The sequence below is a fragment of the Mustela erminea genome, chromosome 17 (assembly GCF_009829155.1).
Source record: "Mustela erminea isolate mMusErm1 chromosome 17, mMusErm1.Pri, whole genome shotgun sequence".
NCBI lineage: Eukaryota > Metazoa > Chordata > Mammalia > Carnivora > Mustelidae > Mustela > Mustela erminea.
The window spans coordinates 60,215,672-60,287,760 of NC_045630.1; the positions used below are offsets into that span (position 1 = coordinate 60,215,672).

General features: G+C 44.2%; 1 protein-coding gene and 1 long non-coding RNA gene across 2 annotated transcripts; both read right to left on the reverse strand.

The window, feature by feature from the left end:
- Positions 1–9,373: 9,373 nt before the first annotated feature.
- On the reverse strand, positions 9,374–48,319 carry DUSP10 (dual specificity phosphatase 10). The gene is made up of 4 exons (XM_032318510.1): positions 48,181–48,319; positions 45,078–45,931; positions 13,894–14,265; positions 9,374–10,590 (listed from the first exon to the last, which is right to left on the reverse strand). Exons 2-4 carry the CDS (start codon positions 45,886–45,888, stop codon positions 10,325–10,327), a joined length of 1,449 nt encoding a protein of 482 aa, XP_032174401.1. The 5' UTR covers positions 45,889–45,931; positions 48,181–48,319; the 3' UTR covers positions 9,374–10,324.
- On the reverse strand, positions 41,718–43,950 carry LOC116576350. Its single transcript, XR_004280113.1, has 3 exons — positions 42,967–43,950; positions 42,474–42,508; positions 41,718–41,886 (listed from the first exon to the last, which is right to left on the reverse strand). It is a non-coding gene; the product is annotated as an uncharacterized LOC116576350 (long non-coding RNA).
- Positions 48,320–72,089: the final 23,770 nt, after the last annotated feature.

The following is a 72,089-nucleotide window of genomic DNA, read 5'->3' on the forward strand; positions in this document are numbered from 1 at the left end:
AGCCAGCCTCATGATAAACACCTCCTCTTTATCCTGTCACCAAAGACAGCTGGCTTTTAGAGAATTCTTTTCAACCACATCTCCCCAGTTGCCCCCGCCCAACAATGCACTCCATGACAAAGGGGCACAGATATTAATGAATAAATAAACATTGGAAACAGGTGCTGAATAGTTCATGGGCTAACTGAATGAAAGGCGAAGGAAAGAAAAAAATCAAGTGTCCAGGGCCTTGAGTCTAAATATGTACAGAGCCAATGATCAATAGAATAATATAGGTCCAATAAATATCCTTTGGAAGTCGACGGTGATTTAGCAAGTTTAACTCTTTGTAAAAAGGATGAGAGAGAAATGAGATAAGAATTAGAAGAATGCAGGACATAGGGTCTAATCCGATATATACATATGTGTAGAGGTAAATCTCTATACATATATATGTAGTATATATACTATATATAATACATTTATATATATATATATATATATATATATATATATATATATATATATAATTGATGAATGGAATGAGAGAGAAGACAAGTAGACATTCTGGGTTTTTGAATGAATACGGGGAGATGTCCTATTCTTCTTTAAATATCTATTCTCTTTGGGACTCAGTGTCTGGTTGAAAGGTCGAGGACCTCCAAGGAACCACTGGTCTACTCCAACAGCTGTGGGGCCAATAAGAGTATATACAGTCAGCACTCTTCCTATTCCCTGTTGCAACCATTTCCAGGAAGACAGGTCAGCCTGACTTTTAAGTGCCAGGAACTGTGACTTTTTTCCTAAGGACTTTCTCTGGTCACTCTGCCTGCCCTCTAAGACTAGAAGTGCCAGGAACTGATGCTTCCTCCCCTACCCAATTAACCTTCATCTAAATTCCCCGGCTCCTTCACCTCTTGAGAGGATAATTCTGAGTTTCATGTTCTACACTGGAAGTAAGCTCCAGTTCACAATGGTAACCGTTGATAACTTATTCTTCACTGGCTTCTTTCCCTACCCAATGTCAGTTCCCCTCTCCCCTACTGGCTTTATTAGAGATCACCTACTCAACTACTTGTTCTGGAATTCATCCTCATGGTCTACTTCTGAGTAAACAAAGATAAAGCAAAGACTCTTTCCCAGATCTCACAGTTGACTAATAAGAATCCAAGAACCAAGACACAAAGGCCAAAAACTCATGCTCTGTGTACCCAAGTGGGGCATCCATTCTCCCAGTGGTGAGGGATTATTCCAGGTTCTGATAACAGGCCAGTAGTTTGGTCACTAATACTTTAGACATTGTCTAATAGCACACATAGATACAACATCTATGTTGACTTTTCTTCCCCCTTGAGGAACATTCAGATTTGTCTTTATAGTATATCAAGCCAAAGGGAGGAAAAGGCAGTTCAAAGAATTAGCTGTGAGTTATGGAATATAAAATACCTCTCAAAGCAGTCGCTCCAAAAATCTGTTATGTCATAGAAGTCTTATCTGGATAAAATAAGAAAATGGGTTATTTAGTTCTTATGAAACCAACACGCCTATGGGAACAAGATGCACATAAAACCATAATATCAATATAACTCTCCTCTGGTGTCTTTATCTCCATTCCTTAGGACTTGGGTTTCGAGGATGGAAAAAGATAATCTTTGGGTCAAGAGTGGAGTTCACATGTTATCCTTGAACTACAACATTATTTAAGGTAGTTTATGCAGAAAACTAACATTATTCCTTTCTTTACCTCTTTACCACCATTCCCACATTACTGTTTCCTTACTTTTCTACATATTGGTTTTGTTGTGCAAGGAACAGTGATGGATTACAGATGGCTACAAATTCTTTGCCATTCTTGTCATTGAGATGTGGAGTATAATGTCCCTCTCCTTTAATCTGAGCTCGTATTAGTGATTCACTTGATAATGGGACTTCTGTATCTAGGTGATCTTGAGGATTTGCAGCTTTTCACCAGGCTTCTTGAAAAAGAGCTGCCATGTTTTCAGGAAGCCCAAACATCCCCATGGAGAGGCCATTGTGATGAGGGGCCAGGATATCCCCTGGAAAACCATGCCTGAGATCCAAGGCAAATATAAGAAGTACTTGAACAAGACATCTTGGGAGTAGATTCTTTATCCCAGATGACATTTCTTATCCTGGTGAGTTTATCAGAGATGAACTGTCTCTGTTGAACCCAGCTGAATTTCCCCTTAATGAATAAAGCAAATTACTGTTATTATTTTAAGTCACTAAGTTTTTCAGCACTTCGTTTACAGCAATAAGCTACATGCCAAAATAGTAAACAAAAAGCAATATTGCACTCCAAAAGAGATTGTGGAGATTAGGACTGCCAACAAGGACTTAAAAAAAAAAAAAAAAAAAAAAAGATGCAGGGATGGTGATTCTTGTTTTTTCCCATTTATCTCTCATAGTTGCCCTATGCAGAAACAGATGAATTTTGAAGAATGGTAACAGGTTTTTAAGATTTCAATCAGGGGTTGGCTCTAATTAAAGCTGTTATTCCACATGTGCTTTTATTGATGGGAGAAATCAACACAGCTCCTGACACCACAAAAGTATTATTGATCTGAGAGATACTTATTTCCCTATACTTGTTAATAAAGACCAGGAGTTGGCAAATTACAGCCCATGTGTAAAATCCAGGCTACAGTGTTTTTTTGTAAATAAGGTTTTGTTAGAACACAGTTATATGTTCATTCATGTATTTATTGTCTCTGGCCCTTTTGTGCTACAACAGAATAGTTATGAATAGTCATGGCAGAAATGATATGCCCCGCAAAGCCTAAAATATTTATTTTAAATGAAATGAAAGTATTTGCTAACCCCTGGTAAAGGCCATCAGAAGCAATTTGCTTTCAGCAGGCATGATCAGTAATATGCTCTCACTGTCCAAGCTCAAACTTAGTGTAATTCTACAGTAACCATAACTATAATACGTCATAATTTAGTCCACAAGGGCCATACATGACTATCCTTTCCATAAGACATCATGTAGGTACAGTATGTTAATGATATCATGCTGACTATACCTGCTGATGAGGATGAGGTAACTATTCTATTTTTTTTTAAGCTTTGTTTACTTATTTTTTTCCAGAGAAAGAATGAGAGAGAGAGAGCTAGAGTACAAGCAGGGGAGCAGAAGGCAGAGGGAGAAGCAGGCTCCAGGCTGATCCTAGGATGCTGGGATCATGACCCAAGCTGAAGGCAGATGCTCAATCAACTGAGCCACCCAGGCATCCTGATGCTTACATATCAGAGGACAAGAAATCCACAAAATTCAGAGGCATTCACCAAGTGAAATTTCTAGAGGTCTAGTGTTTTGGAGTGTGCCAAGGTATCACTTCAATGTGAAGAAGTTGCACACCTGACTCTTTCTAGCATTAAGAAAAAAGCGTGATGTCTAATGGGATGTTTTTGGATTTTGGAGGAAACATATACCTCCTTGAGCATGCTAGTCCAATCCACTTACAAGTGCCATAAAAGATCACTAATTGTGAGGGGGGTGCTGAACAAGAAAAGTCTCTGCAGTAGTTCAAGGCTGTCATGCAAGCTGCTCTTCTGTCTAGATCCAGTATATCCCACAGTGCTGGAACTATGCTTGTTAGACAGGGATCCTGTATAGTGCTATACACCTGCTAGGTAAATCAGAGCACATATTTAGGATCTTGAAGACAAACTGTGACAGTTTCTTCAGAAAAACTGTTCTTCTTTTGAATAGCAGTTTAAAACTGGAAGCTTAGTCATGGACTATCAAGTTATAATGCAACCCGAACTAACCATGAAAAACTATTATCAACCCACCAAACCTCTATGTTGGACATGAATAACAATATTTCTCTATCAAGTAGATGTGGGATCTATGAGATTGGGTAGAAGAAGTTGAATGAGCCAGTGATACAGATACCCATGGTCTTTAATGCTGGAACTCACACTTGTGGCCTCATGGGATGTTCTCTGACCAGGGACCCAAAGGAAAAGATTTGACTTTGTTTATGGGAAGTTTTGTGTGATATCCTGGTATCATCCAAAGTGAATCATTATATCACTACAATCGCACTCTGGGGTGGCCCAGGACAGTGATGAAGGAGAATTTCCTCAGTGAACAGAACTTCTAGCAGTACCCCTGACTGATCATTGCATCTAAAACGAAAGATAGCCAGAGGTAAGAATCTACATTGCTTCATGGGCAGTGGCTAATGGTTTAGATGGATGATCAGGGAGTTGGAAGAAAAATGACTGGAACATTGCTGATAAGAAAGTCTGAGGAAGAATAAATGGATGGGACTCTCTCAATGGACATAGGATGTCCCATGCGAATACTCAGCAAATCTCAGGCTCAACACAGAAGGATTTCAATAATGGTCAAGAAGACACATTCGGTGGACCTCTGTCAGGTCCATTTCTGTAGTCCCTATCTTTGACCAATGGGATCATGAGCAAGGTAGTCATGGTGGCAGAGATGGAGAACATGTGTGTGCTCAGCAACACAAATTTCTACTCACCATGACTGATTCGGCTCTAGCCACTGCTGAGTATCCAACCCACTCAAAGCAGAGCCCCACACTGAGCCCCTGAAATAGCATCATTTCTAGGGAATCAGCCAGCCTCTGATGGTGAGTTAGAACCATTTCTGTCATGGAAGAGGAACTCTTTTGTTCTCACTCCATAGAAACTTACTCTTCATATGGATTTGCCTTCCATAGGAAGGATGGCCTGCGATGCTTTTGCTGAAATCAGTGTCTGTGGACTTACAGGATTGTTATGTCTTATTCCCCATCATGGTATTTCATAACGCTCTGCTTCTGGCCAAGGAACTTATTTTGCAGCAAATGAAGTGTAGCAACAAGTTCATACTGATGGAATTCACTAGTCTTACCAAGTTATCCATCGCTCTGGAGAGGTGGAATGGTCCTTTTGACAATTCAGTTACTGTGTTATGTGAGTAAAGACACTCTTTGGAATAGGGGCAATGTCCCTGCAAGGTGCAGGAAATTGTCAACCAATGTATGTTGCTGTTTCTCCCTTATCCAGGATTGGGGTTTCCAAAATCAAGGAATAGAAATAGAAAAAGCTTCAATCACCGTTACCTCTCATGATCCACTTGCAAAATTTGTTCTGCCTACCCTGCAACTCTGGGTTCTGCTGGTCTAGAAGGCTGAATTCCCAAGGGACAGGTGTTTCTTCTAGAAGATCCAGCAATAGCTCCATTAAACTGAAAGTTGATAATGGAATGCTGGCCACCCCAGGCTTCTCATGCTAAAGAACCAACAAACAGACATGGGGATACTGAGCTGGTGGGGGTAATTATGACCATCAGGGAGAAATTGGATCACTACTAGACAATAGGAGTGAGAAGTATATCTGGATGAAAGGCACATTTTACACTCTTACGTCCTGCCACAAAAGTAAATGGAAAACAACCCAATGCAGGCAGGACTGCCAAAAGCTCCAATCCTTCAAAGGTGAAGAGATAGGTCACCCCAACAGGCAAGGAACCATGACCAGGTGATGTACTTGAAGACAAAGGGTTTATGGAATGAGTAATGAAAGAAGGCAGTTAGAAACATCAGCTATGGCCATATGATCAGCTGTAGAAAGTAGGGTGGTAAGAGTTACAAATATTTCTTACTTTTATAAAAATAAATTTGATTATATATTAATTTTTTTCTCCTCCAGCTACCATCTAAAATAAAATTTGGTAAAGGTAGCTATCTTTTCTTTTAGTTTCATTGGGCTGTTGTAACAAAGTCCCACAAACTGAGTGGCTTAAAACAACAGAAATCTGTTCTCTTAGAGTCTGGAACCTAGATGTCCCAAATCAAGGTATCAGTAGAGTTAGCTCCATTTGGAAGCTCTGAGGGACAATTCAGCAGCCTTTGGTGTTCCTGCATTTGAGATGTATCTCTCCAATCTCCACTACCCTCATCATGTGGCATTTGATCCTTTGTGTATGTCCAAATTTCCCTCTTTTTATGAGGACAGCAGTACTTGATTTAGCCTAATCCAATATGACCGCTTTAAGAATTTGATTGTATCTGCAAAGACCTTATTTCCAAATAAGATCACTTATTTCCAATAAGATCATTTACGAGAGGTCTGGGGTTTTTTAAAATTTCAAAAACACATCTTTTGGGCAAACATAATTCTATTTATAATACCCTTTTATCTCAGCGTTTAAATTACAGGTTATCAAAGGCAGAGCGGATCTCAACCAGAGGAGGAGTGAACTTCACTCAAAGATGGGTTAAGTCACAATACGTGGAGCTATGTATCCTTTCTGGAGACAGGGTTGTAAGTGTAGAAGTGACAGCTGCATCTTATTAGAGAGAAACATCATTTTTTCTGTGTCTTTGCCTGGAAGTTGTATATGGTTAAAAGAAGTGTAGGTGGATGCCAACTTGGCAGGGATGGCATGTGGTGGTTTCATACAGTATCAATTTAGCTAAATGAGAAACTGCATTTCCCTTTCGTGTTTTACACTGGGTTAAGGTGAGCTTTCAGAGAAATTTACATGAGATTTGGAAGGAGGAAGTGAAGCAGCAGCCACTATGCTCTGAAGAGGGCACCAGGCAATATGGTCGACAGCACAGTTTCACTGATCTGCCGGCTCACCTGGGCTTGGGGCAGCACCTGTTATTACTCCATTATTCCTCCTTCAGTTTCACAAGTCCTGTACCAGGTGTGCATTCAGCTCCCTTGCTAAGGGCACCAGACCCTCTCCAAAGTAACCCACATCATTGAGATTGCTGAAAGGCCAATGTGGGTTCTAGATCTTTCTCCAGATTCCACTTCCCATGCAACACACACCTTGATACATGTGTCTTGACATTGTACAAAGGTTCTCACAGAACCTTTGAACATTGACAAAGGTTCTCACGGAAAAGGAAATCAGGAACCATGGAAAGCAACTATCATGCAGTCTACCACCTCCATAGGGGCAGGACGTCTTTTTTTCCAAATGCTTTATTCCTGCCCATTCTTCTGGGGTCCACTTCTCAATACTCATTTTCTGTTCACATCCATATATAATGACTGTGTCCGATTAGAGCTTGAAACCAAACATCAACCCATATTCCCTGAGATCAGCTATTTTATGTTTGGGGACTAAAACATAAAGACAAAATGTTGTGGTATATCTACAAAAGCCTGTTCACAAGCAAGGTAAAAGCCATATTGCTTATCTCTATTCTGTGTGGCTCACCAGATAGTTCATCAGCCAGAAGATCTAGTTAGAGCAATTTACCAGTATTTTATCTTAATCAACTTCTGAAGTGTGACTCAGGTCCCACTTCTTCATTCTAATATAGCTTTTCATTTTTGTTTTACGGTAATCTCCAATTCTCTCTTTGCCACACTTTATTTCCTTTACAGAAGCTCATCTTTCCTCTTGTATTGTCCTTGTGTGATTGCTGCTATTTTCCCGTGTACATTTCTCTACTTGTCAGCTTTTCTGCCCCACCTTTTGCCCACTTGTCCTGATCCAAAAGCAGCTGGCATAAAGGCGAGCATCATATCCTGGTTAATATGCACTGATTAGAAAAGTGTTAACTGTTGAAATAAATGTACATAGAAATTACTTTTCTGTTCAACTTAAGGTAACAGTGCCAGCTCTATCTGCTGAATCTGTATGTAACAGATTTACTCTGTTGAATCACTAAATTCACTCAGCACAAAACCATCATTGCCAGATGCTGAGAATGATGTATGCTTCAGTCAGTCAGAGACACTGTTTCTCAGGAAGACAACACTCAATTATTCCCCAGTTAGCCAAGGCACCTAGTGAAGCCCAGAAACCTGGGGAGTCTGGTTTTGACAGCAATAGCTTGGTTAATCCATTTTATTTTCATGAAGTGGTTCAAATTCCTCATGAAGAAATGGCGGCTAAGTGACTCAAAACAGATTAGCAAAAAAGACTGGAGTCTCTCTCAGAATTCTCGGTATGCAGGCTGGAAGGGTTCCTGTCTGCCCCGGGACAGTCTTACTCTCAAAATCATCAAGTTCAAAAAGCATAAATCATTTCCATGCAGCTAAAGAACAGACATTGTACTGATTTCTCTCCTTGTTTTGTTAAGAAAAAAAAAAGAAAGAAAAGAAAGAAAGAAAGGAAAGGAAAGGAAAGGAAAGGAAAAAAAACAAAAACAAAAACCTTACACTCTATCAGAAATTTAACATTTGGATTTAGAATAAACGAAAAGAAATGCCTAGTAAGTCACCATGTATTTTAAATCACTAATCACATAACAACTTGACTTCTTAAATATGCTGTAGCACCAAGGGAATTATTAGTCTGAAGAATAGAAAACACCGTAAGAGAAATTTACTTTTCACCTGATTAACTTTGTCGTAAAAATAATTCAAACAGCTCTCAGTTAATTCCTGTTAAGTTCAGTCTTCACTTTTCTTTTTCACTTCCAGTAGAAAAGCTATTTAAAAAATAAATGTCAAAAAATACTATGTTATGGCAGTTCTAAGCAATGTTCACAAAAATAGGTCAAACGTAGTCATCTAGCACTGGACATGCCCAAACTCTTTAATTCTGTTACTCACCCCAGGCAAATTTCAGTTTGCTGTGAATCTTCTCCTTGGCCAAGTCCCTCTAGACATGTATTTTAATAAAATGTAGAAAACATTAAGATCATACTCTTCCCCTAGCCCCATGCCCTCTTTTCTCTGCATTGGGAACCCATGAAACACCATCTATGTATTAACCAAGTGTGATAAGAAAGTTGTATTCATGATGCTGAGCTCCATTTGCTGCCTTGCACTCTCTGTGGTTAGTGTCACCCAAAAGATGTCAAGTGAACAAGTGACAAGGGGAGTGGCAAGAGGGCAGGGGAGGGACTATCCAAACCCTAAATGGTGGATGGTCACAAATATTTCTCAGCCAGACACTGGAAAGGTCACAGAATTCTAACCAATCAATCAGGCAGTGACCTGTCACCAGAACTCAAAGGCTGGAGTAGAATCCCCCTCATCCCTCTAAGTGACTTCACCTGAGGTTTTTCCCTATGCGGAAAATTGCATTTGCTGATGAGGGTAGAGATCTAAGAGAACAGGGGGGATGATAACCAGGCAGATTGATTACCTGAGCCCTTTGGTTTCCTTGCTAATTCTCTCTGCGTCACACTGGGATCCGAAAATATTTTCCCTTCCTCATCTCACTTTCCCCTTAAAAAACGTGTGTATTTCCAAGTATGTTACATGTACAAGTTACCAGAGGTAAGAGATGCTTGAACCTGAGTTGAGTTAAAGAGGAGGAAAAAAGACACATCCCAAAATGAGTTTCATTTATATAATGAAAATAAATTTTTACACAATCAACAGAAACACATCAAGTTTTTTTTTTGTGAAAAATATTTTTAAATAAATTTTTGTCTTTTTTTTTTTTTTTTTTTTTTTACATTCTGATATACATATGTAACAAGGTTTATGGCACTGTAACCAGAATCAAATAAAAAAAAAAAATTTAGGGAAAAGGTGGGAAGGAAAGTAATTGATTTTTATTGAATTCCTTTCTATCTCCAAGCTGGCAAATTTGCACTATTTGTCTATCATCGACTGCCAGCTCTAACTTGTTTGCACACTCAAAACACCGTATTATTGCACAAGAAGCCAGTGAAGGCATATGGTATAATGGTCAGTTCCTCGCTATTTCAAAAAAAAAAAAAAAAAAAAATCTCTTAAACCCAAAGAAGGGGGGGGGGGGATAATCCAGAGTATGAAACACACAAAATCAACAGTATCTTTTGTCTCTTTAAGAATGTGAAGGGTTCTTAGACCACTTAAGCTGCCCTGATTTTCTCTTTGCACCAGTGAGTACTACAGGGCTTGGTTTGGTTGGGTTGTTTTTTTTTTCCTGTGTGGATGGCCCAGGCAGCTCTTGGGCCTTTGTGATTCAATGTCTTTTCTGTCTCTTACTTTTGGTTCTTTTTAATTTGTTTAAGTTGTAGTATCTTCGGTCTATGAACCTGCACAGACTATTTAATCATCAACTCTACAAATAGCTTAAAAGGAAAAGGGGGGAAGAAATGAGTTTTATCATATTTTTATTGTTGGCTTTAAAAAATTACTCTAGCTCTAGCCTCCCTGCTTTATCAGTTCGAGGGAAGGAAATCTCAACGGCATCAAAAGATAATTTCTTCTCACACTTGTGAAAAATAAGTTTTTAAACAAGTTTTGTTTCCATTCACAAACTTGACCCCCATCTAAAAAAAAAAAAGAAAGAGAGAAAAAAGAAGAAAAAGAAAGAAAAAGGGAAAAAAAGAATCCATCCTTCTTTCTCTTTGTCTCTTAACGGAGACGAGTCATCCTTTCCTCCAGACTTGTGTCAGACGACCGTTTCCACGCCCATCAGCTTTGGTGTAAGGATCCGAGGTGTCACACCATTGTTTAGGTCTTCCTCAAACTCCAGTAACTGCCCCATGAAGTTAAGGTTTGGGGAAATAATTGGTCGTTTGCCTTTGACAAATTTATAGGCATCAGTCATGGTCATCCGAGTGTGCTTCATCAAGTATGCAATGACGATGGTGGCAGAACGGGACACGCCAGCTTGGCAATGGATGAGAAGCCCTTTCCCACACTGGTGAGCTTCCTCTGGGAAAGGAGAGAGAAAGCCAAGAGGTGCAGGAAGGAAGAAAGATACGGAAAAAGAGAGATTAGCTTTCATCCAGACTTGACAACGTTCTCTTTTGTAAAGAGTAAAGAATAAATAAATTCAAATGGCTTTAAAACAAAGTATAATTTACTAGTTAATCATATGGACTTATGCTGCAACCTCCGGAAGTGGCTAAAAGTAATATTAGCATGAATAAGAATTTCCATTTCTCCATTTAAAGAGAAGACGAGGGGAAGGAATCATTCCTAGAAACAGTTCGCTGCACAGGGGCTGGCCACTTAGGGCAGCCAGAGTTACAGCACAGTTAACTAGCTTGTGAAGCAAGCCACGGATTAAGTAGACCCTTTTGATAAAGGGTGTTAATTCCAATCACTAGGTTGTATGGTTTATCAAAACTCGTGTTGTTAACAATGTCTCTCCCAGCTGTGATAGAGGAAGAAAAACAAAACAAAACAAAACAAAACATTTCTTTCTTTATATTATAGAATTGTTCTGTACAGGAACTCGTATTAAATAGATAAGGATTCCAGTCTTACTAAACTCTGAGATTTGAGAAATGAAACCCAACTAGAAAGCAACTATGTTCAGCTTCTTACCAGAAAAGCCTGTTGTTGCAAATGTAGCTCAAGACTTGCAGCACTTAGGCACAAGGCATCACCTGCACTGAACTGTCCAACCCCCCTGCATCCCCGAATGCTCTTCCAACATGGCGGTGATGACAAAGATGGAGGAATTCTAATGGTGGCCCAGAAATCAGAGCAACTGAAAGTAGCAATATTTTGTAAGTTTTCAGATACATTAGAAGCTCAGAGGAATAGCTTATGGGCACTGCCTAAACAGATTCTTAATGACACTTCTAGACCAGAAGGCGTCCCAAAGAAAGCATCCCTGAAGGAATATCAAGTAGACGATGAGTACGGGAGGGGCGTGAGAAGGAGTGATCTAACTTAAACCACTTTTTTTTTTTTTTTTTTTTAGCTTATTTATTTACTTAAGTAATCTCTACACCCAATGCAGGGCTTGAACTCATGACCCAGAGATCAAGAGCTGCGTGCTCTTCCAACTGAGCCAGCCAGCTGCCCCTAAGTTAAACTAGTTCTATTGACTACCCAGCAGCGGACTGAGAGAACTAACATTATGCAAAGTTCCATCTTAAAAATCTGTGAATTAAGCTTACTTCTCATAGATAAAAGTATCTGAAGAAAGTATTTCCCTTTTTCAATTTCTTCCCTTGAGCACACACTATTCATTGACCTCCACTATGCGCTGCAAAGTGCTAGGTTTGACCATTGGTTCCACTACAGGCTAGTGTGAGTCACCTGACTGCCGAGAGCTTCAACCTCCCATCTACATACTGGGAGGAATACTCATTAACAAGGCTCAGGGAATGTGGGAATAATATCATCCAATTCAGGAATAAATAAATAGGCATAGTTAAATCCTAAACATACACTCTGCTTAGTTTGTATTAGACTCTCAGTAAATGTCATCATGGTTGTAAAAACTGCTGCTTTCAGTTATCTAATGATATAACAACAAAAATAACATTGTGCCTATACAGGCTGTGATGCCAAATTGTTCTTCAGGTTAAATGCTCTTTGTTACTTGTTTTGTTTTCCTTTTTAAAAAAATCAGATAAGCCTGAATAGCGTATGAGGAATGCAGAGGCCTTGCTTGAAATCCTGTTGGGACAAGCATGTCTGATGCTACTCATTAAATGGAAAACAATCTCTTAACTTCCCCCAGCTGGAATTAAGTCAGATAAAATTGCAGTCATAACATCATATATCAACCAGAAAGCTCCTCATCTACTCGGTGACAAATAGCTCTTCCTCGGGGCTCAAAGTTTGATTCAAATATAATTAATAAAGAATCTAAGGTGTCTTTGCAGCCACAAATTAGTTAGTTGCCATTCAGGAACTAACAGCATTGGGAACACTGCCCCAGCGTATTGTAGAAAGGCCCCTGCCTTGGAGTCAAGAGCTTTGCATTCTGCTCCCTTCTCCGACACTACAATTCTTACAATCTTGGAGAAGTCACTTTATTTTTCTGAGTTCAGTGACCACCTAGACTATGCTTCCAGACTGAAGAGTCCATGGTCCTGCATGGAAGGCACAATTAGCCAGGAAAACAGCTGCGTGACGAGACCAGAACTGCCAACTCTACAGCAAATCCACCAGACCCAAGGTTTTGTTTTGGGGGGTTTTTTTTCCTGATAAGGGAATACCAAACATGAGTGCATTCTTCCTGGGACAGAGGCCAGTAACAACCTGCTACAATATTTGAGAAAAGTTGTGGATCACCTTTTTGTGGTAATGAAAGTTGGAGTCACTTGAAAAAAAAAAACTGGAGCATCTGCTAGGTGCCCAGGTGTCCCCCCAACATGATAATTTGAGCCTTAAAATAGTTCAAGGCTATAGAAGCCACAAAAATTAAAGTTAGGATTAGGGTTAGGTTGGTGGTTACTTCCTTCTGGAGATTAAAGTCTACTGTTGTTAGAATTCCACCCCTCGGTAACTACTCAGGCTACACAACCTGGTCTTTCCGACTTTGGGGCAAGTCTTATGAAATCTAGTACCATCTCGCTAATGTTCACATTCACACCCTTCTGCTACCCAGTGTTTCAGAAGGGAGACAAAGCAAGTAGAAAGGAAAAACAACTCAGCCCTCCACTCCTGTCTCCCCTGTGCTGATGTGACATGTAGAAGATGTTCACGACAGCACTGTTCTACTGCAAAACGTTCTTCAGAAGCAGCCTTTCAGCAAATGTCACCTTTGCCTCAACCCCGCATAAAGAAGCTATCCCAAGTGCAAATGAATTCAGCCCCAGGTAAGGGAAAAATGGGCAAGTTTGGAAGTAGTATCGTCTTCACTGTGTTTTACCTCTTGCAAGGCGCTGGCAGACATGGTAGACCAGATAGCCACAGCCACAGCGCCAGCTCTGGCCTCCCGGGGCTTTCCTCTCCATTACTTCTTTTGAAATTCTGGGACAGAACATATCCGTGTGCATCCCTACCATCTTTTCATTGAGAAGGAGAGGGATGTGGATTTCCCCACCAAACAGAATCACTGTTTCTTTATACCCATCCCAGGGGCTCCCATGCATTCGTTCAACGGGCTGTGACTGAGAAGAACACTTTAGCCACACCAGGTGGCAAAGCCTGAAAACACCCCAGAGCAGCTTTTTGGCAACGCAGGCATAAACCTTGGGCTTGATATCAAAGCAAAAGCTTTGGGGCAAGGAAGGTGAAAGACGAGAAGTCCCCTTGGGAGATAGTTACCGATGAACTCAAAAGCCTCTTCAAAGTACTGCCTCAGGTTCTGCTTGTTGCTGTCAGTAGCCGGCAGCCTCTTGTAGTTGAACAGGCCTTTCTCGTAGTGGTAGAGGGGCAGGTGAGTGGTGACGTTGATGACGTAGCCGATGTTCAGCCGCTGCATGGTGTCCAGGTCCTGAGCGTCCTGCTCATTGCCGAGGAACAGGAAGGGCAAGATGGGCGTCAGCTCCGCATTCTCGATGTCAGGGGTGGTGGGGATGGACTGAGGTAGCTTGCTGGGGGCTGCAGATGCGCCGCCCCCCACCTCCCGGCACTCTTGGAGCTGGAGGGAGTTGTCACAGAGGTTTTCATGGTTCTGCTTGAAACTGCTAAGTCCACCTGGAGCAAACACACAGAAAGTGACAATGACCATCCCTGGAACTTCAGAGTTGCAGAAAATGCCACTGTCCCCAGAGACGTTAAGTGCATTCTTGCAGAGGCACACTTTAAAAAAAATAAGATCAGAATAAAAATGCAAGGCCATTTGGAGATCCAGGACAAGCTTCAGAGGATCTCACTGCATGTGGTACTGTCGCAATGTGGCTCTTTACACAAACTGTGGCATGTTCCCCTGGAAAGAGTTCATTCGCAGCACCAGGCAATTTTATCAGGAGCAGATTTGACCTGCCTCAAGGTGCCATATGCTCAGCGGCCTACATAGAACCTTGTACTTTGGGAGCCAGGGAAAGCATGGCCAACCTCCGTGGGCAGTGTAGGCACGCCCTGCACTCTTCCATAAGCTGACCTCACCCAGAAAGACAAGTCAGCTTCCAATACGGAAGAGTGGCTATGGACAGGGACCTTGGAAGACCCAGATTACCTTGGCTATAGTCCCAGGAACACAACTTCTTGGCTCTGAGACTTAGGCAAGTTAATTTCTCTCTCTGTGCTTGTGGTTCCCCATCTATAAAATGAGGGTAATAGCATCTACCTTTTAGTGTGACTGGGAGTCTGGACTTAATGAATACAGGCAAAGTGTGCAAACCACCACCCCATGAATAAGTCCAGCAGCGCTTTGAGGAATAGAGCTTAAGAAAGTGATCTAACTAAACTATCCAGCTAGATGTACAAAGAGGTTTATATAGCATTATCTGTTTTACAGAAAAGGCCAAGGACAAAAACAAATCTTAAAAAATGAAAAGTTATAATTTTCATCCAATGGAATGTTATGTAGCCATTAAAAGTTGTGAAAGGAATATGGAAACAAAGAAAATGTTTCTATATGTAATGTTAAATGAAACAAAGCCAATTCAAAAACATTCACCATACTTGTGATCAAGAACTAAAAGACCATGCAAAAAAGAGCACTTGTTTAAGGTAGGAAATTTATGGATCACAGTTTCTTTAACTTTTTCCTTTAACATTTGTTAGATGTATCATACACATGCAGAAGCCCAAAGGATTATCAGGAGGGTCAAATGACACAATGTACATATAAGGTCCAGGAAATCTGAGTTGATATTATTCTCACCAAATGGGCTCTAATTCTTATCAAACAACTACATACCCTGGTCTTCCCTTTGAAAGGAGGGGGAAGTTAGAGACCTCCTAAAACCTGAAAGCCTCCAGAATACAACATTTATGCCCTCTGAGAGTTTTAGGAGATTAGGCCAGAAACACAGAGCTGGTACAGGATACGGTTGTGTTGAAATAGACAGGAAGTTTATCTGTCCAGGGGTTTCCGAACGTAACTTATGCCTTTCCCATTTCAAGTCTCATCTTTGGAGCTCCAGACTATAACCTAGACCAAGTCTCAAGGCTATGCTTGCCCAGTACATAGCCAGCTAGACGTGACAACCCAGTAAGTCCTATTAATTATCATTAAGGTCCAGTGGTGGCACAAAGATCATTCAAAGAGGGTAATATTATGGTCACTCAGTTCTTTCATCGGTAAGTGCCAAAACTTATCTTTGCTTTTTGAAAAGAAAAACAGGAGCTACAAATTCATTTTAATGGATATCTAGAATTAAACCCTGCCTTTACATATTACTAGTTCACTCTGCTATGATATCATGAGTAAAAAGTTTGTTTGTGCCCTAAGAGATTATTTTTAAAGTAGAGAGAAGAAATGGAAAACCAGAAAGACTACTTCAGTAGTGACTACTTTCTAGAAAAAAAATTGAAATTACCCACCATCACCATTACAAACCCCATGAAAAAGACTATGAAGAGTTATTTAAAAATCCGCTCAGCTTTGCCTCCATAAAATCCAAGTAAACAATTCACACTGATTCTGTGATGGGAACCTAATTCACTTTTTTTTTTCCCCCTTAAGAAAAGGGCAGTGGTTACACTTTTTCATATGAGAGGAAAGACCAACAAAATAAATTCAAAAGAAGTCTCTAAGGGGTGCGGGGGGGCTTTTGTCTATTCTTATTTAGGGTACTCAAGCTCTAATTTGTCTTAAAAGCAGCTAGTTTAAAAAAAAATGCATGCCAAAAAAACCCACACACAGAAAAAAGCAGCATACAGCTTTTTAAAATTCTGTCTCTACACCTCCTTTCCCCATGACATCAGCTGGAGGCTCCCCACCTGCCCAGTTGCCATAGCAGTTACACAAAGACATACAATGACATCAGTTGGCATGATATCAGCTCTTTGAGTACAAACAATACAAGAAGAACTACTTTGTTTAAGGCCTTTGGTGCAACTGTGTTCTGGGGAGCCAATGATGTAATGCTAACAGGTGGCATGGGCCTTCCATTTGCCTAATGGGGGGAAAAAACCCATGGGGGAGGGGAGAAGGGAATTTGAGACAGACAGACACAGAATGCATCGAATCCCAGGGGGTGCTCATGTGCAAAACTACATGTATATGGTATGTTTAAGCCATGTGGGAACTCTGTTCATCACTATTTGAAGATGGAGAGGATATTAAAGGAAATGTTATGACTCAGATACATGAGTTGGACAAGAAAATTCTCCTTGAGGGGCATGAAGAAACAGTCTCCCATTCACTTGTTGGTCTGCTGACCAGCGCAGGCATCAGTTCTCACTAAGGGTCGTGCATATCCACACACAGCAGTCATGCAACTCTCCCGGGGCAAGGGGGGTGCTCCAAGCCAAACCAACCAGTCAGATCTCACAATGGTGTTTTTTTAGATAAATGTCTGCAGAGAGGATGGTTTTATTCTCTTAGGAGATTGGACTTGGAAGCTGGGGAAGGAGAGCAGGAAAGACTAAGGCTAATATGGTTTTCTCCTTCAACCACCTTCCCCCACCCTATCCCACTAGCGGCTGAACAGCCTGATCACTTAATGAGGAGACTGATTATGTCCTGTTCCTTATTACTACATAAGAACATTCTAACAGGATAACTAACAAGTGAGGTAGAGACAAAGTAGCTGGTGATTAAGAGCACATGTTAGAGGCGGACAGATCCAGGCTACAATGTTGATTCTGCCCCATGAGAGCTGTGAGTCATGGTGCAAATCACTGTCCCTCACTACGCTTTGGTTTACTGATCTGTAAAGTGGGCATAATGTCACCTACCCATGGAGCTGTGGTAGGGGCAGCCTATAAAAACATGGTGATCTATGACCAGGCATTTGATAAATAATGTCTTCTTACTCTGCTATCATCACTGTCCGTGTCCTCATCTCTCTTTGATCTGTCCACACTGCAGTCCGTGAGAACCCTAAGTGCTGGGCAGTGGTTCTCAGGCCAGATGGCGTGGATCTCAGTCCCAGCCCTGGCGACACAAGCTACCAGATCCTGAGCAAATTCCTTACCTCCTGGTTCCTCAGTTTTCCCAGATATAAAACAGGGATAATAATCATATCTACCTCACATTCCTGTTTTGAGGATTAGACTGGTTAGTAAAAATAAAGTATTTTGAAACAACATCTATCCATGGTAAACACTTTTTTGTTTTCATTACTTTGGGATACCACTATTTTAAAGATCTAAAAAATTTTTTTTTTCTTTTCCTTAATATAAAGACTCTAAATGACCAGTAAGCAAATGTTCCGGAGTTTTTACTTTTAACATTTTATTTAAAAAGAGCTAAGTCTGGGGCGCCTGGGTGGCTCAGTGGGTTAAGCCTCTGCCTTCGGCTCAGATCATAATCTCGGGGTCCTGGGATCAATCCCTGCATCAGGCTCTCTGCTCAGCGGGGAGCCTGCTTCCCCCTCTTTCTCTGCCTGCCTCTCTGCCTACTTGTGATCTCTCTCTCTTTATCAAATAAATAAATAAATCTTAAAAAAAAAAAAAAGAGCTAAGGCCTAATGGACCTGAGTGGTTTTAACATTTAAATAATATACTTTTATCATAAAGAAGCCACAGCTCCCTATTCTTCCTGAACAAATAGGTTTGATTTCCTTTGTCCTTGCTTTCCCAATAAAAACTGCATATTTTTTTAATTTCTGTGTGGTTGTTTTTTGTTTTGGTTTAGTTTGGTTTTGGGGGTTTTGTTTGTTTGTTTGTTTCCAGTGACAGAGTATGTTTTAAGTAAAAGTGTTCTTGGCCCATCCCTTACTCCACGCCCTAGGTCCCACCGGGCTGAGCCATCTTCTTACACACACAATTGCCTGCAGTCACAGTGCAAATATTTTCAAGGCACAAGCAACACTGCTGGGGGCAAACATTTCCAACCTTATCTCAAAACTAGGTTCCCTGCCAAAATGAGCATGGTCAGCACTTTGATTCTGAATGGGAACAACAAAGAAGATTCTACCCCTAAAGAAAAATATGTAGAAATACAAGTCCTGGTTTCTTCCAACAGCATGGCCACAGACCCACAGCAGCAACGGACTCTGGTTTTAGTGGCAAAGCTCTTTGTAGCTTGGTTTCAGCTCCTGCTGCTGTTTTGGCCATGGTGCAGTTCTAGAAGCAGCAGAGCCTTCTGCGATATGATTCAGAAGCGGTGCTCTGGGTGGCAACGGAAGGAACCACATCCAAATGCAGGAGCTATAAGCAAGAGATTTCCATATTCTGAAGATGGACAGCACTTTCACACACACGCTTTTAGGTTTCCTGTGATGCCGGAAAGTGAGCACTCTCCAGAAATGTCAGGACAGCAAGTGGAATTAACACCCAAAGAGAGAAGGAAGGGGATGAAAATGCAACTTCTACCAGCTTGCAGCGAGCATACCAACCACCCCTTTTTGTTGTCTGTTTTCTCTTAGGGGGAGACTAGACTTCTATTTGTTTATTTATTTATTAGTTTTTGGTTTTTTTTTTTTTTAGTTTTATTTCTTTATTTCAGAGAGAGAGAGAATGCAAGCAGTGGGGAGGGGCAGAGAGAGAGCAAGAGAGAGACCCTCTCTGCTAAGTGCAGAGCCCGACGCCTGACTTGATCTCACAACCCTGAGATCATGACCCGATCCAAATCAAGAGTTGGATGCTCTACCGACTAAAGCCTGGGTGAGCAGTCTTTTCAAGTAAAATGGTACTTTGATGACAGTGGCTAAGAACACAGACTGTGGAGGCACACGGCTTGGTTTCAAAATCCTACACTAACTAGCTGCCAGCACTAACTAGCTGTGTTACCTCGCGCAAGTTATTTAATGTTCCTATGCCTCTGTTTTCACAACCACAATATGTAGTTAACCCTGGTATCCATCTCCTAGGTCTCTTAACGTGGATAAAACGATACCTGAGTTAAATATTATTACTACCAAGGGGAGAGCTATTGGTGTAAAATGGGCCCTAAAGGTTCCTATTTTGTGGGTCCTTCAGGCAACTGCAATGCATCAAAGCAGACTCCCGAGATTCTTATACACAAGGACCCTTGTGGAAGAAACAAAGCCTGGATCAACTGGAGGGGACGCCAGGCTTCCTGCACTGAAACACTCAAAGACAGGGCCATGGTGATGTCATGCTTTTCAAGGCAGAAAACCACCCACCTTCACAGGAGAAGTATTTGGGATAGCAGCTAAAGCCGTTCAGGGTACTGTTCCTGCTTTACATGGAATTGTCTTCATAGTCCACAGACTGTATTTTATAGTAGGCATGATTTCAAGTTCAATGGCTGCTGGTGTCCCCTACACTGTCCTATGACCCTGTCCCCAGGCAATGTGTGGGGCATCTATATTAAAGAGAGAGACTGTGTCCAGTGAGAGCGCGGAGTCAGTAGGTATAGGAAGAAACAAAGGGATCAAGAAACACTTCTGTTACCTAAGGAAGAGGGAGACTTGGGAAGCTGGGTCCCACAGTTCTGTTAGTGAGGCCATGAGTCAGGGATGAGTCTCCCAATCACACTGTTTCATCGCTTCCATGTGAAATGTGCAACGTGTGAAAAGATAAACAAAGAGGTATCATTAAGCTTAACCTTCTTAACAACGCCAGGATCTTGAATCCAACGGAACACATATGGATGATTTGGACAAATATTAAGTGTTCCAGGAAGATATATGTGTGTCACCTCGTGGGTTTTGTTTTGTTTTTTTGTTTTTTGTTTTTTAATTCTTTGGTCTCTTTGATAGGAGATACAAGTTATCTACAGATATATTTCAAAAGCCAACTCTATACGGCAGTCTCTGATATATAAGGCAGCAGGGGGAAATCCTTGCCTTGATTCAGAATAGTAGCTCGACCCCATGCTAGCTGTGTGGCTTTCTGAACATTATTGGGTGTTTCTTACTTTTCCTTAAGTATAAAATGGGAATACTACTTACTACTCAGTCTCCTGTAATGATTCATTCATGGAAACCACTGGTGAAACATCCATCCTCCTATCCTTAAGAAGATTTTTCAAACCCGTAGCTATTTGCATAAGAATTGTCCTTGGGGCCACCAAGATAAGGAGCATTCTGGGTGGTCGGTGCTGGAGGATGGCTGTACTCTGGAGGGTCAGAGTTGGGGGCTGAGCTAGATAGAGGTGGGACCACAAAAGAAGACACAGATGTTTCAGAGACACAGAGAGATGAAGAAAAGAACATCTGCTAGCACCAGTCCCAAGCAAGGGAAAGGCTATCAAAGCAGAGCCCACAGGGCACCCTGCCTACAGCCCTGCTCTTGGAACGGTCAATTCGGTCACAGCTTATATTCCACTAATGCAAGAGGAAATGGCATGCAGAAGGGGGGCTAAGTCTGGTGGTTGGTGGTCTCCCCTGGAAACTTCCTTATATTTAGTTGTTTGTGTTCTAAGATGTCAATAGAGGCAGGATATATAGGGTCATCAATACATATAAATGCATGCCTGGCAAATTTTATGGAGATACATACACACACACACACACACACACACACACATATACACACACACATATATATACATAAACACACATATATTTCTAGAAATTTTAGAAATAGAGATATAGAAAAAGTGTGTGCATGTATAACTTTTCCATTCCTATAATTCCTCAATTAGTTGAGATGTTCAAAATTTTGCTTGGGGTCACCGTATAAAATCTTAGTTCAAGCGTCCGTAATAGGCTCACATGCAACATCACTTTACAACTAAAACTGCACTTTTAATGTTTACTCTTTTTTTTTTTTTTGGTATTTTTCTTCCTATGTATATCTAAATTAACCGTTTTAATAGAACTTCGGTTCTTGGAGAGCAGGAATAGTCTTATTTAAATCCCTCAGTACACGGGGTTTTGCCAAATGTCACAGGAAGACAGGTGGTTTCTTGATATATTTGATCCCAATAACTGTAGGGAAGAGATATTGAGATAGATGATCAATCCCTTTTTGGAAATAATTTACAAACATTAAAAGATAAAGGTAAAAGTTCTCTCTGGTGTCAACTTTACCTAGTGACAAATCATAGGTAGGAAGTATTTCAAGAATGCCCCTTAGGGGGCTCTGTCTGTTAAGCATCTGCCTTCAGCTCATGTCATGATCCCAGAGTCCTGGGTTCAAGCCCCACATTATGGGGGAGGTCCTTGCTCAGCAGGGAGTCTGTTTCTCCCTCTGACTCTCCCCCAGTATTGTGCTGTCTTGCACACTTTCTCTCTCAAATAAATAAATTCTTTAAAAAAATATACATAGCATCATGCCCTTCACAAAACTGTCTCCTATAACAGACTATATAGGTCACTCGTGTTCTTATCCTTGATATTACTTAATCTAGCCAAGAGGTATTTAGTTATGTTTTAAAGAAATTTCCTGAAAATTTTCTCAAATTCTGAGTTTAAATAATAAAGTCCTTTCAAAGGATTTTCTACTGGACAAAAATCATAAATTAGACCACTGACGCTCACCCCAAATAAACATTGCTTGTTTATTGTCTAGTCATTGTAACTCAAGTAACTTACTCATTTTTATATTCTTCAGATTACAACCCTTGCTCTCACCACAATCTGGTAGATTAATAAAATCCAGCATTCTGGAAAAGAAGCTAATACACGACCTTAATCTATATCAAGAACTAAAATCAGCCTTTGCTCGTTCCCAGTCTTTGTACAATTTGCAATGAGCTCTCAGCTTCAATTTTGTCTCTATGTGCTTTTATAAATATTTTCAATCATTAACTTGTTTGGGGGCCCTTCTTTCTTATGTTTTAAAAGACACTGCTTCCTTCTTTGATCGATCAAATCTTTGTAGTATCCTCAGTGGGAATTTTTTTTATATAAACACATGCATAAATAGTTATTTCAAAAAAGTAAATGGAATCAGAAAGATCCAACAACTCAGGAACCCTGATTTTAAAAAGTTGAAAATGAAGCTCTGATTGTAGCCTTTCCAAGGAAAGCTGATGCTGGCACGTTTCTGTCCAAATTCCAAAGATGCCGTCTCTGTCCCCACCACCCCACACACCTCCCAGCTCAGAAGTTGCCTCCCTGGGCATCCAATCACCTTCCCTGCTGAACAGGTCAGAACAGTGCCCAGACTCCCTCTTCAGCCTTGGGCAGGAGCTCCAGTGCACTAAAAAAGGACTGGGCGGCTCGGTGGATTAAAGCCTCTGCCTTCAGCTTAGGTCATGATCCCAGGACCCTGGGATCCAGCCCCACATGGGGCTCTCTGCTCATCAGGGAGCCTGCTTCCCCCTCTCACTCTGCCTGCCTCTCTACCTACTTGTGATCTCTGTCAAATAAATAAAATAAATAAATCCTTAAAAAAAAAGAAAAAAAGCACTTTCTCCCACGAAGGGAGGTGGACTTCTAATGCCCCCCCACCCCTCACCCAACACCATCCCAACTTTGAGGCTTTCATGGGTAACGAGGGTTCAGGATTCCCCAAGTGTAATTCCTGCCTGTCGAGGGAGCACAAGTTGGATGGCTGGAGAGGATTCTTCACCAGGAGGTAAACACAGCCTGTTTCTTTAAATCTGTGACCTCATGTATTTACATTAGAACAGAAAGCACTGCCAGAAGCAACAGCGGATGACAGTCATGTAATTTTCCACAAAGACAACAATCAAGCAGCTTCGTGTTATTTTAATGAGATGACTTTTCTGTGAGTGGGATTTGAACCGTAAGATTTCAGAGTTCCCACAGGCCCAGGAACCCCCTCAGGTTCTCGCAGGACGCACTTGGCCCCCCTTCGGTTTGCTCCCTGTGCCCTCCTCCCTCTCCCCGCCTCCCCCTGTCTATCTCAGAAACCCTACGGAGAATCAGGGAAGAAAATGAGAGGGGAGATTCTGCCTGGAACAGGTATGATGCTTGGCCTGCCAAATGAATCCGCAGATGATGTCTGAAACCCATTTTTAAAGAGTGCAGGGTAGGGATGGGAAAAGAGATCCGGCCCCTTCGCCTCCCCAGGCCCCATAGTGAGGCCCTGTTCATGCAGAAAACCCCATCTTGATACCCACTCTCTCTATTCTGTCAGAAAGATTTCAACAAGAACCACCTGGAAGGCAGGGGTGAGCATCATTGACTCCGGGGAGTCTGCCCCTCTGTCTGAGAGGCTGGGACAAGCCCCCCTCGCCCTACAGCCTGGCCTGGAATGGGCAGAGCAGCCATCCCTGGTGGGTCCGGTTGCCTCCTGCAGCCTCCCACTCCATCCGCAGACCCACTCGTGGAATCTCCTTCTCGCGGGGAGTCTACCTGCCTCTAGAACAAGCTCCCCTGCCCCACTACCAAAAACTGCCAGTGAAAGAGAGAAGATGTAACTGTTTTCTCTTCACGATGGGGCTTTGGGACTCAATCGAGTGAATGGCTTTCGAGTGAATGTTGTGTGGAGAGAAAAGAAGGGAGCACAGGGACCGGAGGAAGTTCCAGCCCCAGGTCCCTGGAAAACTGCAAGTTTGGATTTCCCTTTCATTCCTCCAGCTTTCCGCGTCTGAACTGTCCCAAAGTCTCAGCACAGACCAAGCAGCTCCCAGGGACAAAGGTGCACCAGAAACACTCTGCTCGAGTCTCTGGTTTCTCTTAGACACACCAGGGATATCTGTAGATGTTTCCCCTTGATAATCTCTCCCATCTAAGAATGAGCCCTCCCCAATTTTTTGGGATTTGAATGACATGCTGAAGATGGCCCCTCCCTCTCTCCACCCCGCTCCGTCCCCACAGGTCAGGGTCCAATGGGAGGAGAGGGATGATAAACAGATAAACACACAAAGAGAAAGGTAATGATTAATTATGATAAGGGACAGGAGGTGCCCTCCAGTTCCTGGGGTCTGTAAGAGGGAACTAATTAGATGGGTTTCAGCGAGAGCCTCCCTGGGGATGAGAAGGGACTAGCTGGTTTGGGAAAGGGCTAGAGGGTAGAGTGAACCACACTCTTCGCAAGGGCAGGACACTCGTATGCCTGTAGTGACTCAAGCGAGTCAGCCCCATGTTTGAAGCCTTCCAACATGGGGCTGACTCCCTTGAGCAGGCAGGGGGAGGGAGTGACCAACAGAGTTAAAAAAAAAAAAAAAACTCTGCAGAGGGCCTCTTAGGGACATTAAGCAGTGAGGAGGATTTTATTCTCAGGTCAGCAAGCAGGAAGCTCTTGAATGTTCAGAAGTCCGTAATAGGGGATTATTATGTGTTTGAAAAGAAAAGGGGACCAAGAGAGAAGGGGAAAAATTAATTTACCAGATGGTGTGATTTAACTCTACTCCAAAACCTGGGCATAAATCACACCCTTTCTCTCCCCAAATAACATCTTTTGTTCCTACAGGGACTGAACTGTGTCCCCCACTCCATGCCAAATTTGCATGTTGAAGCCTGACACCCCCCCAACTCCAAAATGTTGTGGTATTGGGAGATGGGGACCTTTGAGAGATCATTAGGTTTAGATGAGGACTTGGGGTGGGGTCCTCATAAGAAGAGACAGAGAGCTTGGTGACTGTCAGTCCACCATCAGGGACACAGCAAGAAGGTGACCACCTACAAACTGGGAAGAGGACATTCGCCAGAACCTGACCATTCCAGCCCCCAAATCTCAGACTCCCAGAACCGGGAGAAAATAAACTTCTGTTGTTTAAGTGACCCAGTCTACGGTATTTTGCAGATTAATACCATACCACTTTTCTCAGCACCATAGCTGACTTGTTAAAACTACAAATTATAATTCCTACTTTCCAAGAACCACACCCAAGCTTATAGAATACCTAAGAATCTGGCCCCTGGGAACCGAACCATGTCAGTACCATATCTTAAAATCAAGCCAGAGACGTTCCAAGTCAGGATGAGGATGCTGCCTATGGACCAGCATGGCCATCAGAAGCAAGTCCATGGAACCCTCCAGAATCTTAGCTCCATGAGCCCGTTGCAAGCGGAGAAGCCTACTCCATTCCCAAAGACACCTAATTCATTCGTTATACACTCCTTGTGGCTCAGCCTTGACCCATGCTGTCCCCGCAACACCTCTCTGGGCTGAGAACATTTTTGTTGGACAATTTCTGTGTATTTAGGAAGCTACTCTCTACCACGGTAGGGCTCCACCTTCTCTGTCCGCTAAAAACCTCAATACCGGTTAATCCATCAAGGCGGATTAAGGGAGGGGGAAAAAAATCCATGAGATCATACTGGAAGGCTGCAGAGGGAAGAATGTTAACAGGAGGAGAGTGTTATAAAACACAAAGCCATATTTTTCCCAAGAGCTCAACTAGATACTCTCCATTATTATTTAATTCTCTGAAGAGAGGGAAAACATTCTTTGCTTTTCAGGGCAGAAGTTTAAATAATGAAGCATTGCTAAACAAACAAACAGAGGAAAGCCCAGTGAAGCTATTCATTAAACAACCCCAGTGTACAAAAAGGAGCATGGCTGCTAACAGTCCAGCTCCCCCGAGGACCGACATTTGTCTTAGACCCCAAATTAAACACATCACAACTTCACAGCAAAAGTATGTTTTCCAATGGGATTTAAGTAGAGTCCAATTAAATAAATCTCTAGAAATATCAGGAGCAAAGCCTCAAGGGAGAGCATATTTCTACTGTGAAACATTCTCATTGGAAATTACATTCACAAAAGGTCATCTAGAAACATCCATGGCAAGAGAAGGGGAGGAGAGGCAGGAAGCAAGGCAAACAGACACACACCAAGCGGACACACACCAAGCGAAGCCAGGGACAACAATCCTGGGTGCATCTTCACCTGCTTTGAATGAAAGCCCCATGTCCAAACAAACAGCTTTTATGACCCTGTTTTTTAAATATGCCCTGGAGGTCAAAAGCTGTAGCTTAGGGAATTCAGGAAGTGGAAGGGGAAAAGATCAAGTGTCAACATCAAAATCTGAATTGTTTTACAGAACCCATGTTTTCAGTTCACGAAAAGCATAGCAACAAGTTCCTCAAGTCACCAAGCTGAATTCTATATTTGGCAAGAATAACGAAGCAAGACTGAGCACTTAGCGATCAAGGGCCAGAGTGAGCAGGCGTGAGCTCCCCCCACAGCAGATGGCACCCAGCCTGCCTGTGGCACACAGTCAGACCCCGGAGGGAGGGCTGAGCTCAGAAGGGTGGGCCCAAAGCCAGGGGAGGCCTCAGGGCACAGCGAGAGACAGGAGGTCACACCAGATCAAAAGCTAGCAGGTCTAGGTCCACTTTGTAGACCACCTCCTGAAATTAAGGGGAAACTCACTAAGAGACCAGTGCATCTCTGAGGAGGGGGCTGGGACGATATACCATGCTCATGGACTTGAGTTGAGGCTAAGCGGAGGGCCAACCAAGTCATGGTCAGTTCAACCTGGGACACGTGCAGTGAAGAGCAGGCTTGAGATGCTCCCCACATCTGGCACTGTCACACCACCCAGACACATCCCCTTGAAGGCCATGCCAATGCCCCACATTGCTTGGGGTGACAGAAGTCCCAACGGGCCAGCACCTGAAACACAAGATCGAGGGATCCTGGGTTCTAGCCTGGGACCTCTGCTGCCACTTCTATGAAATCAGGAGTTTCTCCAAATGGGGATTCTGCGCTCCCAATGCCAGCACTCAGTAACTTAACACAGCTTCGCTAAACCGGCTCCGGGTGCAAGAACCAGGGAGAAGCTGTCTTTTGGTGCTGAGGCCTGGGTGGTCAGCCTCCCACTCGAGGGGCCCAAGCACTTGCTGCTCTCTCTTCCTGGAACCGTCTCCCTCTCGTTCATCACGTGGGTGGTTCAGACCTAGGATTAGACGCAGTCTCCTCCCAAAGGTCTGCCCGACATCCAGTCTACAGTGAACCCGCTCTGGTCACTCCTTCGTTTTGTATCATCAAGTCTGAGTTTATTGTCTTTAGGGCGGTTACCACAATCGGAAATTACTTGTCATTTCTTTACTTGTGTATTGTGATTATTCAACTGGTGAACCCCACCCCCCCACCCACCACCCTCCCAACCCCACCCAAGAATGTCCATATGCTGTTTGTCTTTGGGGAAATGGAGCCCAGCAGTTCACCGTGCTGAGGCCTGAGCTCTCTCCAGGAGTTCTAGCAGTGGGATCTTGGCCAGGCTGCTTAACCCTCTTGTACTGTAGTTTCCTCATTTGTAAAATGGTTCAAAGTGCCATGGGCAACAAGAGTTACTGCAAGAACTGAGTGAGCTAATGCTGGTAGTTATTAACAGAAATTATAAAGGTATTTACTGTCCGGCACCCAGAGTAATACCCGATTTGTACAGGGGCTCATGAAATATTTCTAGATTATGTGACCTTTGCAATGAGATGGGGAAACGCCAGTTAGTTGACAAACACCTATTATGTGTGGTTCAGCATAATGTTAGGGACTTGAGAGATTAAAAAATATATATATATACATATATGTATATATTCATATATTCTCTGAGGATAAATCTAATGAGACAGAAGGAAGGATTAAGGTACATTGGAGGGAGCTTAACAAAAGGACTGGCATAAATCTTTAAAGAACCTACCAAGGGGGCACCTGGGTGGCACAGTCAGTTAAGCATCTGCCTTCAGCTCAAGTCATGATCCCAGGGTCCTGGGATAGAGCTCCACCTTGGGCTCCCTGCTCCGGGGGGGGAGGGGGTTGGGGGTGAGGGGTCTGCTTCTTCCTCTCCCTCTGCCCTTCCCCGTGCTCGTGCTCCCTCTCTCTCTCAAATAAATAAATAAAATCTTTAAAAAAATTTTTTAAATAGGTTGCTCAGTGGGTTAAGCCGCTGCCTTCGGCTCAGGTCATGATCTCACGGTCCTGGGATCAAGCTCTGCATCGGGCTCTCTGCTCAGCAGGAAGCCTGCTTCCCCCTCTCTCTCTGCCTGCCTCTCTGACTGCTTGTGATCTGTGTCTGTCAAATAAATAAAATCTTAAAAAAAAAATTTTAATAATATTTTTTAATTAAAAAAAAAAAAGAAAAAGAACTGTCCAACTGTGACTCACGGAAGGCAGGTGCAGGACCGGACAGGTGAGGTCAGTACAAGGACACAGAGATCCTGGTCCTCTTCGGCTGGGAAGGAGGGCCAACAAGGCTCCCGGGAAAGTGGCAGCCTGCGGGAGGACCCAGACTTGCATGTGACAAGTAGCTATGACTTGGGTCATAGCTTGTCATGGCTGCAGCCGGAGACAATGTGAACCCGGTGGCTTCCAATGCTTTCTTCCTTCCCCAGACGTTCTAGATGAGTGGTGAGACGGGGAGATGGATGGAAAGCAGCCATGAGGGAAGAAAAAAAAGGCCCTGGAGGGCACGCCTGGCCTGAGAGATCTCAGGGACTTTTGAGGGGGTGGCAGTTCAGTTCTACACACATTTATGAAGCACTCAGTATGAGCTGGGGGGCCCGGGACTGTGTGCACAAATCCCAACGAGCTCTGGTTCAGCCTCTTTGAGCTCACTGACCCCCGCCCTGGGCACGGTGAGCAGGAACAGATAGACGATTCGGGGACAAGGTCTGCACCACGGCAGCAGCTGTTTCTTCTGCCTCCCGTTGAAGACACACAACGCGGGATCTAAAAATCAGGCATTCTGGGTTCCTCTCACCCCTCTCATTAGTCCTGCTTCTTTGGGCAAGTTACTTAATCTTCAGGTCACTTTAAAGCATGATCACATCTTCAGAACTTTTTCTTCAAACACGAGCTTCCTCTTCCCTAAAAAGGGGCTGGGACAAACCTCGCTCTCTCACGGGAGTAACATTTGTCTGCTCATGTCTCTGTAACATCGTTACACGTTACTCTGTTCCATTGTTCATGTCTCCGTAGCAACGTTTCTGTAACACTACAGTCTGCTCATAGGCAGACAAGGGACCTCGGGAACTCTGGTCCTCCGGAAGGGGAGACGCTCAAGGGTCGGGGTGAGAACAGAATGCCTCTGTACCCCTTTAGTTGTTTCTGATGATCCAACTTCCCTCTTAGAAACTGGGACTGACTGACGTTCCACAGTCACTGACAGTAGCAGGGAGAGATGCTCAAGGGTTTACAGTCCCCTACCTTGAAAGTGACCAGCTCTGAAGAGCGAGCCTCCCATAGGGACAGAATGACGAGCACCCAGGGATGGCCCAAGTTGGAGAGAAATCAAGTCATCTTCAGTATTTCAAAAGACCTCTTTTATACCTCTAGAACCCTTTTGGTTTTACTCCTAGCTTTCACTGGTAAAGGAATTTTCCCTCGTAATCACCACAGAGTTTAAGTTTGTCTTTTCTTAGAAACGTGCCTTCAAGGGCCGCCCCAAGACGCCCTTGCAGGACTCCACTTTCTAGGAGTTGGTGACATAAGAGGCCTTGCAGGACAAGGGCCAGGCCTGAGTAGGAACAGAAGGACGATAGTTAGAACCACAGGCAAGAGACAGTGTCTATTTTAAGCAAGGAAGGAGAAACCAAACAAAAATAAATCAATAAAGGACACAGGATCATGGTTTAAAAATGCAAACGAAAGCCTCCAAAGAAAAGACAACAATTGATTTGAACACAGTGTTTATGAGATGTAATGGAACCACAAAAGTATGGTTCTAGAGGCACCTGGGTGGCTCAGTCAGTTAAGTGTCTGCCTTCAGCTCAGTTCACTCCCTGCTCTGCAGGGAGTCTGCTTCTCCCTCTGCCCCTCAACCTGCTTTTGCTCTCTCTCTCTCTCAATCTCAAATAAATAAATAAAATTTTAACAACAAAAAAAAAGTATGGTTATCACAATGAAAACTATTTAAAAAAAACCTACAAAAATGCTCCTTACCCACAGCATCACCCTTGATCAGTTTCCTATAAGGAACTCCATCCCAAATCAATATTTAAGAATCTCTGGCACGAATGAGGTGCCGGCACGTCATCTCTGTATGCCATTACCATCACGTAGGGCTGTCTACGGAATGAAGACACAGAGCAGACCCTAAGTGTTGCGGGCCAGGAGCTACTGGCTGTGGTGGCATCAGAGACTTCCCCATCTCCAGGCTGAGCCTAGTGGTCAAAAGCATTGACTTGTGGTTAATGACTCAAAGGCTGAGTCATTTTACACGTCTAGAATGGAACTAGCCATTGTCGCCCATGATATGGGGTTAGGGAAACAAGCAAGTCCTTCATTTTCCCAATTACCGTGCCCCTAAAATATATATCCAGATGAAAGGTGTGTTCTCCTGTAAGGCTGTAGTACAATCCTGACCCTAACAATGTTGAGTCAGCACAGACTCCACAAGCTAAGGCCACGGTCCCCAACAAACTGTCCTCACTTCAGATGCCAACGCCAAGTTCAGGAGTCCCAGGCCATCCACGCTTCTGACCAGTGGGCTAAGATTCTGGGATTCCCACACCCCCTCAGTTTGGATAATTCACTACAATGACTCTTAAATTCAGGAAAATGTCGTACCTACTCTTAGAGTTTTATTACAAAGGATACAAATCAGAATCAGGCAAATGAGGAGACCAAGAGAGGGAGGTCTGGGAAGGACCTAAACACAGAGTTTCCTTGCCTCGAAGACCCCCATCACCCTCCTAGCACATCAATGCATTCATTAATCAGGAAGCTGAGCTGAGCTCTCATGTTCAGAGTTTTTCCTGGGGTTTCATCACAGAGGCATGGTTCAGTGAACCATTTGGTCATGTGACTGAACTCAATATCCAGCCCTTCTTTCTTACCAGGAGGAGGTCTGGGTAATAGCGAAGCCCCCATCCTCTAATCACATTTTTTGTCCTCCTGATGGCCCACCCTTATTCTGAAACATCTCATTAGCCTAAACTATCTTATTAGCCTAAGCTATCTCATTAGCATAAGCTTGGGTGTGATTACAGGTTATGACCCAGGAACCAAGGACAAAAGCTGGGCAAATTCTCTATCATATAGTTCAGCCGTGGGGAAGGGTGCGAGCTCCAGAGTCAGGTGGCTCCGAATTTGGCTTTCTGCTGTGTGACTTTGGGCAATTTACCAAACCTCTCTGAGCTTCCGTGTCCTCATCTAAAAAGTAGATCCGGATAATAATACTGTTATTGCTATATATAGATCAGCACCATGTAACAAAATTATTTTTCTAGTAGCTGCATTTATAAAAGTAAAAAGCAACTGATAAAATTAACATTAATAATATATTTTACTTACCTCAACATGCCCCAAATAGTATCATTTCAACATGCAATCAATGTTAAAACGTTTCTTTTATTTATTTATTTATTTATTTATTTATTTAGAGCGATGGAGAGAGAGAGGTAGGGGGGAGGGGTAGAGGGAGAAGGAGAGAGAGAACTTTAAGCAAGCTCCATGGGCACAGAGCCCCACATAGGACTCAATCTCACAACTCTGAGATCATGACCTTGAGCCAAAATTAAGAGTCAGACACTTACCAAGTGAGCCACCCAGGCACGCCCATGTTAAAACAATTATCAATGAAATATATTACATTCTTCTTTTACACAAAGTCTTTAAAATCTAGCATGTATTTTACAAATGTGACATGTTTCTGTTCAGACTAGTCCCATTTCAAAGGCTCAGGGGCCCCCTGTGAGTCCTGGCTACCTACCACACTGGATAGTGTAGATAGAGATCACTGGAGAGCTTAGATCGAGGGCTGTTATTTCCACTAAATGGGTTGGAGCTCAGTGCTGTACCAACCCTGTTTAAAAATGTGAACTGAAATATGTATGTGCACAGAGGCAGTGGCAAATGACTAAAACCCACGCCACGCTATGTCTGTCAGCTCCACAGAATGTAAAATAGCCCCCCTCTTCTCAGGAAAAGAACCACTTCAACTTGGAGTAGAGAGGCTCTTGGATAGTTAATCCACAGCATGCTTTTTTATTCCCATGCTCCCACATCTCCCTGACATAGATTTCAAACTGGCAAAATCAAGGGACAACAGGCAATAGCTTTCAATGGGAAAAGATGCCCCAAAGCACAGAGCTGCAAGTAAGTAGCTGTGAATGGCTGGGGGAGAGGGGGAGGGGAGAGGGTGGGAGGAAACCAGAGGGAGGAGTTTAGGCTCCGTGACTCACTGAGGAGCCCCCCCCCCCCAGAGTCACTGCCCAGCCACCAGCTGGTATACCAAACCAGTCACCTACCCTGCACTCCCTGGAAAAAGTTCTGCACTATAAATTCAGAAAAATATCACTAGTAGGGGACAGATTTCAAGGTAATTGTTTAGGCAGCTTTGTAGGTTCTGATTCTCAGGTCCCAGAACATTCTCAAAGGTTCTTTATTTATTTTTTTTTAACTTTGCAGATATTAATATGGAAGTGCTGTCTCTTTTAATGGTGGCGCCCCACATTCAGCTGTGGGTCCCAACTTTTGCAAGGGAGAGCTGCCCAACACCCTGACATTCATCTAATTCATTCAATTCTCATTGGAGTTGGGATGGGGCGAGTGCCAGCCACCCTCAAGGTAAGAATAAAGAGATCCACCTAATAAGGGCAGATGAATGCATTTTTACATAATATGCAAGATTAATTATAATAAATGCAATCCAATTCACATACCTTATCAAGGAAGACAAGCTAATTATCTGTCAGAGAATTAGCTCCTATTTAAAGGGCATTTTACCTCAATTTGGCAAAAGAACTAATGGGAATTGTCTCCGATCTGATGTATTCTTTTGACTGCACTTGCTTAAACACTCAGAAGACTTCAACACTGCCCTAAAACCCCAGGGTTTAAGGAGGGACGGGGCAGGGGGGACCCAGAAACGCATATTAGTCAGCATCTCACAAAGTCCAATTCTTTCTGCTGTTATTGTAATGATGTCCCTTCTGGAGTATCTTATCAGCAGCATGAAACTGGGGGTGACTCATATTTACAAAACGAGGGGGTATTGACCCTGCTAGACCGTCCACTTCCACAATGGCTTCTGTTTCTTAATAGTGCTGAGTGGTATCTCCACACTTCCTCACTCTGCCCACCAAAGCAGAAGCCCAAGACTTACCAACGCATGCTTTATTCAGGGATGTGTGCTGCACACACAGCTGAGATGCCTGTGGAGACCTACGCTTGAGGACAAAGACTTCCCTAAAAATTAGTAACTTTCCTGGGTAGTTGGTTCTTGTATTCTGGAGAGAAAGGTAGGAATGCACAATATAAAACAAAGGTAGCTGGCCCTACCCTCTATTCCTTAAGGTGGAGGTAGGGGTGGGGATGGGGAGGGTGGTGAGGAAGATTCGGGAAGGCACTCCCTGAAGAGGCTTCTCTTAAACAATCAAAAACTTGGAAATAATCTTGATGTCATTGATAGGAAGATTCGTCAAGTAAAATGTGAGGAACCCACAAATAAGACATGTCATAACATTAAAAAAAAATCTGCTGGTGATGAGGGAAGCAAAACTATATGCAATGTAAAGTGAAAATGAATTTCAGTTTCCATATGAGAAACTCTGCAAATTATGCACATATATGGGTAAAGAATGAAGAGAATATGTAAAAATGAAACCAGGCCAGGCAGGGGGATGAGTATATCATCTGTTTTCTCCTTTCTAAAATTTTCTTGATATTCCAACAATGGGTATGGAATTGAGTCTTTGCTGAGACTTAATTTTATAAGATTTCCACACAGAGAAATAGTCTATAATTTTCCAGTATGGCACTGATTCAGAAAAAAGTACGGATGTACTTAGCTATCCACCCCACTGGGTTTTTCCAAACCTTTAAACCCAAATCTACCAAGCGTCAAGGAGTTGTTTCTATTTATATTGTACCAGGGGCAATGTCAATTCATTTTTCTGAATTAGATCACTCATGTATCCCCTGGACATAAATAGACAACGATGAATTATTCTTGTGGCTCTTTCAGATTATAATTATGGGACATTTTTAATAAATGCTACTCGTTGTGTGTCTGGCGTTATTCAGAGCATTTGTGCAGGTGTTATCTCATTTAATCCTCAAGTAATTCCATGAGGAAAGTATCTTTATCTTCCCCATTTCATGGATAAGAAAAACGAGGTACACCCAATTTAGTGCGCTCAAGTTCATGCTTCTAATAAGCAGCAAACTCAGAATTCAAACTCAGCAGTCTGGCTCTAGAATGTGTGGTTAACCTCCCTGCTATACTTGGTGTGCTGGGAGAGATTTAAATTCTGAAGAAGAGTGATGACAAACACAAATCCGCAGACCGCTTCATTGAGAAATCACATACGAAGCTCGCTACAAAGAAAAAGGGAATAAAAACGTGGAGTGATCCGGCCAAACATGTGGACCCCTAGAGTCTCTTATTTGATAACAATTCAGATACACACTGAAGGATTACACTCCCACTGGGGTTAAAACAAATTCTTGAACCAAGAGTAAGGAAACGTGAATCCTGTGCTAGTTCTGCTCCCCGCTACTTCGATGCTTTTGAGTAAGGCATCAGTGTCCACATCTGTAAAATGGGACTCTTGGAACACATACTCAATAATTCTGCTGCTTCTGGCCCAGGTTCCCAGGGGTCTGTTCTGCTAGCCTTCGAGGGTGTCAGTTAGGTGTTTTCTAGGGTCCATCCCTGCCATGCGCCCTGATGATCTGAGCTGTACATGCAGGCTTAGGCTATGGAAGGGAAGAAGAAAGATAAGAAAGGAAAAGAAAGCAGAAGAGAAAAATAATAAAAAGTAAATAGTTTAAGATCTCTGTTCACTTATCCCAGAGAATTGACTCTCTCAAAGGATAATGATAACCCTATTAGAAATTCCTTCCTCACACAATTTGGGTTGGTGGGGATCTATAGTGAACGTTATTATCCACACTAACAGAATGGATGATGACTACGAAGCAATCAAACGTCTTTGAGTATTGGAGTCTGCGGAAGGTCATCACGTATCATCTCACACCATACATCATATCACATATTCCATCATACTTTCTTCGTCTAACTTTGTACTTATCTTTTTTTCTGGCTCATCTAATTCCCCCTCGAGAAAGTAAATATATTAATATGTGCAGAAGGAACATCATCCCCATATCCACAGGCTACTAGGAGAATGCATCCAAAGTTTCTCTTATATTGAAAACGCACCCAGCAGAAGCATAACAGTGCTGGGCCCAGGCTCCAATGGCTGAATGACCTTGGACAAGGGCCTGAACCTCTTGGAGTCTCAGTCACTCCCGTATAAGCTAGAGTGTTATCATGAGATAGAAAGCTCCAAGCACCAAGTCTGGTATATATAATAAACATTTCGTAAATGTTAGAGATAATTATTGCAGTCTTCAAAGTTTCTTTATTCAATGTGTTACTCCTTAAAAGCCTCTGCCATCACCAAAGTTTGAAGTTGCCAAAAGCTGAGATATAATTCAGAGAGAGGTCACAGGAAGACTGCTCTTCTCTGAGGACACAGAGTGGGCCAATTTTCTAAGCAGTGGCATTCCCAGTGGAGGGGAAACAAGAAAACGGAGGGGATGGGGGAAATAATATAACTTAGGGCACCTCAGAGATAAAGCACACTTAAAGCAACCGTAAGAAACGAGATCTAGAGCTCACTTATTTATGAATAAGCATGCAGCCAGCTTGGAAGGAACTTGGGCCTCAACATCCTAAGCACTGGGGTTCCATTCCCATTCACCAACTCACTGGTTAATAACATGGAAGAAAATATTGAATCTGTTCCTCAAATTCTGCATCCGTGAAACCCAAGATCTACAGCCTCTCTCACAAAGCTGCACTGAGAACAAAATAAGACACAGATTATGACAGTCTGATGCCCAACTTCCCAAACTATCTGGAAAATAATTTTTTTTAATTTCAGGGATGACAGGTTGGCCAGACCCAGAGTAGTTATGTGTGATTAAATGGTGTTCTGCTGTCAGATGAAAATATCACTTCACGAGAACCATAAAACCCTTCTTATAAAGTCTTATCATAAAAATGTGCTATTTTCGTAAGACTAGAAATAAAAGACCCGAGAAAATGCCCCCTAGCCCTTCATGGAAGCCCCCCTTAGAAATCTGTTTCTAGACTTAACTATTTTAAGAGGGAAGCAGACGCTCCAATAGCTAATGACAGTAACTCACTATCTTGAATATTAGAACCCAGGACCAGGGCCAGGACCCAGAAAGCCCTGCCACCCGAAGGGGCTCTGCCATTGTCACCCTGTTCTGTTCCCACTACTCCACTGCCCCTCCCCTTACCCCCCCAACCTGGTCTTCTTGCCACTTGCCAGCAGCAACAGCTGGCAACGTTTAGCCCGGGGGTTGTGGACCTTGGGGCCGTGATTCAAACTGGTGGGATGAGTCCTTCCATAGAAGTACTATAAAGGAAACTGGAGAGTGACGCCCTGCCAAAAGCGGTGACTGCCTCGTCACCTGTAGACACCAGCTAAGATCGGCAAGGGTTTATGCACCGCAAAAGGGACACCAGCCAGGGACAACCCCTGGGTCAGGCATTTTTATTTATGTCTCTCGTTGAGAAACTGGGCAACAGATGCCCAACAGGGGTCCCATCTGGAAGGCGAGACAAAGAAACTGAAACCCTCTGGTGGAGCCCTGAGAAAGTTTGGCCTTGTTTTGCCATGAAACTCCAGTCTTAGAAGGCAGAAAAAAGACGATGAGGTCTTCACTGAAAGTAAAACCTTAAAGGCAATACAGATAATTTGAGGAATCCTTTGCTCCCTGCTAGTGATCTTCCACTTGGCCAGAAGCAGGGCCTGCGGTAACGTCCTTTACCTTCTATGAAAGGACTGGGCTGCAGGGCTCATTTCCTGACCCAAGAGCAGAAGCTCCAGGTTCCCTTTCCTTCTCATTACACATGAAAAACGGGTCTTGCTGGGGTAGAGGAGAAGAGATATGTGTGTGTGTGTGTAATATATATATATATATATATATCCCCACACCTTTAAGTAATAACAGAAGAAACAGACACAAGCTAGGAAGAAAAAGGATGCTACTATCTTCCTCTTGGCTGATGGATGAACACATCTCAGAGTCAGACTTCATAATTAGAAAATACACGTCAATGTCAACATAAAGTGTGTATTTCTAAATGTATGGTATAATTCATGTTTTGGTTCACACTCATCATTTTCTCTTCCCTCCAATTTTTCCAAATTAGTAAGGGTTATATAATATGAGTGTAGTAGAGTATAGAGTATATGGAAATGCAGCCAGTGAAACTTGGCCCAAGAGGGACCCACATGGTTCAGGGGAAATAACGCAGGCTTTGAGATGACAGACTTTGTGTTTTTATCCCAGCCCTGTCTCCTAGCATGGTTTTTAATCGTACTTGCAAACTTTTTTTTTCTCTTTTTCCTGAGCAGGCTAAAACCTTGTCTTTGAAATATCATTTACAATGCTTGTTTGCTTAGCATGCCCTCTTTTCATAGATAGCATTCAGGAAAAAATAAACACCAGCTATGTTCCTATTAGCAACATGTCCAAAATTAGTGAGGTCCAAATTACAAAGTTCCACTCTAATGCACGAAGAAGGCCTGTCAGCCCCGAGCTTCTAAAGCAGAGAGAGAACGTGTATTCTCTTTTCCATTAAAAACCTACAATTTAACCAAAAAAAAAAAAAATCATTTCTCTTTGGATCAAGTCTTTGGGAATAAATTCTATTGGCCCATGAAGATGTGCTTAGAAAAAGCCAGACTTTATCCTGCAAGGGACAAAGAAAGGAATGCCAAATGTCTCACAAACATGTACTTCCCAGGAGAATGACAGCCCTGAAGATGAACTCCACCCTAAATAAGGTTGTGTAGGACAAGAGGATGAAGAATACAAACAGGTACATGACCTTCAAGGTAGAAAGATCTGGAATACTGGTCTGGGTATTCTCTCACCAAAGCATTAAGATTGTAAGGGTTTTGGGGGCAGAGTCCCCAGCCTGAAAACAAGAGCCCAGCATGCAGAAGGCATTCAGTAGTATTTGCTGAACAAATGAATGAGCTTACTCCATGCACAGGCTGTACCTCCGTGGAGACCAACATATCAAAAAGTCTCTAGAACCCTGAGATTCTTTGGTACAAGGGTGCACTTTGATACATGTGTTCCAGCTTGTTATTAAACTACTAAGTTTCCCAGAAGACAAGTTTAAATCTATGTTAATATTTGTCCTGTATTTCCAGGACCCAGGCAAGTATCAGGACCATGAGCTGCTGCTTCCAAAAGAGCTTAGACTTAGGTCCCTATAGTTCTGGACTGAAATCTCAAAATTCAACAAAAAAGGGTATAATACTAAAAATTATTAATTAAGTATATTATTTCATATTTGTATGCTCACATTAGATACTGTTATCATTAGATAATCACACACACACACACACACACACACACTATCAACCTGGCAAGACCTATTTTAGCACTAAGGACCCAGGCTCTAAAATTAATCATGCATGTGACCTTGGGCAAGTTAAATCTCTCTAGGTCCATTTCAGTAACTGCATAATGAAAAAACAGGACTAGATCAATGGTATTCAAACTTTGCGGCATGTCAGAACCACCGGGGAAGCTCTTAAAATTCTTGATGCACAAGCTGTACCCCCAGACCAATTTAATCAAACTGTCCAGAGGTGGGAACTGAGCATTGTAGGTTTTAAATCACCCCAAGGGATTCCAGTGGGCAGCCTGCAGGGACAACTTTGGGACTAGGGGGCCTCTAAAGTTCCTTCTTATTCTAAAAAGTGGGATGCTTGAGTTCAAAGAATGTGAGAAGACCTCCTCTGGGATCAGAATTTCCATCCCTCCTGCACAGAGTATCCTTGTCTATCTACTTGAAGTCAATTGCCTAGGCACTGCAAACAGACCCATTTTTATGCCCAAACTGCTCCCCCAGACTGGGTCAGGGAGCCTGGCTGTGGCCAACACCGAGTCTTAGGAAGCAGGGCTGGCTTGATTTCTGGTCAAAGGCCCACCCTTAGCTTCTGAGGGTACGTGCGCCACAGGCTATACAGAGAGTTTCTCTGCTCCCATGATTTTGTCAACCCTCCCTGCCCTCACCCTCCTTTTTCTAATCTAAAATCATTATCTACTACTGCCAGGAAAGGAGTTTATTGAACTTGTCCTTGACAAGCCAGATGGTTAACTTAACTGATCTGAGTTAGCAAGGACAAGTGGTTGATATTAACAGGCTCCCGTAGTACTATGCTTGGAACAACTTGCCATCTTCTCCTCTGACCAACGTCTAACGTAAGAGGATCTGAAAGGGCACAAGGGTGGTGGAACAGGGCCCAGACCGAGAGCTATTTATGTGCCCAGGTACCTGATTTCCGTTGTCTCAGGCCGTCCTATGATGGGGGAATTGTGCCTCTTTGACAGTGGAGAAAGAAGTGGGGCTTTGGGAGGTGACCTGAGCTCCCTAAGGACACCTACAGTTGGTCAATAGAAAAGCCTAGATTTGAACTCAAGAGCAAATGGGCTAACCCCCACTTTGCTGAGCACACAGTGAACAAGGAACAGACAGAGCAAGGACAGGGAGGAGGGAGACAGCTCACTTACATCTTTCCACTTACACTCTAATTAGGAGGCAGGAGAGTATATCCAAAAGCTCTGAGTACAGGCCACGGTGAACCAGTTCAGAGAAAAGGATCGCGTCTCACTTACAGAAACGAGCAGGCCTTCCCACGGTTCCCTCCTTTTTCCTTCACACGCCGTATCGTCACAACTCAAAGCTTCGAGAACGTTTGAAAATGAAGCACACTTTCCCTCCTTCCACCTACCCTTTTAGAGTCAGACTACAATCCTTATTCCAAAAATAAATCAGCCTGATGAGAGGCCAGAGAAAACGAAGCTTAATAATTTTCCACTTTCATTATTGACTTACGGGACACTAGTTGGATAGACTTATCATCATATTTTTACAAATTTCCCCTGCAAATAAATAATTCTAGGATATGCCCAAATAACTCTGGCATCTTGGCTCAACATGTTTTTATAATTACTTGGCACTCCAACTGTATGCTACTTAAATCAGGAACAGTCAACAAGTTATTTTTAGGCCATAGCAACACACACACACACACACACACACACACACACACACACACACTCCGTTATACCTCGCTTGTCACTTATACTCCTTTGGAAGGGGAGCCCAGATTATCTTTATACTGATGCCATCATTTCTTTTCAACCAATGGTAATAACAGTATGAAGCTTCAGGTAGGGAGCACTCACCATGTATGAAAACTGGTCTGGGCCCTCTGTACACATGACTTCTTTCGACTCCTAGACTAACACTGTAACATAGCTGCTTTTACATCCTCTTTTATAAAGGAGGAAATTAAGGAAGTAAGGGATGAAGCAATTTGCCCAGGGGTTCATGGCTAGTACAAAGGGACCAAGGCTAGAATCAGACAGACTGGATCCAAAATCCTGCCTGAATTTCCCCACCATTTGCAACAAGGCGAATGTCTGGCATGTTTGGATGTTAAGCAGGGGCTCAGAATAACAACACGAAGTTTGTGCCTACAGGAGGTATGTCTTTATTTCACGTATCTTTTAAAAAGTTCCTCCCGACATCCAGAGAGACAAGAGGAACACTTGTTCCCCCACGACAAACAACGCAGAAAAAGACTATTTTCCTGGGTTCTCTGATTACTGAGCATAGCCTTTCACACGTGGTCGTCAAACTCAGTACCGCCTGTAAGTGTTACTTCAGAAGCGTTTGTGATTATGGAAGAACGTGTACTCTGCGTGGTTTAACCCTCAGGAATTATGATGGAAGGTTTTATAGTCTACAAATTGAACTCCCTACGGATCAGCCTCCTGAAGAGATTGTCCCTCCTCCACTGCTCCCCACTGAACACCGCTGGTGCAGCAGCAGGTCCGCGGGCGCACTGGGTCTGTCGGTCAGTCTTTGTTTCCTGACAGCACAGAGCAAGTACAGGCATGGGCCTGACACATCCACATGGAAGGGTGAGCTACAGCCCCCCCGAGGAGGCGCCCAGAGCCCTCCCACTCCGAGGGAGAAAGGCTTCTTCACAGACCTGAGAGCTAGCTAGTCACGGTGGAAATTTAAGTTTGAAAAAGTGGGCGTAAGACACTGAAGTATTCAGGAGTGAAAATGTTGTCTGCACTGTACTATACAATAGCCGCAGCCTTATTAATTCTAGAGCAGTAACTTTAAACCTGAAATGTATCTGGCTATATTAAAATGTTACCTGTACTATAAAATATTTCAACAACCGAAAAAGGAAGAGAAAGCCAATAGGGCAATTAAGAACAACGGTTCAATCTGCGGGGTAGGGATACGGTGCTCTTGATCCCCTTTCTTATTTTTCTGCATATCTGAAAATTCTTATAATAAAGTTTTAAAGGCACAGAGGTCTTTAAGGAGGAGGCAGGTGGCAGTAGATTATCCTTTTCAACACAGGTAGGTAAACGATGACTTTCCTGAATCCAGCTTTCCTGAAAAGGAAGGGTACCTTATAAACATCAAAACAAAGATGGTGGCTCTCCTTCTGGGAGGTCCAGAACCATCTAGCCTTCTTATTCAGTTTGGTTAAAAATCATACTGAAAATCAACTTGGGGTAAAACAGACTCTAATTCTCTCAAAAATTTTGCAAATCCCTAAATATTTATGCATTTGGATCATTTTCACCACAAGGAATAGAAGCACTGGTCTGATGCCATTTATTCTTCAGAAGATGAGAATAAAACATGGATTCAGACACAGGTCACAACAGGGAGGGGACTGTAAATTAGAACAGTAACTTAATCCCAGGGGCTTCTGCGGCTCTGATCGGTTTCTTCCCAACCTGACACAGCATTACTAAAATGGTAACTGAGCAGCCGCTCTACTTGACAAGCAGTACCAAAAATGGAGAACATGGCATTGAAACAGGGGGACAGAAAACTTGGACAGGGGAGGGTAGCAACCAGTGTTTACAAGTTTACAAACATAAACCAGAGAATCAGTTGGGCCAGCCATAAATTACCCAAGATTGTACTGAAATCTCTCAAAATAAATTAATGAGGACTTCAAAGTTTCTACCTTTCATTCTAACTACCTTCACCACCATAGTTTCCCTGCAAAAAAAAAAAAAAAAAAATCACTCATTCCAAAATGGTACCGCTACCACTTCACTAAAATAAAATCTTGCATCACCTAGGGAGGGGATTAGTAAAATAAACCTCAGCAGAGAAGCCAGACCAGAATGGTCTGCTTGACCCACTCAAGAACTTGGGAGAAGTCGCTGGCCATGTCTTCTGAGAGATGCCCACCCCATTCTTTACCTCCACGGTGCTATGGTATTAACCTTTGGTATACCCAGATGAAAGGGTAGCTACGGGTATCGTAATTATGATCACTCTCCTTTCTTTCCCATCTTGGTCCCAATTTTAAGCCATTCCCCCCAAAGAGACCAACATAATAATGATGACAATAATAAATAAATTAAATTACCAACCCTTTTGCTCCTAAACTATTTTCAATCAAATTCCCAGATATTTGAAGGAAAAGCACCCAAAACTACAAATAATCCAACCTCTACCACCAGTGCGTCTTCCAGGTCGACCGCCGCTGTGTCTCACCAACCCGAAAATGATGAGCCCTCACCGCGGCTGCCTGGGGTGCCCAGTGGTGAGGTCAGCAGCATGTCCGGCCCCGCCCCACTGAGGCAATCTTAACTTCACTGACACTGAGGAGCAAGCCCAGGCTGCCCGGACTCTCAGCTACATCCACGGGGAAGGAACCCCACTTTCTTTGGTAACACCGGGGAGGTTCATTTCCAAGCATTTGACAGGCCACCCCTAAACACAATAATGTCCACTGCAAATAAGAGGGTAAGATCTCCAATTCCGCCTTGTCATCCACATGTTCAAGTCCAGAGTCACCTTAATTTGTATTGTTCGATGTCTGTCCTCAAATCACATAGACACAAAAGGTCTGCTTTTTCCTAACATCGACACTACATGAGCAAAGAGATGACCTACAAGACCACTGGCTACCCCTCTCTTTGTTCCCCAAGATAAACTATTACAAATGAGAAATTTGTGGACTGTATTTTCTCATCCAAAAAAGACAAAACAAGCCAAGATCACGGTGAGAGAACACTAGCTGGGTACGCCAACTGGGAATCACTCAAAGTCAACCAAACAAGAATGAAAACAATAAAATACAGAGCTACACAAAGGAAATCTGAATGTGTCTGTAATCCTAAGAAAATTCATCAACCACAACAAAAATGCCTGGGCCCTGCTGAAATTCTCTGGATATGACCTCCATCATGTTCTCCTTCCCACCAGAGCCTTTCAACCCTAAGAAAAGTTATGCCTTTGTGGCAGTTGAGCCCAATGACAGCAAGCTCAAGAAGAGCTTGGAGGGGATGGGATAGAAGTCGCGGTGGGTAGGGGATTTGTCAACATAATTCAGAACCATATTTCCAATAATGCTACTTAACAAAAGGCAGAGTGCATGATCGAGAAGACAAGAAGGAGAATGGCAGAGCTGTCACACAAAGATAAAATAAGTGACTTACTCATCCCAATGGCCTATTGCATTTAATATGCAAGGTGTTCAAAAGAACAGAGCAGTACCTCTGGTCAACACACTTCAGGAGACTTGGTAGTGATATGGCCCAGAAACTGTGTACCTTAGCTCAAAACACAAGAGAAGAAAAGAGAGAAGATGACCATCTCTCAGCGCCCTCAAAGGACAGAAGACACCAAAGAAAAAGAGTGGTGTGTAGTGCCCCAAATGACAACATCTGAGGGCAAAGAGCAGCGAGTCAGATAGACACGAGAAGAAGGTTCCCCTGCTATGTTAGGCAACACTGTGTGGAAGAAGCTCAGAAAACAGTGGGTAATTATTTCTTCCTGCCCAGGCTCAGCAACACTGACGTCAGAGTTATTCTGCATTCAGTGTAAGGGGCCAAGTGACCGACCACCCCATCCTGGAAGGAGCCATGATGCCAATGGCTGTCAGACGAGGCCAGAAAGAACAAAGGGTTGAGGAATATTTCATAAAAATGTCTCTGTCCCCTTGGAGCTTTGGCAGAATAATGGATGTCGTTGGGACACTTACGCTTTGGTGCTGGGGGGCTGGCGGGTGCTTACAGGAAAGACCTCTGCCCTTCTTGAAGGTCACTTTATAATCCATAGAAAAGCCAAGCTAGTCAGAGGTGAGAAAGAAGATTTCCTATAAAAAGCACTGGTACCTGAAGGTTTACTGATAGTTCACCATAGCTTCTGCTTCCTCTGGTCCATCAACTTTGGTTAAATCTGAGAGACAGTAACTTTCCAACTGGTTTTTGACTGGAATAGAACTACTGGACTAGCTATGACTTGAGATACCATCTGGTGGTCCACAGCCCCACTAAAAGGTGAGAGAACAGTCTCAGAGAGGTGAAATGCTCGCACAGTACAAATGAGAAGCTGCGCGGAGGCTAGAACCTGGGTCTTCTGGCTTCTGGTTCCATGTGACTGGTTTTTCTCACTACAGCAAAATAGTTAAGGGCAAAGAAGGGAAGACAAGAAGAAGGAAGGCTATTTTGGTCTCACGTAGCCATGGTAGGGAGAATCCTGGCACTTCTAAGACCAACCCAAAGTGAACCCAGGCTAACCAGGACTGTGCTTGGGAGGGGGACAGGGGCATTACCTTTCAACACCAGAGGTTCTTTGCCTTCTCTCTTCAGGGACTCGAGGACTATGTGAAGTGGCTGGGAGGGCATCACTCGGCTCGGCTCATTGGTATTCTCATCATAAACTATAATTTCTTTGGAAAAGATCCTCTTGAAAGAGTCCTTGCCTTCCCTACAGGAAATCAAGTCTAAGACCGTGATCTTGCCCTGCTGCAGTCTCCGCCGGCTGATCTTATCGGCACAGTTAATGTGGACAGCTCCTTGGATGTGACTTTTGTTGTACTCCATGAAGGGCCTGCAGTCAATGATGACAGGGCCCTGGCTTGGCAGGTGACTCTTGCTGCATTTGGTCATCTTCTTCGCCAAGTCATTGGGGTAGATTATTTTGATGCTGGCTAGCTGCTTAGGGGTCCCTGACACGGGGCTGCCCACCCCACCTGACGGACTTAGAGAGCCTGCATTCTCATTGTTGTTGACCATCTGGTTGGCAGGGTAGGTGGTAGAGGTTCCGATGGCGGTGGTGGCGGTGCCGGCAGCGATGGCTTGGGTTTGGGCCTGATTGTCCTTGTCGTAGGTTGCCACAGTGCAGCAGCTGGCACTGCTGCATCCACAATTCAGGGAGCGGGCAGAGCCGCTGGATGAGGGCATATACGTCAGATTCGCAGCCTTGAGGGATACGACGGTGGCGGCAATGACAGGAGGGTGGCTGTTACTGCCTGGGGCGGCAGAGCCAAGGTAGCTAGAGTCTAAACAAAGGTTGAGATCCTGAGGTCGGACGGGCCTAGACAGTGCCACTACTACCCTGTCGTCTAAAGGAGACGGAGGCATGAGGAGGCTGAAAACTGGCAATTGAAGAAGAACTCAAGACAGTCTGTAAAGAAGGGGAGGGGGAAAGAAAGAATAAAGTCACGTGACACAAAAGGCAGTCTGATCCAAACCCTAGGAAAGGCCTGTGCATCCCTCTGAGTGAAGTTGTCCTATGGGCCCTTTATCATGCCACTCTCCAAGCCCGAAACTCATTTTTGGAGATTCGAAGACGATGTCAACCTGAGGGCCCCCACCTATTTGGTGACTAAGTCTTAGGTTCCACGGACGGTCTACACAAATGTTGATGAACAACCTCTCATGGACCTACATCGAAGTTCAGCCTCGGAGAAAGTACAAGCACAGAGAGTCAGAAAAGCCAAAGACAGAAGGGAAGGCTCTTAAGAGGCATCTATTCCGGGCCCCATCTCCTGGGCAGAAGCATAGCGCAACCATATGAGAAAGACCCATTTGTCCTCCCTTGCATACTTTCCATTTAATTCCTTCACCCACTGCAAAGGCGAGGGAATGACCACGAGCTCTGGCACGGCTCACCGAAATATACAGCAGCTAAATATACATCAGGGGTGGATGGCAACTTTCTGCGAATCAGAATGAAACTATCCCCCAAGTGAATCTCTTTAACTAGGAGCTATTCTTGCTTTGCATCCCTTTGAAAAGCACAACACAGTCATATTAAAACCTCCTGTGTTTCCTGTTAGTCTCTTATAAATTAATCTGCATTTCCCCTTTTGTTACAAAGGAACTGTCCTGAAACAAAGACTCAGGTCAAGAAGCCAGGTCTGGTAACCCCCCAACCCTGGCAGACCCATCACCCTTTGCTCCTCTGCTGCCCACCTCAAGCCCCTTTCCCCCGCCCACACTCCTGCCTTTAAGAAAATGACCACTTTGACTACCCACTCCTTCAGTTCCCTAGTGGCACAGACTATGCAACTCAGAGCTTCTCTCAACGTGAGGGAGGGAGCCACTGTGTATAATATTTCAATCCCCCACAGAAAGACCCCTGCCCCTTGAAGAGGATGAATTCCATAGAAAGGACTTGCCCTGTTAAAGGGGGCCATGAGGTGTTGCCCACTGGGTCCACCTCCTGTCACCTGAGCGGACGCCTGCAAAGGAATACAGTTCCTTCCTTCCCATAGGCACAGGGGCACTCGACAACCCGACCCTACAGGCTCTTCTTCTATTAGACATACTCAGAGAAAAGAAACCAAACCCCATGCAAGAGTCCTCACCTAAACGAACTTTAAGAGATGTCTGGGGAAATCTCATCTATCGGCCGTCTACACACGACCGCACCACTCTCTGACACAGAGCCAAAGTGTCACAGGCAGAATCCACACACGCGCGCACACTCATACACTCAGAGACACGCACCCGACAGGTCCACAGATCCCCACCGACTCACGTTTCTCTCACCCACCTTTGGATGGGAGAGAAGGATTCAGCCCCGTTCCTCCCTCCTGTCCTCTCCCCTCTCCCCTCCCCGCCCCTCCTCCCTCCCTCCCTCCCTTGCGTAGTATTTTTTTGAAGAGCAAGTACTATTCCAGAAGCTATAACTGTTTCCCAGCTGGACCAAGCGGTGAAAGTCTTTGCTATTGTGTTATCAGGTAGGATGCGTCCCAGGATCAACAGCCCATTTCCTTTGCGAGGGACGCATAAGCGTGCTCGCGGAGACACAGGCTGGGACCCCCCACCTCCACACGGAGTGCGCGGCTGGCTTTCTCTCTCTCTCTCTCTCTCACACATACACACAACACACACACACACACACACACACACACGCACGCACACACGCCCCGAGTGTATAAAGAGATCTGCATCCCTGCAGCAGAGGGTCGGGCGTATATGTTGCCCGTGAAAGCGTCCAGACTGGCCCAGGAAACCTCCCAGAGAAACACTATGCTCTCCCCTCTCCCTTGCTAGTCGTCCTTCCACCTCTAGGCAGGGGCTGGAAAGAAAATTAAGTCGTTAGAGAATGCTACTTCCCCACTTCTGGGCGCTTATTCCCCTTCGCAACACAACGCACTAACAAGCCCCTGGCATTTAAAACTGCCGCAAAGCATCCCAACAAACCTCATTTTTTTCTTCTCCCCAAATCCAAGTAGACTGCAGGGAGAGTAAACGCACTGGATAGCGTGAGCCATCAGCCGGAACCCTATAACCTCACCTGCTGTGGCTCCCCCGTGAGCATCGCATCACACACACACACACACACACACACACTCACTCACACTCACACTCTCACTGCCTTACACTCCGGGGCTCTCAGGAGTAGCCGCGGTGACTTCCACTTACTTCATAAATAAGTGTAGCCCTCCACCATCTGGCGCTCCGCTTCAGCTAAGGATTCGCCCATTCAGCCCCCATTCACTTGGCTTCATTGATCTCCAGCAGCAACATAGTTACTTTCTCTTTTGCTACACTGTAAATGTAAGATTCTGAGGGGGCGGGCCGGCTGCCGACCGACGGCACGTTGGGCCAATAGAAATCCGGACAAAGCCGACCGCTACCTCACAGCGGCCCGCGGCCAATGGACAGCCTGGGGGGAGGAGCCGGGGGCGTGGCCTCGTCTCTTTAAGGAGGGTTTATCCGACGCCGCTCCGGGTCCACAGTGTTATAACACGGGCGGTGATGTCATTGGCAACCAATCAAAAACTTAAAAGGGCCAGCCGGGGCCCGCGCGAAGCAGCTGCTCTCTATTTACATGTAAACCGAACGGGCTGGATGCAGTTAACCCTTTCTGGGGCTGAAGTGTCAATGGGCCAAGCTTGCCGCTCCGGCTTAAAACTGGCTCTGTCCCTTTCCCGGAGCCCCCTGAGTCCCCCTAGCCCGGGGGCAGATCGCGCTTTCTTTTTCCTTCTTACTCGGGACGGAAGATCAAAAGTGTCCAAGTAACTTTCTAAAGGCAAGAAACAAGAACGATCGCTGTCCCCAGTGGGGAAACCGGGTTCTCCGAGTCGCTAGAGGTATTTTGACAAACCCTAACCCGAGAGTCACAAACGTCGCCGAGCCTCCTGCGGTGGCACAGACGTGAGCGCGCAGCCAGAGGAGTCGCTTCTGCACCGGCCCTCGAGCACCCGCCACGCGCTGGGGCCCGGGACCCGAGCGCAGCTGGGGAGTCGGCCGGCGGGACCCGGAATGCGAGGCCCGCCCAGCCAAGCTGCGCCGGGTGTCTTCGGGCCGCCCCGGTCGGCTCCGCGCCGCCTGGAAGCGTCGGCCGCCAGCCCGCAGATGTCGCTGCCCCTCCGGCTGCCCTACTGCTACCCGACGCGGCCGTGGCGCGGCGCCCTCAGGCTCGCTTGCATCTGCGCCCCGGTCACGCCCCCACTGTCCCCCGCTGTCCGCCGCCCGCTTCCCTGGGCTCGGCCGGGAGCACCGAGGCGGCGCTGCGGAGGGCTGCTCAGAGGCGGCTCCAGAATCGGCGGGGAGCGAGCCCACTAGGCCAGGCGTCGTGGTGCTTGCCATGCGCTCGCCACACCCCCGGGGCCGTGTCTCCCGCCTACCGCGCAGGGTCCCTGGGCCCGGCCTTCCCCGCGCCGTCGCCAGCTGCCCCGCCACCCCGAAAGGCCCCAGGCGAGGCGAGGACAGCCATCCCGACGTTTCTGGAACACCTCCGCGGGCGGCAAGGAGCTGGAGCTGGGTGTAAATAGCCAGATCCAGTGTAGCCATCGGAGCGTCGAGGAGGCGACGCCGACCCCTGGGTTTTCCAAACTTTTTTTTTTTTTTTTTTTTTTGTCGCCCGCGGGGTGGCCAGCCGAGGTACCCATCCAGAGGAAAAGAGTGGGGGGCGAGGCAGGCTGGCTTGCGCCTGGACACGAAAATAGCAGGGAAACTGCCAGGAAAGTTGTGATGGGGTACGCAAAAGAGTGGAGATGACAAGATGAACTGCGGAAAGCCAGCATCACAGAACCGTAAAGAAATAGAGCTTTTCCTTTTCCGTCTCCTGTCTCAGAGAGACAAGTGAAGGAGTTTAATAATGACAATGGAATACATTACATTAGGAGCACTAGAATATTTGGCTATGAGTTTTCTCTCTTACTAGATTGAAAGTGTTTGGAGACATACTTCAGGCTCCAGGCCTATTAAGTAAACTCAGTGGCAGCGACGTATTCATATAATTCATTTAAGTGCAGATTTGAAATCAGAAGTTGCCAAAGGATGGCCCGCAACACACTCAGCGAGCTGCTAAAGAGAAATCAATCCTCTTGGATTCCTTGGGGATGGGGGGGGGGGAATATCTGTATAGTTTTTAATGTATGTGTATACACATACACAGTCCAGCTTTCACACCCATGTTTCCACGTGCAATAAATGCATACAATCATCTTTAAAAGAAAAGGGTTTTGTGTAGCCCTTTTTGCATTCACACACCAAAACACATACACGTTCACCCCCTTAATGATAACTAATGAGTACTTAGAGCACACCTTTTGGTCCTTACACCTTGGGGATCAGCAGGTCCTGGCCAAGGAATTGGTTCTGGTTAATTTCATAGAAATCAGAATGGAAGTTCCCAGAGGGTCTGCATGGATCTATTTGGAGCTTTAATAGCTTGCCTTTCCCTAACCATAGACAGTTATTGAAAAAATGTTCATTAATTTAGGGTCAGAAAGTTCTGGGTGTGTCCTGATTCTGACTCTCATCTGTAGTGTGTGTTCATCCAGACTCACTGTGTTCATTTATCTGTAAGACGGTAACATCGCAGCCCAGAAGGAAAAGGGAAAAGTCCTGGTGGGAGTGCTGGGGGAGGGGGTTTGCACAGGAGGGGACACTCTGATGACTCTGCCGATAAAAGGCATTCAGTAAAAAAAAGCATTGTCTTTGCTTGCAGAAACTGGGTGCCTCTGTTTAAAAGCACTTGTGATCTATAGATTATGAATTCATTGCTAATACCTCACTATCTAAGCCCAACAAAGTAGGGATTTATACAATTGCAGAATAGTTTATAACAGCTTTTCCCAGAGACCCGGAAGGGGAATGTCACTTCAAAAACAAATTTAACTCATTTAATGAGATAATTATTTTATTATAGTTTCAAACTAGTGGATTATTATAATTTAGTTGACTAAGAGTTGAAGCCATCCAAGCTGAAAAATTAGGAAAAATGGCAAAATTCCTGACCATTTATCAAACTTGAAACATGGAAGAATTACCAGATCATTAACATATGCAAACATGTAATTATTTTTTTAATTAAGCATCTCTAAAGGTATAGCTTATGTTCAAATTATAGAGTGGTAGAGAACAGATCACAGATGGCTATTTTCACAGTCATTATACTTTTGAGCTTCTTTTGCACAAAAAGAGGTGATCTTGTTTTTTATTTTGTTTTCAGTCATAAATGTGAAAACACTATCTGAAGTACCGCCCTTAGATTTAAATTTGTAATACCAGCCAGCCAATGGCTATGAACCTGATCTGTATACAAATTGCCAGCAAAGCCTTAATGTTCAATTTTAGTCCCAAAGAAACAGCAAAGCATCTTCACTGCATTTGAGTGTTCTAATATGATTATGCTGAACCACATCTTTGTTCCAACAAACAACATGAGGAAAATACTGTTTTGGTGGAAAGCACTATATGTTAAAGCCAAAAGATGAAAATATCTCAAGTCAACATATAGATATAATATGGATCATTTGAAAAAAGAATGTATTAATTAAATGACTTCCTTGATGTGCTCTCAAATGGGTAAGTGTGTGGGATGATGGCAGAAGGTAGGGGTGGATGTGAGAGCTGGGTTTTCAAAATAATCCTCAAGGTCAAGGTGGATTCCTGGAGGTACTAAAATTAAGGCAGAGAAAAACTTAAAGAAAACTTAGAAATAATACATCACAGGGCAAAGGTGTTAGTAAATTACCAAGAAGTGGGGAAAGAGCTGAGGGATAGAAAGATGAGGTGTCCAAGGAGCTGAGGTCATTGAGGCCAGCCTTGGAAAACATCCTGAAACACGTTCCAGGGCCACAGAAAGGCTGGTGAGAAGGATCTACTGGAAGAGGTGGCCGCTACTGTGTTTGTGGGGTGATGGAAACAGAAGCTGGGCCCTCTGTTGGTCTCATTCTCCATGAGTTTGGACACAAGGATGCCTGCAGATCTTTCTCACTAAAGTCATGAGTAGGTTGCACCTGTGACTCTGGAAAAGGCTCTGAGCCATGGAAGGTTCTAGATCTGCATTTTTCAGTACGGTAGCCATTTGCCACAAGTGACTACTGAACACTTGCAATGTGGTAAATATGAACTTAAATGTGTTGTAAGTTTAACATACATGTGGGATTTTGAAAACTCCATGTTAAAAAATCTAAAATATCTCAATTATTTTTATGTCAACTACATGTTGAACTCTTTGGATATATGAGGTTAATATAAAACATTTTTTTAAAGATTTTATTTTTTTATTTGAGAGCAAGAGAGAGAACATGACCAGGGGCAAGGTGTGGAAAGGGGCAGAAGGAAGAGCAGACTCCCTGCTGAGGACCCCAAGATTATGACCTAAGCGGAAGACAGACAGTTAACTGACTGAGCCACTCAGGTGCCCCTCAATAAAATATGTTAATGAAATTAATTTAACCTGTTTCTTTTTACTTCTTAGAATATGACTACTAGGAAATTGGAAAAGACTTACACACTTTACATCTTTTTGTGTGCGGTGCTGTTCTAGAGCCTATAATCCTGCCTTTGATTTGAGGTCATTTTGGTGCCAAAGGCACCAGAACCACAAAATGTTAGAGTCGAAATGGACTTAGAGTTTATCTAGGCCTGTCGTTTTCAAGCTGTGCTAGGATGAGCCACAGGGAGCGGAGACACCAAAGCCAGGGGTAGGGTAAAGTCAGAGCTTGGGGGGTGAGCTGGAGGAGCTCTGAGACCATGCCACCAACCCCAACCCACCCTTGAGATGTATTCTTCTATTCCTGAGACTCTGAAGTGAGAGTTCACCGAAGAAAGGACTCTGCTTGGTATTTTGGTGTGATGTGGTGCTTTGTTTTAATCCCGGCCCATCATTTTACCTGTAAGTCAACTGGAGGCCCAGGGAATGGAGATGACTTGACCGAAGCCATCCTTGACCTTAGGACTTGACCTCAACTTCATCTCAAGGTCCAGCATGGCCTCTACAGTAGAGGAAGTAACTGACCTCCTGGGGAATTAATAAACTCCCTGTTTCAACAAAGGCAAACTGGTCCCTCTCCAAGCACTTAGCTGTTCCTCCCCTTCCACTCATCCTTCCATTTGTGACCTCAGAAATGCCTCCTGCTGTTTGTCAAAAAAGAATTCTGGCCAGGCCCGCATGTGTGGATCATTGACACAAACTTCTTTTCTTTATGAAAACGCCAAACAAAGAACTCACTGGCGGTTGGTTTCCAGCAATGCGTTGCTCTGGGATGGATGGCCTATTATTATTATGTGTTGCTACATCAAAGACTTCACATTCTCCCCTTTGCCAGGCTGAGCAATCATTTTCTCATTAGAAAATGCCGTCAGACCCACAGCCGCTCAACCCCAGGAGGCTGTGACTGAGTACTGTGAAGGGACCTCCTGGGATGCCTAGACAAGCAGAGGTAAACACACCCTCTAAGCATTTCCAAAGCCCCTGCCACCTGGGTCAGGTCTAATGCAAAGGAATTACTCTAACATTCTGTGAGCATCTTTTAGTGGCTTACGGCTGTATGGCTCCCAGACAGAACGAGCTCCTTCACATGGCCCAGTGTGTCATACTGTGCCTTATGGATCTTTACAAATTAAACAGGGACTGAACCGGCTTTAAAGATCTGGCATTTGGAAAAATAATAGTAATCGGTATGGAGTCTCATTCCGCTATGTGCCCAGCACTGCTGCATGTGACTGGCAAGCATTAACTCTCTTAAAGCTTCACATTCACATCAGGGCTATAAGTAGGTACTACTTTTATTAGCCCTAATTGAAAGATGAGGACACAGAAATACAGACGGGTGAAGAATCTGCCCCGGGTCACACAGCTACAAAGCAGCAGAGGCAGCACTGGAACCCAGACGATCTGGCGCCAGAACATCTGCTTTTAACCATTACGTGTGATTTAATTCACTCTCTCTGTGATTTTATAAACTTCTTTCGTATCCCCCTCCACCTCCCGACTGCCAGCGTATTTTTTTAATTGCCTCTTTGTGAGAATGCACTGTTTTTCCCTCTGCTTTCTCCTGAACCGCTTGGAGTCCCTTCTGTCCTCACATGGTCTTTCTCACTGCTGGATCCTCCACGCTCTGGACGGCATCAAAACCTCTGCTTTGGTTCCAGAATCCTCCTGGATAGCGCTCTAAACTTGGTCAGCGCTTTCGGTCGCTGCTGCAGGCAGCAGGGGAAAGCCTAGGACAGATCTGTTACCCAGACCTGGACTAGTTCACCATCCCATCCCCAAGCCAGGCACCAGAGCTGGCACAGAGTGGAGTGTGAGCTCAGGAAGTTCCCAGGAAATGAAGAAACGAGCGGATGAATGAACGGAGCATTTTTCTTACCATACCCTTGCACTGTTTTTCCCTAGATGCACACCTGGCTCATCTGATGCCTTTGAAGCTACTGATCTGGGCCTTCGGCCATAGCAAGAAGTTAAGGCACCTCCGAAGTCCCTAAGTCCAGCCTTCTTATAAATTACTTATGCAGATATCAACCAAAGATCCGTCCCCATGGAGCTCCATTGCTTGTGCCTCTGTTTGCCCACCAGATTCTCCCCCTGTATATCTTAACTTCAATTTCTGTTTCTCTTGGCTTCTACACAAATATCAACAGCTTTCTCATTACCATCCATCTTCTCATGATCCGTATCCTACTCAAGTTTGCATCTGTCAGCACTCTGCACTGTGATCGTCTTCCGTGCTCAGTAAAATTTCGCCCTTCTTATTCACTGAGTTTCAGCAGAAGGCAGGCATGCTCCTTTTCTCTTTCAACATCTTCCCTTATGGAGCCTTCAAAGACATCTGCTTCCATGTGCTCCTCTCCCAGCCAGGCAGCTCGGCCAGTGTTTGTTTTCCGGCATGGGACTGATGCCGATGAATAGCTTTTTTCAGAAAGAGGCATTTCACCCAGACCGGTGCCTGGAAGCCCGTAACTTCTTCGTCCTCCTGGGAGTGGGTAATGGGCTCTTAAAAACATGCTGTTCCAGTTCTGGACTAGACAGGGAGCTATGACCTGAGAAGTCCTGTTTCTAGTGTTCGGTGAAGGTGGCCCACATCCCCTTAGGCACGCAGCATAGGGTGTTCATTGTTGCCCCCGATTTATGCAGTGGATAAAGCAACCACTTCAGAATGACATTCTCGGCCTGCAAGCACTAAGAATGTGCAAATGTGGCAGAGGAGTCCATTTCTGGGTGAATTGAAGTGTCCACTGTGGGCTGAGTACTGAGCCCACAGGAACACCCAGGCACGTCATAGATGCTCAAATGAATGCAGGTCAGGTCAGGTCCTGTCAATGCAAGTTATTCACAAGAGTAAAATCCCCGTTGAAGTTGACTAGACTTGTAGTTCAAGTGGGAATCTGAGAGAAGAAGAAAATGTTATTGATGCCATACACTTCCAGTTCACAAGAAATTCAGAATTCAAAGAAGATAACTAGATCGGATCAGAAGGTGGCCACACAGAGCTGGCGCTGTGCATCGTTCATCTGCCAAAGCATGGAGCCTGGGACAGGGGTGTGTGGGGGACACATTAAGATGTACGATTCACAGGGAATTCTTAGCCATCTCCAATGCTGCCTTTTGCAATTCCAATTCCCAGGAACTAGCAAAACAGATACTATTGGATAAATTACTACACTAAACTTTAAATGGGATTCATAACAACAACCAGTCCACTGAAGTGTTTTCTTTATATTCTTCACAGCGGATTTGGAGTCCCTTTTCCATGCATCCTCCCAATCCTTGTGTAGTACATGAATTTTCCAGAATGTGGATAAGAAGTTGGACACTTAGACATTTTGCTCATCAAGATCAGCCAGCATATCCCACCAATGGCTCCTTCCAGCCCATTTAGTACTTGGGACTACTTTCCAGAAGCTCAAACTTTTGCTTCCCCACTTTCTGCCTTCCAATCATCAAAATTAGGTGTGGAAGGAAGAAGAAAGGACCAAAAGAAGGAAGGAGAGAAGGCAAAAGGAAGACAGAAATAGCTGGGAATTTTTGTTCTGTTTATAATTTTTTTTGCTTGTACTTTTGACTGCAGAGTTGCAAAGTGTATACTTGGGCAGAGAGTGAGCAAAGAGTGGACAAGTAGAGGAAATGTTGCTGATTCCAGACATTTTTGTCTTCATAAGCAAGGCAGATGGGAACAGAATCTGGCCACAGCAAGCTGTTTTGAATGCTTGGCTGCTGAAACTCATGGTGGCCCTGACGCTGAGCCTGGTGGTCCCCAGCAGATACTGGGCCCCTGCACCTAGGATGGGAAGGAAGCCATAGGGCTGTTGGTCTTGATGCATCTAGACTCTGGGAGGCAGCTCTGACTCTGGCAGCAATGGTCTGCTCCTGTGCCTAGCTATTGGGCCTTGAGTATAAAAGCATCTAGTCCTCACCCTCTGGGAAAGCTGAACCAGGGGACATTGTGGTATGTTCAACTGCATGCCCAGAGCCACTGTATTGGAACCCAGGGCAAGTTTCTCTGATCCCACAGTATGAGGAGAAGATTGTGCCTCTCTCCTCTGAAGGTGCAGAGCTTTTCCCTCTGTGTGTTTAAGCTACTGTGATCTTCGCCTCTGATGATTAATTGCATGTGTCAACTCAACTGCACTACGGTGCCAAGATAGCTGGTCAAACATTATTCTGGATATTTCTGTGAGGGTTGTCTTTTAGATAAGACTGACACTTCAACTGATGGACTTTGAGTGAAGCAGATTATTCTCCAAAATGTGGGTGGGTGGACCTCATCTAATCAGTTGAAAGCATCAAGAGAACAAAGATCAAGCTCCCCCAGGGAAGAGAGAATCCTGCCAGCAGCTGGCCTTTGCGCTTAAACTGAAACATGGGCTCTTCCTAGGTCTCTAGTCTGCCAGCCCATCTTGCAGATTTTGGACTTATCAGCCTTCTCAATCAAATGAGTCAATTCCTTAAAATAAATCTCCCTATGTATGTATACATACACCCTTTGATTCTGTTTCTTTAGACAACCCTGACCAATATATACCTTTCTTTCCTTTTATGGACAAAGCAGAGGAAAGCCTGAGAGATGCACATTGTGTCACATGTTGACACATCTCCTTTCCTGTCCTGAATTACTAAAGACACACTCAACTGAGTGACTCTTCATCTGAGTGTCTTAATGTCCAAGAGTTTAAAGCTAGTGATAAGGATACACTCAATAAATCTAAGATAGGAAATCTTTTAAAAAATTTTAATCTAAGGTAGGATATCTGATACAGAAGGAAAACAAACGTCCAACCCTACCCTGCCCCACCCCCTACAATTTATTAGAAAAACTCAGAAAATCCCAGTGAGGCTTCTGGCTTTGGATTCTAAAGCAATCGAGAGATTGGAAAGATAAAAATAAGTTATGTTCCTGAGATCCTTATTTGGATCAGCCTGAAGGAGGAAAGATATGAATATGTTTGTTTTCCCCCAAATGCATATTTAATCTTTACCTAAACATCTTGAAACTGGAGCTTGTGGGGAGTTTCCATAGTAAGTATAGATTGCTTTCTCAATTTTATATCACCTATTGAGAGACATTTTGAAACACAGAACTAATGTTGCAGTTACTTAATTCTTGTTTACTTTTGCTTTTCCAAGGTAATCAACATGCAGTTGGATCATTAAAAGATCTCAGCATAGGAGCCTTGCGTGGTCTTCTCAAAATGAGGAGGCCACAGTTCACGAAACCACATAGGAGACGAAAGTGTCCTCTGTTTCTGCAGCTGCACAGATTCCCTGGCTCTTTCTCAGGAATGTGTGAGGAGCTTGACTGCAAATCTACAGCTCTGCTTCATCCTCCCCAGTTTCTGGCAGACCGGAAGCCTGTTCTCTAGACCAGAGCTTCTCCACCTCTAGGTTCACACAGATCACCAGGGTGTCTTATAAAAATGCTGGCTCTGATTCAGTAAGTCAGTGGTGGGATCCAAGATTCTACATTTCCTAATGCACTTCCCCATGGTTTTGAAGGAGCTGGTCTACAGATTACACACCTGGACTCAGACCATCCAATTCAGTAGCCACCAGCCACATGTGGCTCTTTGAGCATTTGGTTTGGGGTTAATCTACATTAACACTGTAAGTGTAAAATACATACCAGGTTTTAAAGAGTCAGTCAGAAGAACAAAATATCTCATTAATAATTTCATCTTGATTACATGTGGAAATAACATTCTAGAAATATGGGTTTAGGGACACCTGGGTGGCTCAGCTGGTTAAGCGTGTGCCTTGGACTCGGGTCATGATCTCAGGATCCTGGGATAGAGCCCCACATAGGGATTTCTGCTCAGCGGGGAGTCTGCTTCTCCCCCTCCCACTGCCTCTCCCCCAGGTCATGCTCTCTCTTGCTCTAGCGCGTGCTCTCTCTCTCAAATAAATAAATAAAAATCTTTAAAAAAAAAAATGAGGTTCAATAAAATATAATTACTTTCACTTTCTTCACTTGCAGTGACTTTTTTTAAATGGAATTACTAGAAATTTTTCAGTTACATAGATTGTTTTCATTTGTGGCTTGTATTAAATGTCTGTTGGAGAGTTGTGTTCCAGATCAACAGAGCTGGCCCTAGACATTTTTGTAAGGCAGTGAATTCCCTACTCTTTTGGTTCCTTTTCAACAGGCACTGAATTCATCTCTTTTAATTTTTTGAGAGCGTGTTTGTCGGGGGTGGGGGTGCGGGTTGCAGAGAGAAAGAGAGAATCCCAAGCAGTGTCCAACCTCAGTGTGGAGTCCAACAGGGGGCTTGATCGCAGGACCCCAAGTTCACAAATTGAGCCAAAATCAAGAGTTAGACATTCAACCGACTGAGGCACCGAGGCTCCCCCAAATCCGTCTCTTGATCCATCTCGTGGCTCTCAGATCTGATGTTGTGGTACGTGTCCTGGCATCCCTCTCCCCACCCCTTCTGAAGATGGCTCATCTGACTGCATGGCTATCTTAGGTCTTATCAATCAGGGTGTGTACTCTCTGGCAAGACCTAACCCCAAATGACACAGAAACACCCTCGAAAAATCACTAATGGGGCTCTCATGTTCCCCCCCAAAGTCTGTGACATACACAGGCACTTTATAAGGAACCAAGTCTCTCAGCAAAAAGAGCACAGACTTTAAAACCAAGAGACGCTGGAATTTAATTTGATCACCTTATTAATTAGTTAAGCCAATAAGCGACTCTGGGCCTTTTAGGTGCTAGGGATTCATGGTGAACAAAAGTAACACCTTCTCTGCCCTGCAGAGCTTAAAGTTTAGAAGAGAAAACAGGCATTAAGCCAGAAAGTATATGAATAAATAGACCACAAAATACAATGCCAGAGTCTCTTGTTTTCATATGTGAACCTTCCTTATCCCTTCTGAGCCTTGGTTTGGTTTTTGGAATGGGGATAAAAGCACCCGCTCCCAGGGGTTTGTGAGGATTAGAAACAGCGATGAAATCTATGCAGCTAGCAACGTGCCCGACACAGAGTAGGTGCTCAGTAACCAGCTGCCCGCTCTGGCTAAATAAAAATGAGCAGCCCGGATCATATTTATTTGTTGGCTTATTTATATGCTGCCCTGTAGTGGGTAAGTTTATGTATCAACTTGACTGGGACGTGGTGCACCCCGATAGCTGATAAACATTATTTCTGGGTGTGGTTTGTACTGATGTTTCCAGAAGAAATTAACATTGGAACCAGCAGATAGAAAAGAAGATAGTCCATGACCTCAGGATAATACCCATCATCCAATCCATTGAGGGTCCAAATGGAAATAAAAGGTCAAAAAGAGCTAATTTCTCTCTTCCCCACCTCATGGATGTCAGCGCTTCTGGTTGTCTGGCCTCAGTCTCCAGGACTTACACCAATGACCACCCCCCACAACCCCACCCCACCACGAGGTGGGTTCTCAGGCTTTTGAAGTTGGACTGAATTGTATTATATCATGAGCTTTCCTGGTTCCCCAGCTGCTCAGCCTCCTTAATGCTGTGATCCAATTCCTATAATAAATCTCCTCTTCAATATATCTAAATATGTCCCATTGGTTCTTTGTCTCTGGAGAGCCCCGGCTGGCACACTGCCTTGTCGCACAAAACATTTGCAGTAACCGGTTAGGCTGCTGTCGCATGGCAGCTGGTAGGGGAACTCAACTCAAACTTCTTGACATGTCCTCAATCAATTCTTGGCACATCGGAAACATTCAATAAACATTTCTGGAATCAAACTACTTGCGAGACTCCTTGCGAGAGCCCTAGCACAAACCTCCTCGTTTGCAGCAGATGCTAGAAGCCAGTTGATGCAGCTTACCCAGGAACACACTTTTGGTAATCCCTCTGGAAAAGAAGACACTGGTCTTATCTGCTAGGCACCTGTGGACGGAGAACAGTTTGCGGAAGGGCAGCTGGAGAAGAGAAGGGGCACTTGGAAGAAAGAAGACAGAGGGGAGCATGTTGCAGAGAGGCAGGGAGGGAAGGGGGGAAGTGGACACTATGTCAAGGATTCCAGTTTCAGGAGGTTTGGTGATTAAGAAAAGGAGGGAGCCAGGAGCTCCATAGACAAAGCACCAGCATGGGGGGTGGGGGGCGGCTTTCTGTTTTGTTTTAGAACAGAAGAGGTGAGCATAGTAGAAGCTGACCTGAGCTGCTGGTTGAAATGAGGTATAGATGATACAAGAGAGAAAGAGCTGCTGTGACCCCGAAGCCCAGGCAGGAGGATGGGTGAATGCGTCGGCAGAACGGGGGCTATCAGCAGCCTTAGAAAGTAAGGGGTCGCCTTGGTTTCTGAGATGAGCAGGGAATGTGATAAACATTCAGTACGGAGAGAGGAGGGGAGGGCACGCTGAGAGAGGGAAGAGCACAGCACACGTTGAGGTTCTGCCCAGACTTCCAGCTCAGACTCTCCCGAGTTGACAGTCCAGACCCAGGCTTCTCGAAGTCTGGTCTGTGACTAGTGCCGGACCACACACTGTTTGTTGCTGGTCTAAATTCAGAGAAAGAGTTTGGTGCCCGAATGTAAATAAACAACATTGCTAAATACACTGTTTGGTTCAACTAAATGTTTTCCTCTGTCTGAAAGGAGCAGAGCATTAATTTACCTTCTGGTCGGGCTCCTTTTCTCATCACAGTGCACAGAGAAGGCACTTCTGGGTAACACTGGTCTGTACAGTCTCCTACTGACAATTCAGCCCGAATAACCCCACAGACATCTCTTGCAAGACTGAATTCAGCGCCTTAGCTCCCCAACTTGCTCCAGCTCCTCTGCTGTCTTCCTCAGTGAGTTGGTGTCTCCCTCCGACCAAGTCTCCAAGCCCAAAATATCAGGGGGTATTTTATCTCACACTCCCCTCTCCAACCTTAACCAGTCATTCATCAGCCCTGTGGCTACCCCCCCCACACACACATAACTCTCAAGTCCACCCTCTTTCTATCCTCATTCTCGCTTGAGGACTGTCAAGGCAGAAAGGGACAACTTAGCTGACAACGTCCTGAGCAGAGGTGATGGACATGGGGTCATGAACTGCCGCCCGACTACGTTCAAGGTGGTCTGAGAGCCCAGAATGAACTAACAAAGCCTGTAGATGCAGTCACAGAACTCCAGCAATAGAGGTGGGGGCTGGAACCAGTCAGGCCATTCCTGAAAAGCTTCCACTGACTGTGGCTTCTCTCACTAAATCTGGTTACATCAACAGAAGGTCTCCTGCATCCTATCAAAAGCAGCTTCAGTCAAGACCATCTGTCACATTGAAACTCCTACCCCTGCGCATGTTGTCAGCTACTTTTCATTTCTAGGCTTCCTGGTTTCCACAATCCTCCAACACAAATGCCACTATCCTCCCAACCCCCCCCCCCCCACTACCATTTTGACTTCTGCCCTTGACTTAGGCCCTGTTACTTAAAATCTCGTACTTCCCTTCACATTCCTGTAACATAAGACTTGGACAATCTGGCCCCAGATTCCAACACAGCAATAGATGGAAAGAAAGACCCAGGTCGGACAGTCTACCCTGGCCTGTAGGACTCCCCTTACTATGTGTGGTGTTGTCATTTGATGCAAAAAGAAAGATAGGTAGGACAGAAAAGGGGTGGGGGAAACTAGCACAACCATTTGGAGCCAAATAATAGATGATCGCTGGAAACTCCCGTCTTGATTTGGCTCAAGGGCCACAGCTATATTTGGATGGCCCCAGATTGACATAATTATTATTGCCAGAAAGTAATTTTAGAAAGACCTTAAAAGGAGGACATGGGTGATTAAAGTTCTAATAATAACATTTCTAAAAAGTCTGGGTTAATGAATCTGTAACTCAGGTAAAAGAAAAGAGGCTTCAGGTGTTCAGGGATTAGTACTGGGACTGAACTTGGGGAAAAAAAAATTCTGTTGGTGAGTCAAGTAGGGCAGGGATAGATCACACACGCCTAAGAAGTCATGTGGATGCGGAGACAGAGGTTTCACAAAGCAAATAATATGTTAAATCCATTCACTAAGCATACCTTATGTCAAGGCGTCATACCAGACCCTTCCTGGGATTGCCCTGCACGTGACAAGGACTGGTCCAAACATTAGCCTAGGCATCCTCGCTCTTTTTGGCCAGCATCTAGTTGGCTGATGCCCTACCAGTTGTTAAATATTTTGAATGTCACCCTTGGATATAAGGCAAACTTTCTATCCTAAAATAGCTTACAGTTTACAGGATGAGATACGCCCACGGGTAACTTACAGCGAGAGGCTGTCTCCTAATAACGGTTATGATTTTATTATGTGTTGTCCTTTACAACGTGATTTCAGACACTGTATCACATTTTGAACTTCACAACAGCTCAGAGGTATATGTTCCTATTCTCCTTTTGCAGATAAGAAAGCGTAAAGTCCGAGGAAGAAGGCAGCCTTTCACATTTCACAGAGCAACAGCTCCTTCTGGCTCGACAACATCTGAATTTTCCCTCCTATTCTTACCCCCAGTGCCCATGGCCTCCCTACTTAAAACAGATTCATGAAAGCAGGCAATTATTTATTTCATGAATTATCTCTTGATTTCTAAATACAGATTTTTATACTCAATAATCACAAGAAAATCAGCTTTGAAAGCATCCTGATAGAAAGCTTAAAAAGCCTCATTCTGAGGCACATGAGTGGCTCAGTGAGTTAAACATCTGCCTTCAGCTCTGTCATGGTCTTGGGGTCCTGGGATCGAGTCCCGTGCCGGGCTTCCTGCTCAGCAGGGAGTCTGCTTCTCCCTCTCCCTCTGTGTGCAGTCTTTCTCTCTCAAACCAATAAAGTCTTACAAAATAAATAAATAAAATGTCCTCATTCTGAGAAACACGCTGCCACAAACCTCAGGTCACACACATTCGGGAAGCACAGACGGCTTTCAGGGACCTCAACTAAGCAGTTACATGTTAAATAAACAAACAGATGCAAAACAGAATCAAAAAGTGAGGGGGATGAGAGAGTGGATTGCGGAGGAAAGAACAAAACCAAATAAGCAGGCAAGAAACAAAAACACAAGAGTCTTAAACATTAAAAAAAAAAAAAAAAAAAAGTGCCCATTTATCTGGGGATCAGCCCCAGCCCTTCGCAGAAGATTCAGCAGCTCCACACAGAACTGTAGCAGGTGTTCCTCTTCCCAGCCCAGAGGGAAAGAGGTTAGATGTTGGAGGAGAGCGTTAACACCTGCAGAAATAAGCTTTGGTTTTCTGGGACCTCTCTCACGCAGAGTACCTCCTTCTCCAAGGGCCCCAGATGTGTGCAGCTGCTTTGAGAGCCCCTCAGGCATTGATAGAAATGGTCAGAACAGCATGGCAGTCAACCAAGGGGAGGAAAAACAAAACAGCTCCTGAGTGAGTGATGCCTACAGTCTACACCATGGCTTGTCCAGGGCTCCCAATACAGGAGGACCTGCAGATCCGGGCTCTCAGAGCAGACCCTCTGGCCGATGTGCTGCTTGCCTTCTGCATCTGGCACGCATTTGAGCAGCATTCCACTCATACTCATCCCCTGGAATGACTTCTTTCATGAAACGTTAAAGAAATACTCTGTAAGGGTGGGAAGGAAACTTAGGAATTATTTAGCACACCCCCTCCTTTTTTTTTTTTTTTTTCCAAAAAGGAACATGAAATTTACAAAAGTGAGATGACTTATTCAAGGTCACCAAAGAGGTGAAGTGCAAATTAATATTAAAGAACATCATTTCTGGTTGTCTTGACTAGACGTTCATTAATTGCAGTGTTTGTAATAGCCTTACTATCAAACAACTCATGGAGCCAGCAACTCCACTAGGTATTAGAGCGCGAGTCACGGAAATTAGGCCACCTTATTCACACCCACTCCCTGGAACATCCTGCTCTCTCTATGAGGTGAATCTCGGAGAAGTTGGGCATAAGTACACTTTTGATTATTTAGACCCTATTTTGCCCATACTCGGGGATCTCTCTCTGGTGCTCTTTGAGGGGTCTCCAGAGTGAACTTTGGCTCTGAAGCAAAGCAACTTCTTACAGTGAATATTTGCTGCCCAAGCCATTAGTTCGACAACGCTGACCGTGCTATTCTTCAGGGGTGGGGTCCCATTATCATCAGCATGATCAGGTGCATTTTGGTCACTGATTCATTCACTTTGCTGCCAGAGGCCCCCAAATGAAACCTCTCCAGGGCAGGGACATTTGTCTGTTTTGTTTGGTCCCCGATGCCTAGGACTTAGACTCAGCCTGGAACACAGAAGGGTCACCACATGGGTCTGATGACTGAATAAAGAAATTAATTTTCAGAAAGGGGATTTCTAGTCCTGGCTCACCTCCCCACGATATCCCCCTCCACGGATGCTCCTCCTGCTGGGAGGAGGCAAGTATACCACCACAGCCCTGCTCTCCCGGCTCCTCAGACAAGCTGGCTTTGTTTCTCATCTCCTGTCTTGAGCAGGCAGCCCACAGCTCAGCGGGTCTGAGGCATGGGTCCCGGCTCCTGGGACCATTTCTAGGTCTTCTTTGAGTGTGTTCTTCTTTCTGCTGTAAGGCACCCACCCTGCAAAGGCCCATGTCTCATCTTGGAGCGAATGTCCACACCCACCACTAAGGAGTCGAGGCACCCCTTCGGTGGGGGAGGAACAGAACTGCCCACTATGGGAGGGTGCAGCTCGGTGTCTTGTGGCCCCTGTAAAGTCAGAAAAACCTTCTCCCCATGGGAAGGTCATCCAGAGTTTCAGGGCGTATCACAATCCCTTGTGGAGATAGTTTGGCATAATAGTTAAGAACGTGGCCTTGGGAATCAATCGATTCCATGTCAAGTCTGGCAACTTCTACTTCCTGTGTAAACTGGGGCAAGTTACAATTTCCTGACAAGTTTTCTTATTGGTCAAAGCAGGAAAATACCAGAACATATCTCATAAGGTAGAAGTGAAAAGTAAATGTGAAACATTGTTCAATGCCTGGTATGTATTATAAATGCTCAATACATTTTTTAATTGTTCGAGAGGGGACAAAACAAATTGTGTTATTTCCAGAAGATGGTGATGCAAATTGGAAAACTTGAAGGAGGGTCAGATACTCCATGTGAGAAGGAAACCAGCTCTAAGGATAGGTTCGGGATGGAGTTGAAATGGACAAGAGGGAGGCCAAGGGAGGACAGAGAGTTTGGCCAGGTTTGGAGGGGTAGAGGAGGAGGTAGAGGGTAGAGGGTGACCAATTAGAGCAGAAAAGGAGAGTGTCCTCTAAGCTTCTCAGGAAAGTGAACTTTGGGGAAGTCTGTATGTCTTAAGCAACTTTCCTGACCAGCCCTCCTCATCCCCCAGACAAGGGTATGTGCCTCAGACTATGAGAACATACAGCCTCTCTTGTGTTTTGTAATTTTAGAATTTATCACCACTGGGTTGGAAACTCTGTGATGCTAACTATTCTACCGCCTTGCTCCTTGGTGTATCTCAGTGTCTGGCACAGCCCCTCCCAGAAGGGACACCTGACAGCAGGTAAAGCTGGCCAGGCTCTCTTAACATCTTCTGCCTAAGATGGGGCTGCAAATCCCTGACTTGGGAATGATTATTGAAGAGGTTCAAGTGGTTCCTTCCTTCCCTTGCTACCCTTGCTGTGAACACAACAGCAATAGAAATAAATAAAAGTTAAATGTTTATTTTCCTCAACTTCAGTTCATTTTGGGTGTTAGCCTCCAGTTCATTTGTCATCTTGATGGTGTGCCTGGCTTAGCAAGAGAGAATGGGACAAGAGTAAAGGCTGAGACGGGCCCTCTCAAGTCTCTAAGTTCCGGTCACTCTTTGGTGTCCCACATGGAGTGCATCTTAGCAGGGGACTCCCTGGGCAGACGGAGGGCAGGCTGAGAGACCCAGTTTCTTGCTGCACCCCCCCCCCACACACACACTCAACCGCTGGGCCGTCTGCCATGCTGCTGTGAGCCTGGTTCCCTGCATCATTCTGACCGTGAGCTTGAGGTACTGTCTCCAGTACCTCAAGCGCAGGATCACCAGCACTGCTCAGAACGTGGGTCCAGCCCTCCCCCTCAGCCCTTGCCCCACGGAGGCTGCATTTCTTCAACAGCTCTGGCCCCTTATCTCTCAGTCCTTGTTCTATCAACTTCCAGTTCTCTACTCACACTATGCTGTGCTTTGCTCCCAACGGTAATGATACCAAGGATGATAACAGCTGACAATTTTTGAGCATTTACACATGCCAGCCATGGCATCCCATAAATGCTGTCCTCACGTGGCTTCATTCAATCTTCATAATAATCCTCACAGGCATTAGAACCCTGTGTTTCCATTTCACAGGTTGGGACACTGAGTCTCAGAGAGTTTGAAACTTACCCAGGGTCTGGGAATGGTGAAACCAGCCCTCAACCCAGATAACCAATCTCCCTGAGTCCTTTCTTTCCTCCTCTCCCCAGACTTCCCCCTTACTGAATGCTTCTTGGAAAGAAGAGAGTCTCAGGGTGCCTGGGTGGCTGGGTCAACTAAGTGCCGTGATCTCCAGGTCATGGGATCAAGCCCCGCTTCAGTCTTTGTGCTGGGCATGGAGCCTGCTTAAGATTCTCTCTCTCTCTCCCTTTCTAAAAATACAAAATAAATAAATAAATAAATTCTCAATCAATCACCCCCTTGTTAAAACAATTTCAGTGCTGTCTCTGCCTTTTTTTTTTAAGATTTTTTTTTTTTTAATTTGACAGACGGAGATCACAAGTAGGCAGAGAAGCAGGCAGAGAAGGAGCAGCAGACTCCCTGCTGAGCAGAGAGCCCAATGCAGGACTCGATCCCAGGACCCTGGGATCATGACCCAAGCCAAAGGCAGAGGCTTTAACCCACTGAGCCACCCAGGTGTCCCTGTCTCTCCCTTTTGAAGAAAACGCTCCTTCTTGGTCTGTGGCAAGGTGCTGCAAGGTCTGTCCCATCTCACTGCACAGTCTCAATTGTACTCTTTGTCTTATGTCATTAAATTCTAGCCCTATCAGTTCCTGGAGGAGCCTGACCTCTTTCCAGCCTTAACATATTTCAGCTTGCCGTTTCTCCTCATGAAGGCTCTTCCCCAGCCCTTTGCATCTCTGACTGCCTCGCTTCCTTCATGTCTGAGCTGAAACATCACCTCACTAGAAGGTTCTCTAAACTGGGTACTCCTCTTGTTCCGTGTCAGAGCACCTTGTTCATAGTCTTCATAGCAAATAAGATTTTGAAGTTACTTGTTCACTTGTTGACAATCTGTACTGTATCTTGCTACTGGCATGGGGTTTTGGTGAGGGCGTGAGGGCAGGAATTGAAGTTTCTCATTTACTTGCTGACAATCTGTACTGTATCTTGCTACTGGCATGGGGTTTTGGTGAGGGCCTGAGGGCAGAACTCTGTCTCATTTATTATTGAACACACAGCTCTTTACATATCAGGTGCCCGGTCAATATTTGTTGAATGACTGACTGGTCTGTCTGACTCAGAAGTAGATTTGCCATGAAGCCAATAAATCTTTGGGGTCCCTCATTTCCTATGGGGTCATAGGATTATGTCCATATGGTCTCGTATTTTTTAAAAAATTTGCAAAAGTGAATATTGAAGCTACAGTTGTTTAAAACCAGTAAGGTGTTTTCTGTGGTTGCAAATACTTCCACGTAGTTAAGACACTACTAGCTGTTCCAAAGGAAGACTGATTTCCAGGAATACTTCCACTGCCCGGTATGTGAGCTCTCTTGCTGTTGTGACACAAATAGGCAGGGCTATGGCATCACAAATATGTGGGTGTGAAGAAGCCAGGCTTGAAATGCATGGCACCAGATGGAAGTCTGTGGAAAGTTCTTCCAAATCTTACAGCTCATTTATGGAACTTCAGTAGAGTTTTCCCAATTTTGATAATGATCCTAAAAACGTATTTGATGTTGCTGAGAATGAGTGACACATCCAAAAGAAACATCTCTGAACCACCATGAGGAGAAAACAAACTTCCCAGAATCAGGGACCCTTGACACTATGCATTTTACAGCACAAAGTGAACTTTAATGCACACACACTTTTAAAAAACCATTTAGGAGGTCAGGAGATCTTAGGATGGAATGCAGGACATGACGAAATAATCCAACTGCATTAAAAAAATACGTGAAACAAACGTTCTGAAAGGGACGGGGCAAAAAGGTGCTGACCTAAGTAACTTTGGAAATTACTAGAGTCTGCGGGAATCATGACCAAATCAAGCCCTGCATTGGCACTAGACTCTAGTTGACAAAGTTGTGTCCCACGGGGCAAAGTGTTAACAATTCTTACACTGCTGTACATGTCTACCTGGAATTGGTTAGGTAAGGAAAAGATGGTGGACAGTGGGTGTCATCTTCCTCACTGTCGATGTGGGAGGTCACAGATGGACATGGAGAAGAGGCTAGAATGATGATCTGTGAGACAACAGTCTAGTGTTGGAGACATAAGTACAAGCCTATGGTCTGCTTAATATAGAGATAGATGGTTAAATACAGAAATATTCATACATATGTGTGTGTGTGTATATATATATATATATATATATATATATATATATATATGCTAGAGTGCATGTCTTCAGTATAAACCGATGTTTGACTTAATACAGACACAGATGGTTACATGCAAAAATATCCATATATATAGGCTAGTGTGTACATCTGTTTCCTTGTTTTGTCAGCTGAGAGCCTGGAGCACCTGCAGGAGAGTAGCAATGAACATGCGTGATGCTTACCATCTTGGTTTCTAATACCATTCTCCAAACAAAGGAGCCAGAACTCCTTCTAGGACTGGGGAAGGAAATATACAAGAGGATCCTGGAGCATCCTGTAGTGTCAGAAAATAACAAAGTATTTAATTATAATTATAATCATAATGACAGGAGTATTTCAAAGAGGCACAGGAGCTGACTGAAAGAGCTTCTGATGGTTCAAGTGGAAACAATTGCAGCAACAAAATAAATAAAATAGTATTGGATTATAATCCAAAGTCTGAAATAAATACCACATATTTATAATGATATGAATAGATGATTGAATAAATACATCAGTGAGGGAGAAGAGATACATTTTTCATGCTAAAGATTTCAAAATAATTTATGTAGATGTTCTGCCCTCAAGGAGGAAGGTTAACTCCCTGCTTCTTCTCTCTCTCTCTCTCTCTCTCTCTGTTTATTTATTTATTTTTATTTATTTTATTTTATTTATTTTTTTAAAGATTTTATTTATTTATTTGACAGACGGAGATCACAAGTAAGCAGAGAGGTAGGCAGATAGAGAGATGGGAAGCAGGCTCCCTGCTGAGCAAAGATGCAGGGCTCTATCCCAGAACCCTGAGATCATGACCTGAGCCAAAGGCAGAGGCTTTAACACACTGAGCCACTCAGGTGCCCCCGGTCTTTTTTTTTTTTGTTTTTTAAATAAGTTCCACACCCAGCATGGAGCCCAGTGTGAGGCTTTAACTCATGACCCTGAAATCAAGACCTGAGCCGAAATTAAGAGTCAGATGGTTAATCGACTGAGCCACGCAGGTGCCCCATAACTCCCTACATCTTCTTAAGTGGGGACCACAAATAGTGATTTTCTTTCAAAGAGAACAGAATGAGGAGAGGAATGATACATACATTTGACAATACATGATGAAATAACACTTTTTCTCTGTGGCTTTCTTCCCCGAAATCTATAACCTCAGTCTAATCACGAGACAAACATTAGGTAAAACCCAATGAGAGGACATTCTACAAAACCCCTTACCAGTCCCCTTCAAAACTGGTCTTCAAACACAAAGAAAGTCTGAGACACTCACAGCCAAGAGGAACCTAAGGAGACCTGACCACCAAGGGCAATGTGGTGTCCTGGATGGCATCCTGGAACAGAAAAAGAATACTTGGCAACGACTAAAGACATCTGAGTAACATACTGACTTCAGTTAACAATAATATATCAATATCCCTTCATTAATTGTAGTAAATGTACCATATTAAAGTCAGAGGCTAGTAAGAGGGGCAACTGGGTATGATGTGTATGGGAGCTACAGACTGTCTTCACAATTTTTTTTGCAAATCTAAAGCTGTTTTAATAAAGAAAGTTTACTTTAAAAATTCAGACATATTAGAGGAAAGACAATTATCTCTCCACTCTATAAAAATAATATATAATAATAATAATAATAATAATATAGCAAAATCATTGCAACATGAAAGGTGATCAAGGAATATGTAGTCTAAACATAAAAAGCAAGCATTTTAGAGATGTATCAGGCAGTTTGCTTTTGCACTCATAGAGTTGAGTTAAGTTCCATTGTGAAATTGCATTATTTTTCTGTATTTTGTAAAACTGGTGAACTACCAACTTTTCCAGTTACGTAATGCATTGTGGTTTTCGCATTCTAAATGAAGTCACTCATGTATTTAACTTTGCGTGTTCAATTTTGTACTGTTTTTCTTAAATTGGATCCCCAAATTGTATAAGCTTCAAATCCCACAAGCTTCCCCCTGGAAGTTCCCTGCCTGACTCCAAGCTGTTGCTGCAGACCCTTATTTTGGGACAGTTGGCCTGCCTATAGTCTTAGCCCAGGTGTTTGAGGACTGACCAAACCCCTCACTTGCCAACCACCTCCTTGCCTTCTAGAATTTCCCATGTCCACCTGTTGGCAACTCTTAATTTAACCATCTTTTGGTAATTGTTTACTGCTACCACATAGTATTTCCCATACCACACAGGCATTCTTCTTTTATACCAGACTGCATTGTTCTTTTTTTAAAAATCACCATGCTTTCTCCTTCTCCTTCTCCTTCTTCTTCTTCTTCTTCTCCTCCTCCTCCTCCTCCTCCTCCTCCTCCTCCTCCTTATTCTTCTCCTCCTTCTTCTTTTCTTAACCATTGTATTCAGATAAATTTGAGGGACAAAAGGTTGGACTTACTTGATGTATAAAACTCAATGAATTTAAGGATACATATCCATTCATGAAACCATCAACCCCATCACAGCTGTAGAAATATCCATTACCTCCCAAAGTTTCCTTACCCACTTTATTATTATTTTTCATGTGTGTGTGTGTGTGTGTTTGTGTGTTTGTGTGTGTGAAAAGAGCACAACATAAGATCTACCCTCTTAGAAATTTCCCAGTATGCAATCAAGTATAACTAGCTATAGACACTATGCTGCAGAGAAGACCTCCAGAACTGATCTTGGAAAACCTGCAGCAATGTCACCTCCCCTGCTCCTAAGTAGCTTCTATGGGATCCTCTCCATCCAGACACCCTGATCCTGCACCTCCCACCCCCGACATTACCACTGTAACAGCTCCTGCTCTGTCCTACCCTCGGAGTGCGGTTTGCTTCTCCAACTACCTAGCACCTGTTTCTTTTCACCAGGACTCTACTGTATTGTCAACAGTCAGGGGTCTCTTTTTTTATTTTTAAAGATTATTCATTTATTTATGTATTTATTTGAAAGAAAGCATGAGGAGGGGGGAGGAGCGGAGGGAAAAGCTGTCTCCTGGCTGAGGAGAGAACCGGATGTGGAACTCCATCCCAGGACCCTGAGATCATGACCTGAGCCAAAGGCAGACATTTAACCAACTGAGCCACCCAGGTGACTTGCCAGGGCTACTTTCTACACAAGTTCCATCATTTCATCTGTTATCATATTCT

What these genes read in the sequence shown, in the direction of transcription:
- DUSP10 (XM_032318510.1), bottom strand. Translation starts at nt 45,888, where the DNA reads ATGCCTCCGTCTCCTTTAGACGACAGGGTAGTAGTGGCACTGTCTAGG. An exon ending in AGAACCTCTGGTGTTGAAAG is followed by an intron (nt 14,266 to 45,077) that starts GTAATGCCCCTG and finishes TGTTTGCTCCAG; the next exon opens with GTGGACTTAGCAGTTTCAAG. An exon ending in AGAGGCTTTTGAGTTCATCG is followed by an intron (nt 10,591 to 13,893) that starts GTAACTATCTCC and finishes CTCCTTTCCCAG; the next exon opens with AGGAAGCTCACCAGTGTGGG.